Consider the following 72,089-nt stretch of genomic DNA (forward strand, 5'->3'; position numbering starts at 1 on the left):
CCAAGGAACCTACAATAAAGACACCTGGGTCATCTTGTGGAGCGACGCCAGCTGAAACCCAGCGGCTGTTTCTGTGAACATATAAAATGACCTGGAGAATCCAACTTCACCCAGAACACACTGATCACTTTTTCTAAATGTCAAATGAAAACCTGAAATTTCAAGGCAAAGATCTGGAACCTTCTATCTCTTAGTTACAGGGACAGAGATTGGCAAAAATGCAGTCATCTGGGATGTTATCAAGTCCATGAGCAAATGGATGCTGCATGTGGAAAGAGACTTCAGTGAACAGATTCGGCACATAGATAGTCATTTGCTCCAACTCATTTCTATTTGTGCTGATGGTGACGCCAAGTCATCAGATCTGATGGAAAATTATCAATCCATAGGCACAACTAGTGGTGGATACAGGTGCTTTGGAACTAAACAATTGCTAGATTTGTGGTTCCTTCACACTGAACCAATCTTTTCTAATTCCAGATAATTAGAATACAAAAGAAAAAAAAAAAAAACTTAAAAAAATAGTCGTGCAAAGTTGTAGGAAACTACTAATGGTTACCCTTAAAGGTTTTTTTAAATGTAGGTATTTTTGGAGAAAAATTGAGCCCATTCTTGCAAACGCAACAACTGCTGAAAACAAAGTTTATAAATTGCACTGTGATCCCTGATCCCTTGAACAACAAAAGGAGGCAACATAAGCCTTCTTGTATAGGCTCACTTAAGAATCAACTTTTGCAATATTGTTGGCAATAAAATACTACTGTCATTAAACCTCAAGAGAAAATGTGATTTGAGAAAGCTGTAAGGGCTCTTTGTAAAGAAAATTCCAAGAGCACTGAATGCCCATGAGGTCTTGCTTTAACTTCCAAAATTTCTCTTATTTCGAACTTTCTGACAAAGTTCCCTTAGCATTCTTCATGGGACTGGCTTTTATATTTTCTAGGCCAATAAACATGTCTTGATGGAAAAACAATTGTTTGAGGGGAAATATTAAAGAATTTATGTTGAAAGTCATTTCAAAAGATTCATTATCTGGCTTCATTGTCTGGCAGAATCTTAACTTTCTGAGCCCTTTAGTGTGTAAATAATTCTTTACTTCACCAAGGAAATCCACAAAAATTGTCAGTGAAAGCCAAACACATAGATTCATTCATTCATTCAACCAAAAATGATTATCATTGCAGATATGACATGCGAGTCACTCTACTATACAAAAGTGATCAAAAGGATAAGATACAATTCTAACTTAAAGAGGTTTTAATTCTACTGGGAGAAAAGAACACACAAACTGAAAAACAAAACATGTTATGTAAAATAATGGAAACAGAGCCAGAGTATTATGGGTAATACCAGACTCAAGATTTTCTGTGATTTTTTTTCTTTTTTCTTTTTTTTGGCCTGGACTGGGTCACTTGCCTTTGCATAACATAACCAGGGGTATCATTTTAAAAATGAATATAGCCATTTCTGTAGAAACCTCTACTTTCAGAGAGGAAGTTTTAAAGTATATTAACGTATTTATGTGTGACAACGAATATGGCCTATTAACAGCAAAATTAATCATTCATTAAAGCAAACTTGAAAAGAATGCTCACTTAATAACATACTTTTATTTATTATATAAAGTTACATAATTCATAATTTTTAAACATTTATACTCACCTTCATACACATTAGTGAGGTTGTAATGTATATTTGATTTCTCAATTCAGGCATCAGCAAGCTACCCTCAGCATACCCAGGTGTGCGAACGTTTTCGATCAAAGAAGGTCTTAGTAAAAATAGGATCTTGAAGGGAATGATAAGTATTACTAAAAAATAATTTGGGAACAACTGAATTGTACACTTTGTAGGGCCCTTATGAAAGGTCTGTACTATGGTCTGAATGTTTATGTTGGCTCCTTTTGCCTTTCCACCATGTGAGGATGCAGGAAGAAGACACCATTTATGAAACAGAGAGTGAGCCCTCACCACACAATAAATCTACAGGAGCCTTGAACTTGGACTTTTTAGCCTCCAGAACTGTAAGCAAGGAATTTCTATTGTTTTTAATTACCCAGCCTAAGGCATTTTGTTATAGAGGCTCAAATGGACTAAGACATTCTGTCTATAGTCATATACACATATGTATAATATACATGCACATTCATGCTGACCCTAAGAATCATAAAGATCAATCTTTCATACATGCTGCCACCATAGGTCTCAGATCCTTCAATGTAGTCTCGATTACAGATATTCTCTCTAATTGTCAGACTGTGCCAGAAAATGTGTCCATATTTGGAGTTTTAATGTGTATGTATTAGTTTGTTTTAGAAAATATTATTGATTTTTAAATTATTGTTACTAAAGTAATAGGCATTTCAAGAGAGCAAGCTTCGGTTCATGGTCATTAATTGTGCAGTAGGATTATGTGGAACAAGATGGAAATTATATATAGCATTGGTAACATGTGTTCCTAGAAATTCATTAACACATGGATTTTTGAAATATGAAAACAGCAATCTGCTTGAAGGTTTTCATAGTAGTCAAAGATCAGTATGGACATTTGCAAGCCTTCCCGAAGATGACTGGACAAAATAATGGGAGTGAATGTTATTATTTTCTTTTACTGGAATATTTCTTTTGTCTGATTAGTAATGTGGATACTGTGAGCTTCTGAAAGAAAAAAAAATCTTTCCAAACAGATGGAATTCATTTAAATAAGAAAAGTAAGAGGAGTGCAGACAGAAGCGCATGGCTCTTGCTATTATCATATGAAAGTACTGTCTAGATCATATGACTAACAGCCAAGCAAGCCAGCTATGATGTCCCATGTTATAATAGTCCACCGCTGAACATTTCACATGGGCCATGTGTGGAGTTTTTAAACCTTTCTGAATTTTATGAAATACTGCATTACTATTATTGGTGTTATTATAGTTATCAACTTACTTCATATTATGTTTATTTTGACAAACTTTAAATTATCATACAGATGTTAATATCCACAATTTAACAAAGCAGATGCACCACATACTCGTAAAATAAGCTCCACGTGGTTAAGGTTGCAATTCACCTCTTTTCTTTAACCAGCACTATCACTCAGTAACAGGGCTAGCCATCTCCATGTATGTATGTGTGTATGTGTGTGTATGCATCTAAAGTAATAATGGATTAGGATTCTTTCATTGCAATAGAAGAGGAACCAAGTTTATTTAACTTTAGAAAGAAAGGGGCATTGCTAATTAAGACAAAAAGATATCCTATGTCTGAATCTGAGCATCTTCTCTGAAAAATCTGCTTACTCATTCTCTCTCTTTTGACTCTTTCTCTGCCTTCCAGCAACATGTGGATTTATGATGACATCCTATAGCTCCTGGGTTAAGGCTTTGTCATTCAACAAACCAACTTAGAGTGGACTCCTTTTTTCATCCCAATTTGAAAATGCCTGGAAAAAGAGTTTGATTGTTTGAGCTTAGGTCAAACAAAGTTATTGGACTTCTAATCCAATAACTTTGGTCAAGGGGGTAGGATCCAGAACAAATATGGCTCCTGAGATTGCCAGGCATGTAAATAAGAGAAGCATTAAAGAGTCAAAAGGCATCTTTATAAGCAAGGCAGACTATTCCAAATGTTACAGTCATAAATAACTAATAATGTATGGCAATTTATATTTTTCAAAGATGTCATATGTATTTTCAAATTTTATCTCATTTGATCCTCACAACACCCTTCAGTAGATGTAGATATCATTATTCTTATATTTTAAACGAGGAAACAGAAAGTACAAAGACTATGTGAATTGCCCCAGTGACACAGCTGGACTACGAAGGAGCTACTACTAAATCTCAGGTTTTCTGATTTGAAATTCAGCACTCTTGTTCCTGTTCTATGGGAACAGCAGTTTCTGATTTTGTCAGAGTATGAAAAAAACTTGAAAACAGGTTTCTGATCTTTATTTTTTTTTCCTAAAATAGGACCTCTACTTTCTTTCCTGAGAAGGTTCCCCTCCCCACACTCTGACCAAATGTAACTGGGATTCCTCCAGTGATTCTCCCACATGTGGTTACAGGCAATTTACCAACCAGATTTACCATGAAGGGTCTGCTTTATTCAACTTTTCCTGCCATTGCTTTCTTCATTAATTCCACTGCCACTGATGGGCTCTGAAGACACTCATTTTTGCCTCCATAGGCAGAGACCATCCTTGGGTGGCAGATATTCTTTCCAAAGGAGCTGTGTCTGCTGTTTCCAGAACTGCCTTCTTTGAAGTGCAGAGCCTTGCTGAGATTCCTGTGAATGAAGTAATGGCCTTCAATGCCTCTCATCACACCGTTTCACCTGTGCCGTGATGCACCTCTGCTTGAGCCAAGTCTCACCAGGTATGTCAAATGTAAATTTCCTCTTTTAATTCTGACCTCTCTCTTAATAGCATCTCCAATAAAGTAAGAGAGAACATATAGACAGGAGACATGATGCTGGACATCCCTGGCACCTCTCTGTCTCTCCCATGTACTACTTTTCTTTCATTCATTCTTCACCCTTTCATGTATTCATTCACCCAGAAAATGATTCTTGTTTAGTGCTCACCATGTGCCGTGTGTCGAGAGACACAGTGGTCAACTGGAAAGTCAAGGTTTCTCCCCTCATTGGGCTCAATTCTAGTTAAGAGAGGGTAGGGAAACCAAACACATGAACAAATAAAGAGAATAATTTCTGATAGGAAGAAAATATACCAGGGTATTGGGGATGTTAGTAACTAGTGAGGTAAAGGGGAAACTTAGATGGGTCTCTTTTGAGGAATCGGCAATCTATAAATCCGATTTATGTAAAACATATCATTTTTGCAAAGATAGGCAAGTGGAAAACTTCAGGCCAAGGAAAGAATGAGTATAAAGGCTTTGAAGAGGAAATAGCTTGGTGTCTTTGAGGAAACAGAAGACTAAAATCTTAGGAGAGTAGTGAGAGCTAAGGTCAGAAAGGTAGAGAGAAGCTAGGTCTTGGAGAGTTTTGTAGTCTACAGGAAGAAAGTTAAATCTTATTCTAAGTGCAATGAAAAAACACCGAAAATTTTTCAGCAGATAGCATAACAGCTTTAAATGATCATTCTGACTATTGTAGGGAAAATAAAACATTGGAATTAAGAAAACCCTATTCCTTCCTTCCTTGTACCATAAATAAATGAATAAATTCTCACGAATATAAAAGTCCTGCAAATACTTGCTTGGGAAGAAGAGGGATGATTTGCTGTCTAAATTGAAGTACTGGATGAGATATGATTCTTCCACCTGTATACATCAGCACAACTTTTTGAATCCACAATACATGCCGAATTGTACATTTAGCACTGGAAAGATAACCTAAGCAGCATGCAGGGCCTATCCTCCAGGCGATTTCAGTCCAAAAGAAGGTGCAGACAAGAAAAGAAACAATTTCAATTCAGTGTTATATTAGTTATATCTTGCTGTGTTTCAAACCACCCCAAACTTACTGGCTAAAAATAACATTCATTTATCATCTCACAATTTCTGTGTGTAGAGAATTTGGGAGTAACTTAGCTAGGTTGTCTGGCTCAGGGTCTCTCCTAAGATTGCAAGCAAGATGTTGACCAGGGTTACAGTCATCTAAAAGTTTGACTGGAGCTTAAGAATCTGTTTCCAAGATGGCGCCCTCACACAGCTCTTGGCTGGAAGCCTCGGATCCTTGTCATGAGAACTCTTTTTTTTTTTTTTTTTTTTTTTTTTAATTTATTTATTATTATTATACTTTAAGTTGTAGGGTACATGTGCATAACGTGCAGGTTTGTTACATATGTATACTTGTGCCATGTTGCTGTGCTGCACCCATCAACTCGTCATTTACATCAGGTATAACTCCCAGTGCAATCCCTCCCCCCTCCCCCCTCCCCATGATAGGCCCCGGTGTGTGATGTTCCCCTTCCTGAGTCCGAGTGATCTCATTGTTCAGTTCCCACCTATGAGTGAGAACATGCGGTGTTTGGTTTTCTGTTCTTGTGATAGTTTGCTAAGAATGATGGATTCCAGCTGCATCCAAGTCCCTACAAAGGACTCAAACTCATCCTTTTTTATGGCTGCATAGTATTCCATGGTGTATATGTGCCACATTTTCTTAATCCAATCTGTCACTGATGGACATTTGGGTTGATTCCAAGTCTTTGCTATTGTGAATAGTGCTGCAATAAACATACGTGTGCATGTGTCTTTATAGCAGCATAATTTATAATCCTTTGGGTATATACCCAGTAATGGGATGGCTGGGTCATATGGTACATCTAGTTCTAGATCCTTGAGGAATCGCCATACTGTTTTCCATAATGGTTGAACTAGTTTACAATCCCACCAACAGTGTAAAAGTGTTCCTATTTCTCCACATCCTCTCCAGCACCTGTTGTTTCCTGACTTTTAAATGATTGCCATTCTAACTGGTGTGAGATGGTATCTCATGGTGGTTTTGATTTGCATTTCTCTGATGGCCAGTGATGATGAGCATTTTTTCATGTGTCTGTTGGCTGTATGAATGTCTTCTTTTGAGAAATGTCTGTTCATGTCCTTTGCCCACTTTTTGATGGGGTTGTTTGTTTTTTTCTTGTAAATTTGTTTGAGTTCTTTGTAGGTTCTGGATATTAGCCCTTTGTCAGATGAGTAGATTGCAAAAATTTTCTCCCATTCTGTAGGTTGCCTGTTCACTCTGATGGTAGTGTCTTTTGCTGTGCAGAAGCTCTTTAGTTTAATGAGATCCCATTTGTCAATTTTGGCTTTTGCTGCCATTGCTTTTGGTGTTTTAGACATGAAATCTTTGCCCATGCCTATGTCCTGAATGGTACTACCTAGGTTTTGAGAACTCTTCATGAAGGTGTTTGAATTTCTTCATGACGCAGCAGCTAGCTTTCCCCAGAGAAAGCAATCCAAGAGATTGCAAGAATGAACACACAAGGTCTTTTTATGACCAAATCTTGAAAATGGCACACAGTGACTTCTACTACATTCTATTCTTCAGAAGCAAGTCACTCAGTAGAACCCAAACTCAGGACAGGAGAATTAGTTTTCACATTAGGGAAGGAAGGGGTAGCAAAGGGTTATGGGGCATCCCTTAAAATCACTATCCACAAATGTGATAAAGTAATGCTATGCAGGCAAATAGTGGCATCCTTAAATTAGACTTGGAGAATTTGAAAAGCCTTCCCACAGGAAAGTTAAGACTGGGAATAGTAAGTGAAGAAGAGTTCAAAGAACACCTTACGCAGAAAGAATAGTTACGGAAATGTCTGTCCAAATAAGAAAGGGTGGTACATCAGGGAAACGGCAGTGCAGCATCTCACTGAATCTCTGAAGCTACCGGTTGTTGCAGGGCCCTTCATTTTATACACCAACAAGAAACAAAAATCGCTGCCACTTAAATGTGACAAATTATTGATGGTAAAACACATCTTAATTTTAGAAGTGTGAAGATATGAAATGAAATCAAAGGGCAACTTGGAATCAATGAAATTGGTAGTTTGCTGTTGAAAGGGCTTAGAATAAGGTAGGAGAGTGTGGAGTTTGAAGCTGGAAAGCTAACATGGGCCAGATGATGAGTGTATCAGGTCATTCATGTGTTCATATAAAGAAATACCTGCAGCTAGGTAATTTATAAAGAAAAGAGGTTTAATTGGCTCGTGATCTGCAGGCTGTACAGGAAGCATGGGACCAGCATCTGCTCAGCTTCTGGAGCGGTCTCAGGGAGCTTTTACTCATGGTAGAAGGTGAAGCAGGAACAGGCACATTACATGGTCATGTGTAGGAGCAAGAGCAGAGGGGAGGTGCCACACACTTTTAAATGACCAGATCTTGTGCGAACTCACTATCACAAGGACAGCACCAAGGGCATGGTGCTAAACCATTCATGAGAAATTCACTGCCATGATCCAATCACCTCCTACTAGACACCACCTCCAACACTGGGGATTATAATTTGACATGAAAATTAGAGGGGACATATGTGCAAACTACGTCAATGCGGGATCCTAGAAGCCTCTAAGTTTAGTTTTTAGCCTATTGTCAGTGGGAAGTCTTGGAGGTTTTAAAACAATAGCAAGTACTCAGATCTGTATTTTAGAAAGATCACTGTGGCTGCAGTGCATAAAATAACTTGAAGGAAGGCAAGGATACCAGTTAGGTGTTGGTTGTATTAAAGATCCAGAACAGAAAAGATGGTGACTTGAACAAAAATTAGTGACAGTAGATGGATTGCAGATATATTAAAGAAAAACATCAACCAGAGCTAGTGATTAATTGGATGTGGGGGTGGGAGAAAAGAGAGTGGGCTCTATAATATTAAAACACTGCACCTCCATAAATTTTACACAATGACAATATGTAGAGTTTTAATACCATTCTGATTGTTATTAATTACCATTATTGGCATCATTATTCTTATCACTTCATATTTTATTATCTTGCTGGGACTAGATGAATTCATGTTATTTAGAGAGACAGCATGATATAGTGAAAAGTGCAGGGTCTTGGGAGACAAAAGAAAGGTTGTTATGCAATGCTGCCCTGATCCTGTAGTAGCAAGTGAATTTGGGCAAGATGTATGACTTCTCCAAGACTGTTTTCTCACCTTTTAAATGAAGATAGCAATTTCTTCTCTGCTGGTGAAACAGGGAAAGTTTATGTTAAGTGTCTGACTTAGTGCCTCATTGCTTGACATACAGTGGGTGCTCAATTAATGGTCGCTATTATTATTACATTCATATAGCACTTAATTTGACAAGCCAAATGACCATTTAGTTGGTTATTTTTCAGAGCAGTTTTTTTGAAATAATGGAGAAGATAATGAAAATGGATGAAGCCATTAAGGCAGGTGAGTGATAGACGGATTCACATTGTAGCTTCTACCCTACCATGGGTATTACAGAGAAATAATCATACATGTTTAAGTTCAACAGTCTATGTGCAGAGTATTCTGCCTATGGGTAGCAGATCATTTTGCAAAGCATGTAAGACTCTAATTTTTCCACAGTTAGGCAGGTTGTTAAGGGGTATTTTATAAATTTTTAAAGACAAGTTTCAATGTCAAAGAAGTTTAAGAAATGCTGGGATTTGTTAAACCAGTTCCTTTTCTGCAGAATTTACCAAAGCTTTAAATATTCTGAAGTGTGCTATAAATCTCCAAGAAGGGAGATAAGATGCAGCATCTTCCAAACTTATTTGATGATGGAACTCTTTTGAGACTAGTTTTCCACAGAATACGCATTTGGGAAATTTTGCAGCAGACTGTATTTTCTTGAATATCTGCATCTTGTATGCATCCTGTCTCTACCCTACTTTAGAAATAGCCACCATATCTGAGCAACACAGTAAAAAGATCTTTCTTCATGACTCAGGAAAACAGAATCTTAACAGCACCCAAATCTAAGGACCTTTTTTAAAAGATTGTTTGACATTGATTGTCAGAATTTTAAAAAGAAACAATACAATTCATGGAAAGTATTGAAAGGTTAACCATTCCCATTTTATTTTTATAAGTATATAAAATAAGATAAATAACACCTATAGGTAACAAGATTGTATATCAATTTAAGGTACAAAAAAGCTTTTTCATATATGTATTCAGATCAAATGGAAGCTATGAAGATGCCAAAACAATCAATACTCATCTTTAAAAGTGTGCATCTATATATCTTTCTTAATTATTTATTTGGAATGTATCAGATACATAAGGATATAGTCTTATATATATCTGCTAACTACAGCAGTGTACGTAGAATTCTGGAATATCACAGAAATCAGAGTAAACTAAGCAATAGTACCCAGAAAAAAAGAAAAGGATAGCAATCAATAGTTGGCTACTAAGTATTATTTTCAAGTAATACTGGTTTTAACATCAAATTTAATATCTGTGGTTGACAAAGGGTTAAAGAGGTCAGTCTAGTTAAACACTAACTCATGCTCCATCCCAGAATACCTCTGAAGGTAGCCTCACTTTCCTTGGCCAACCTCACTGACAAGGCTGAATAGCCTTATGCTTGATCCTGGGCACTTTACGGTATGGTTTTCTATGTTGGTCTGTGCCTTTATTAGCCTATCAGTCATCTTAGTTTTGATTTGGGGATTTCAATGTATGACCAACATATTTTCAATTGATTCCTTTACATGCTTTATGGAATTAATTTTTGTTCCCAGGAACAGAATTATAATGAACCCTTCATTGCTCCGAAATCATGTTGTTGGTGTTACAACAGGCTATCTACATATTTCTGGAAAGGTAATGGCTCCATGTAGCCCACTCACTTGTTTTTGTTGTTTTTCTTTTTACTCTTGAAGCAAGTCTTTGTGTCAATTTTCAGAAGTATATGTACTGTACATTAGATTCTGTCCAACAAGCTCTCCCTGTGCAGTGATCCCTCGTATCATTGCTACAAATTGTCAGTGCCCCAGTGAAATGAAGATATTGATTTCTCTGTAACTCCCTTCACCACCTCCATAGGAGGCTCTTTCTGTGGATGCAGAAAACGCATTAAAACCCCATGCTGTCATGAGGTAGATTAATGCCCTTGTGTCACAGCTCTCCTTGGAAACTGCATCAAACACCAAGCATTAGAACTGAATTAGAAGCCACAGAGACTTTTGAGTATCTCAAAATTGCCACTGTCTTCTGTCCCATGTGAACAATAGATCCATTTGCAAATAGAGCCATGAAAATGAAAATGCCTGAGGACAGGAATGCATAGATGCCCTTGGGTCAGGTCCTCACACACTAAGCAGAGTGGACTGTCTTGTGGATAGTGAATTAAGCAGCATAATCAAACTGGGTAAGAAAGGCAGAGAACTGGAGATGTCAGACACCTGAAAGTGCTTTTGAAATATAACACAATAAAATTATGTATAAGAAAAGAACTGACTTACCTGAGTGACTTCTTGTCGCATCAGAGGTTCCATTGTCCTGAAACTTTATCTAATACCTGCTTCCTGATCTCAGCTTTCTGGGATAACAGCTTTTGCTACTTCCTGGTTAAACCTTCATTACTTGCTTGTTATTCCTTGGCACTCATCTTCACTCAGGGATGCCTGATAAACCTGTCAGTTGAGCTTATTACCTGCCTTTGTATTTTTATTATTAATTTATCATGTCCCTAATTTTAGACCAGAACACTTTAAGCAGATTTGGCATTTCTGCCACTATATAAACCATTTCTCTCTGCTTTCCTTATAATAAAAAAAGAGCTTCTCCTTCTAGACTGAGAGACTGTGTCCATTCTTTCCCTTAAGAACAGAAATAAGGCTGGGTGCAGTGGCTCATGGCTATAATCCCAACACTTTGGGTGGTCAAGGTGGGAGGACTGCTTGAGCCCAGGAGTTGAAGGTCAGCCTGGGAAACATAGGGAGACCCTGTCTCTACAAAATAATAATAATAATAATAATAATAATAATAATAATAAATTAGCTGGGTGTGGTGGCATGCTCCTGTGGTCCCAGCTACGTGGGAGGCTGAGGTAGGAGGATCACTTGAACTGGGGAGGTTGAAACTGTAGTTATAGCACCACTATACTCCAGCCTGGGTGACAGACGAGACCCTATCTCAAAAGCAAACAAACAGAGAATAAAATTAACATATTTTAAGGACCATATTTGAGTAGCACAGACCATACATGATGATAATGACTATAAAAATCCCAATGATGTATTCATTAAAATAAAAATGTTAAAATAATTTTAATTATGTGGACATCAAGTACTTTAAAGCAATGGATTATTTTATTCTTATTTATTCTGATATTTTATTAAAGTAATATAGGCATGTGGTGAAACATCAAATAAGGCGAAAAGATTTGGAATGAAAAGCAAGTTTCTCCCTTTTGCTACTGCCTCACCTCATCCTGGCCCATTCCCTCATCCATGTCCCCAAAGCCAATCACATATGATTTGGGGGAGCTTTAGTTCCTTTGGTGTTTTTGCCAATCCCTTTCAATGATAAATTCCATCTGCAGTTTCCTTCTTATTGACCTCAGGATTCGTCTATTGGCCATGTGTTATGATAACCAGGGGAAGCCTACTTATGCCACACAGATCCATTACTTCTTTCTCATTTTTATTCCAACAAATTACAGCTCTATTCCCAGTTTCTTCGAGGTTACCTCTGATTCCATCAATGTTCTCCAATTTTGAATTGCACAATTGTAAGTTATTTTAAATCTTTAGATGTGACAGAGGATATTTTTTCTTATTTGTATGTATTTGTTTTAGAATGAAATTTTATTTTGGGCAATTGCAACATTTCAGGACAACTTTTGAAGCATACCTATAATTGCATTACAACACGAAATGTGAGCAAGTAAAATCGAAGCTTGATTAAAATGAGGGCTGGAATGCAAAAGTTAAATAAAGAGCTTAAATGGTGAAAAAAACAAATTGGATTTCTAAACTTACTTTCACTTTGATCATCGAAGGTGTTATATATTACATTTTGATAGCTCAGAGAGTGACTCAAGTGGTGAATTTATAGAGTATCATTCCATTTAAATGAACAGCAGGATGTATTTGCAGAAACAGATTAATGTTTCTTGGAAATTTATTAACACCTGCTTGTTTTTCTACACTCCCGTTGCTATGTGGTTTTCTATCTATCATATGTAAATTCCATTCTTATTTTTTAAAATAAAAGGTAATTAAACTGAAAGATCTGTTTCACACATTACAGCTAGTGAGGAGCGCAGTCAAATGTAGTCTGTGCCCCATTGTTAAGAAGGATGATGAGGCATTTTGGAAAGCCTGAACGTGGAACGCAAGAGGGCAGCAGAAAAGGATTGTTTCTTCTTTCTCGCTCACTATTAAGTAGGTACATTAACTACATCTACCCAAATTGAAAAGGAGAAGAATTCTCCCGTGGAGTTTACAGCCTCCACTGCTGCTGATAAGGAAGGTTTTGGAGATATTTGAAGATCAGTGTGATGAGGTGGGAAGGAGTGAGAATGGGCTTCTCTTCCAAGCACTTAAATGACCCAGCATTCCCCTAGGAGTACAGAACAGACCCTGCTGGACCTGAGTACCCATCCCTCTGCCGCCTTGGTTACTGCCATGTTCTCAGTGCCAGATATGCAATCAGGCACAGCCTCACTCCAGTTCACAGATTAATGCCTGGTCTTTGTTTACTCTCACAATCCTTAAGACAGTGGGGATAAGGGTTGTCTCACGTTGAACTTTTGGAAGTTCTTAATTCTCAAATCAAGGGCAGAATATAGTTCAACTTCTTTTTGTGATGCCTTTCTGCATCTTCAACATTGGAAGTGGAACATACAATTTCATCCCTCTACATTTTATGTTACCCCTAAATTTACCTGGGATCTTATCTTCTTCTCTTAAAATGAAATTAAATAAACAATTTAAGGTCAGAGACCCCCCCCCCTTTAAAATTTTGTTCTAAGAAGGATACTTGTGTAATTGAAGGTGTATATTGTCTGCAATGATTTTTCTTTTTTTTTAAAGGACATTGTTTGACCTAAACCTAAACACACTGTACAATACGGTACATGTTATAATGCCAACCTATGACATATAGCTAAGTCAAGAAGGCTGAACTCTTTAAAGCTTCCACAAACCTATTTTATCATTAGTTATTCTCCTTTTAGGTTTGGATACAAAAGATTAGTTTGTAATCAGAACAGCTAATACTTTGAAGTGGATGAAAAGTCTAGAGTCTGAGCATGTTGTTTAGAGCAGGCATCACAGAAACCAAATGAAGTAAACTAGACCAGGTACCAGACAAATCAAGAGCCAGGAGCCAGGTATTAAAGGCAGATCGGGCAGAAATTCAGCATCACGGTTAAATGATAATCCCCACCCTATCTAACCTAGATCTTCACGACTCCAAAGCCCACACTATGCCATCTCCTTAACCTTGCAGTTAAACACTCACAAGAGATTAACTACAAATGTTTTTTCTTCTGCTGACTTTGCTGGGTGTTCTATTCACAACAACAACAAAATGCAATTGTAAATGCTGCATTATTATATTGGGTGGATAAACTATGGACCCAAGTGAATGAAAAATACTTTAGTTAATGTAATAAGCTGGGTGGTTTGCAGCCTTGACCTTTCTCAGCATTGCTAGAAGCGCTTGCTTTGGAACTCATGGAATCTGAAAGGGCCACCCACAAAACAGTTCTTCTATGAGGATCACACAGCAGTGGTCAGGACCCTCCTGAAGTTCTCACAGCTTTGAAACCTGACAGCTGCCCTCATTTCCTGCAACTGCTGAATACTGAATACATACCGAGCACCTCCTATCCAGCATGCTCCCTCCACACCTTCCTCGCCCTTCCTTTCTCTCTCTCTCTCTTTTTTTTCAATCAAGACAGAGTCTTGCTCTGTCACCCAGGCAGCCTTTCTCACCCTAGTTCTATACTCATGCTTGCAAATATAAATTATGATATCAATTTTGGGTTGGCAAGGATCCTCATTCTCTGACAGTATTCTGAGATCTGATGCACAGCGTCTATCTCCACTTTGCACATTCCTTCTCTTCACCGCTGTCCACACTGACATGGGTTCCTTCCCTCCTAGTTGCTTTTGGAAGCCCTTATATGCATATTGGTGTCTGAGGATTCGATCTGCTTCTAGATTCATTGAAATGGGTTCCTTTCCTTAAAAAATTCCAGTTATTGTTTCTGCATGGTTTCTAGGAGTTTAAAGAAGAGATAATGAATTTTGCAGCCAAATTCATGAAAGAAATTCTACAAAAGTTATTTCAAAGGGAAAATGTTCAGGACTTGTGAAAGAATAGGGGAAAAGGAATAAAAAAGTAAGCAAGAAAAAAGAGGCATATTGAATTAGTATTAACTATGAGCAATAATTATTTTCTTCATATTTTATTAACTAATTCATTTACAACTGGCATTGAAATGGTAAGTAGGAATTTTTCCTGACTTATTCTTTTGCATGTAAAATCTGTTTCAATATGATTGGTATTTTACCTAAAAAGAAACTGAAGATGACAAGGGGCTAATACTCAGAACACACAAGGAACTCAAATAATTCAATAGCGAAAAAACAAATAATCTAACACGAACAAATAAAAAGTGGGGACATGAAGAGAGATTTCTCAAAAGAAGACAGACAAATGGCCAGGAGATATTTGAAAAAATGCTCAACATCACTAATCATCAGGGAAATGCAAATCAAAACCACAACGAGATATCATCTCACCCCAGTTAGAATGACTATTATCAAAAAGACAAGAAATAACAAATGCTGGCAAGGATGCAGAGAAAAGGGAACACTTTTGGGGTGGGAATGTAAATTGGTACGGGCATTATAAACAATAATATGGTGCTTTCTCAAAAAAACTAAAAAGAGAACTATCATACAATCTGGCAATCCCACTACTGGGTGTTTATCCAAAGGAGAGGAAAGCAGTACATCAAAGGAATATCTGCACCTCCATGTTTACTGCAGCACCATTCACAATAGCCAAGATATGGAATCAACCTAAGGGTCCACCAATGGATGCACGGATAAAGAAAATGAGATAGATATATACAAGGGAATACTATTTAGCCATAAAAAAATCATACCATTTACAGCAACATAGATGGAATTAGAGGTCATTATAATAAGTGAAATAAGCCAGATATAGAAAGACAAATATCACATGTTCTCATTCATATGTGGAAGTTTAAAGTAGAACTCTTCGAGGTAGAGAGTAGAGGCTTGGGGATGGTGGGGAGGGGATGAAAAGAGGTTGGTAAATGAGCACAAACACAGAGTTAGATAGAAGGAGCAAGTTCTGGTGTTCAATAGCACAGTAGCATGACTATAGTTAGCAAACATTTGTTGTGTATCTCAAAACAACCAGAAGAAAAGATTTGGAGTATCTCAACACAAAGAAATAATAAATAATTGAAATGGTGGATATCCTAAATATCCTGATTGATCACCATATATTATATGCATGTATCAAAATGTCACGTCTGCCATAAATATGCAAAATTATTGTGCATCAATAAAAATATTTTAATAAATTAACTTAATTTTTTTAAAAAAGGAAGCTGAAGACATAAGTTAACAGAGATGATAGTGCCTGTGCTCACTATACTCCACTAACTTTCAAACTCTTTCATTTATATAAATGTCATATAAAATGGAAATGTTTTCTTCAAAGAAATGTTTACTAACTATAGTTTACCAAAAATTGTTCAAGCTTCCCAGAATAGCCAACTGAATGGCCATAATTTGCTGGTCCATCTGTATTTCACACTATTCCCATTAATTACTTGAAACACTTCCTGATATCCTGCCAGATACCATTCTCCCTGCCATGTGCCCAAGCTGGTAGCAAACTGAGTATTCACTGTGTTCAATGTACTTGTCCTGCCCCTGGGCAGATGTTGATGCCACTCTTGCATCTTTCTATGACCTCCTAACATTTTCCACACTGCCTAATAAAATAGTGCCCATTCTTCAAGGCCCATTTCAAAGTCCATTTTCTTTAAAAGTCTCTGTTGAGCTTCCCTTTACTGTCAATTCGAAGGATTACCTTTGCAAAATACTAGTTGCATGAAAAATATTTCAATAATTTATTGAATAATCTAAATACAAATAAACATTTGGAGACAGGACTTAGATCCAAGAAGGCTTGGAGAGATTTGTAAATCTTTTGTATGGTTGTGGCAGCTGATACCAGGATAGAAAAGAACTCTCTGAGGAATGCAGCGTAGGAGTAAAAAGCACAGGGGTTATAGCCTGAGGAAACACAGTGAACTACCCCAAGACTCAGGTAGGCATACAGATATTGACATCAGATATTCAGGAATGAGTCAAGAGCACTGCAGGTGTTCTTGTCCTGATCTGATCATAGTGATGAAAATATTTTTCTTTGTGGGTGGCTATTTAGAATACTCTTTCTCATTATAATAATACTTTCTATTAAAAATCATGGCATCAATACAACTCATAATGGCACTTTTTTTCTTCAAGATCGTTTCTAAGTTCGTGCATGAAGTCTGGAGGAGCCACTTAAAACCTGAAGATTTTGCCATGATAATCACCAAGGAGACCAGTGCCTGGGTACCATTTGAGGAAGGAAATAAGAAAGGTTTATTGAGTTTGGAATATCATGATATGTTAGAAAAAATAATATTTAGGTGATGGTTCACGTTCTTTTTCTCCTCCTTTAAGCTCCAAGAAGAACTCCATCTCTGCCTGATTAATTTCTAAGGTTTTATTGTGTAGAATTGGGGTAATGGATGACAGGCACATGATAGAAACTTGATCTGATTGATCCATACTGGAAAGGACAGAGTTATTTATAGATAAGACCATGAGGTGAGGATAGGGCGGTAATAAGAAAAGCAGTATCTAGTATGTGCTGTGTTTGAGGGAGAGTTTGGGAGAGTTTTGAGAGAAGGAAGGATATTTGGTTAGCCACCATGATATGATTTCCAAAGATTCAGATAATACACGGATGAAGGAATTTTTTTTAATTTTTTTAAATTTTGAATTCAGGAGGTCCATGTGCAGATTTGTTAAAATCGTAGTTTGTGTGATGCTAAGGTTTGGGCCACTATAAAGCCTGTCGTCCAAATAGTGAACCAAATAGTGAACATAGTATCCAGTAGAGGTTTTTCAGCCCTTGCCGTCTTCCTTTTGGAGTCCCCAGTGTCTATTGTTCCCATTTTTATGTCCCTGTGGACCCAATGTTTAGCTCCCGCTTACAAGTGGGAACACCTTTGAAACAAGTAATAAAAAACCTACTAACCAAAAAATCCCTGGACCAGATGGATTCACAGCTAAATTCTGCCAGACATACAAACAAGAGCTGATACCAATCCTACTGAAATTATTCCAAATAATTGAGGAGGAGGGAATCCTCCTTAACTCATTCTATGAAACCAGTAACATCCTGATACCAAAACCTGGCAAAGACACAACAACAAAAAAAAGAAAAAAGCAAGTCAATAGCCCTGGTGAACATAGACACAAAAATCTTCAACAAAATGCTAGTAAACAGAGTCAAGTAGCACATCAAAAAAGTTAATTCATCATGGTTAAGTGGACTTTATTCCTGGGATGCAAGGTTGGTACAATGTACACAAATCAATACATGTGATTCACCACATAAGCAGAATTAAAAACAAAAACCATATGATCATCTCAGTAGACACTGAAAAAACATTTGATAAAATCCAACATCCCTTCATGACAAAAACCCTCAACAAACCAGGTATTGAAGAAACATACCTCAAAATAATAAAAGCCATCTATGATGAATCTACAGCCAACATCATACTAAATGGGCAAAAGCTGGAAGTATTCCCCTTGAGAAATGAAGGGAATTTTGAGAGAATTTTGCTGTTTGTTATTAATGAAACTTTTCTTTGGTCTGTTTTGTAGTGACTGTGCTATTTGAATTACTTTTAAAATGCTTTTGGATGTCAAACCTATTTTTTTTCTTTCCTGAATGTGACAGTAGATGTGCCAGTTTCATAGCAGTTCCATTTAGGTTGTTGTGTTTGGGTTAATGGAGATATATAAATGCAGAAATGTCTTATAGACATTTAGGGATATATGACCTGAGTTTAGATCAGAGAAGGCTTGGAGAGATTTATAAATCTTTTGTATGGTTGTGGCAGCTGACACTAGGGAAGGAAAGAGCTCTTTGAGGAATATAGTGCAGGAACAAAAAGCACCAGGGCTAAAGCCTAAAGAAACACAGTGATCTACACCAAGACTTGGTTACACATACAGATACTGACATTAGATATTTAGGAATGAAAAGGTAAGGTGCACTGTGGTTAGCTGAACAGGAATTTCAACAAAATAGGCTTAATAAGGGTGACTGAGAAATGTAATCTTACCAAAATAGACTAAATATTTGGAGTATGATATCAAAGAAACAGGATGTGAGCAAGGAAACAGAAAAACCATAGGCAAGAGCTGTGATAGTCTTTAAAGAGGAGAGTGGTGCCAATAGAAAGTGGCTACCAGCTACTTACCTGAATAGAGCAACTCTGTTTACCTGAGTAAAGCAACAACTGGCATAGCTGCGTCAAGCTTTGTGTGGAAGATCTTTAAAGGGCAAGTGATTGAAATGAGCGTAGGGAAAATGGAGGCTATGTCAGGATCTGGGGACACAAGATATTCATCAGCCAAAATAGCAGATTAAGGGCCTCTGAAACTCCACTTCCCTGTAAAAACAATGAGAACAATGGCAAAAATGGGCAGAATCAACTTTTTCAGAAACCTGGAAAGTAATCAAAGACTTGCAAAAATCTGAGGAGTATTTATTCAAGGATCTGGGAAGACCTGCTGTCCCTTACTCAACTCAGGAATTCTCTGAGTTTCTCTCTGGAAGCACTAACACTATCAGGGTACAGTAGGGGCTCTGCTCTGTGTTTCATAATAACCACATCCACTGAGTCCTCAACTACATCTCTGAATCTTTCCCTACAAGGGGGTTTACTTGAGTCCAAATAAAAGAGCTCAGGAGAGTACAAAATTATATGAACTATGATAATGTCATCCAGAATAAAGAATGGGTGGGGGTGAGATGGGGATTTGTTTGTACAGAATAAATAAATGTGAAGAAATCTACTTTATAACCAAAAAATTTAATTTAATGTTTCCTGTGAAGTTAATTCTATCCTAAGAGTTTGCTAATCTTTGAAGACCCACTCAAACCCAAGATTTTTATGACTATTATAATTCCAGAGTTGCATTAGATATTAATATATTATTTTCCCCAAAATGTGTAAGTTACTTTATATTTTTATAAAGTGCTTTCCATGCAGGACTTTTTAATCCTCATGAAATTTCTTTGAGGAAGGTGATATGATTTCCATTTTAAAGGTGAGGAAAGTAATGTTCAAGAAGATCATGGAATTTGCCTAAGGTCTCCAAGCCAGAGAATGCTGACCAGACCATTCCCAACATCTGCTCCTCACATTAATTTTTCTCCTTTCCTTCCTCCTCCCTTTCCTTCTTTTTAAATATTTTAAATGTAAGGTTTAGGAGGCATGTATTCATAATCATCACTCAGGTCAAAAAATAAAACATTACCAGAGCTTCCGAGCCCCCTTGCTGTCATCTCTCAATCATTACCCTCTCACTCTCCTCCAAGATAGCTATATCTATGTATATTGCAAGACCCCCTTTACCTCTTAACCACTGAAGCATTCATTCCTAAAGACTGTGTGTTTGTACTTGACATACATAGAATCATTATATGTGTCTGTATATGTACCTTACACACACACACACACACACACACACACACACACATATACAGGTTGAGTATATCTTAGCCTAAATGCTTGAGACCAGAAGTATTTCAGATTTTTTGCAAGTTTTGGAATATTTGCATTATACTTATTGGTTGGGCATTCCAAATTGGAAAATCTGAAATCTAAAATGCTTCAATGAGCATTTCCTTTAAGCATTATATTGGCACTCAAAAAGTTTTGGATTTTGGAGCATTTTGATTTCAGATTTTGGGATTTGGGATGCTTAAACTCTCTGTGTGTGTGTGTGTGTGTGTGTGTGTGTGTATGTTTGTGTGTATGCTTGCATGTGTGTATGTACACACACATATATAGTTTGAGTCTGACATTTTTCACTCAAACTATGCTTTATCCATAGTTTAGCTGTAGCCAAATTTTGTATTTTTCTTGCTGTATACCATCCGGTGGTATATGTAATATATAAATATATCACAATTGACATATCCATTACTGATGGATATTTGGATTTCTTTCGGTTTTTAGCCATTTCCAATAGCTACTATGAACATATTTCTATGTGTCTCATGGTGCACCTGTGCACCTATTTCCACTGAGTGTATACCTAGAAATAGAACACTGGGTCACTAAGTACACACGGCTTGAACTTTGGTAGAAAATGCCAACCACTTTGTATACCCTCTTTTGTTAAGTGCCTGTAACAGCTGCTTCCCCATTTTTCTACTTGGTTGTATTTTTCTTATTAGTTTATAGTGTTAATTGGCTTGGACCACTATAACAAAATACCATAGACTGGGTGGCTTAAATAGCAGACATTTATTTCCAACAGTTCTGGAGGCTGGAAAGTAAAAGACCAAGTTTCCAGCTGGTTCAGTGAGGCCTCTCTTCCTTACAAGACAGAGAGAGAATCACAGGGCTCTCTTCTTCTCATAAGGACACTGATCCAAGCATCTCATCCCCCTACTCATGACCTCATCCAAACCTAATTATGAACCAAAGATCTCACCTCCAAATGCTATCACACTGGGGACTAAAACTTCAACATATAAATTTGGGAAGGACACAAACATTCAGTGAATAAAAAGGAGGTGTTTTGAGAAAAAAAAATTCCGGTTTTCAGCTCTGTATTGGTTATGTGTGACAAATAGCTTATCCTATTCTATTCTTCTGTTTTTTCTTAATGGTGATAAACACTAATTCTTAGCTGTATTAATTTTCAAATAAGTATGTTCTATGTATTATTCAAGAAATAGTTCTTTGTCTTGGGACAATCAAGATATATTCCTAAATTAACTCATAGAAGGTTTGCTATTTAGTCTTTCACATTTAAATCTAAAATTCATCTAGAATTTTTATTTTGTTGTCTACCATGTGAAATGGGTGTTCCAAATAGATATCCAATTGTCAGGACATATTTAAAAGACTCTGCAATGCCATCGTTTACAAAAGGTAGAGTGTCTTCATATATTTCTGGACTCTCTATTCCGATATATTGGTTTATTTATTTTTCTGTACCAATATCTCACTGTTGTAATTATTGTAGCTTTATAACAATTCTTGATATCTGATTATGTAGATCTTCTAACTCTGTTCTGCAATATTGCTTTGGCCATTTTTGGCCCTTAGCATATCCATATGCAAATTGAGGATTAGTTTCTCAATTTTCACAAACTACATATACACACATAAGAAGCTTAATGAGATTTTGTGAAAGTATTAAATCTATAGGTCAATTTGGGAAAAAATGCTATCTATGCAACATGAGTCTTCTAATGCATGAATATGGTATTTTCCTCCACTTACGTAGGTACTCATTTGCTTAATAATTTTTGCCAGTTTTGTACATTTGGATCTTACACATTTTAAAAAGAGTTTTGTGTTTAACTCTAGAAATGTAATAATTTGATACTATTGTAAAGCATCACAGAAATTAAGAATTTAAAATTTTATTTTTTCAAATGTTTGGTACTGGTATGTAGAAATACAATTCATTTTTATATGTAGATATATAACCAGCAAACTTGCTAAACTTATTAATTCTAATATTGAAGGTAGCTTTTTTTCTATGTACACAACTATGTAATTTGTGATGATAAAAATTTTAATTTTTTTTTTTTTTTTTTTTTGAGACGGAGTCTCGCTCTGTCGCCCAGGCTGGAGTGCAGTGGCCGGATCTCAGCTCACTGCAAGCTCCGCCTCCCGGGTTCACGCCATTCTCCTGCCTCAGTCTCCCGAGTAGCTGGGACTACAGGCGCCCGCCACCTCGCCCGGCTAGTTTTTTGTATTTTTTTTAGTAGAGATGGGGTTTCACCGTGTTAGCCAGGATGGTCTCGATCTCCTGACCTCGTGATCCGCCCGTCTCGGCCTCCCAAAGTGCTGGGATTACAGGCTTGAGCCACCGCGCCCGGCCAATTTTAATTATTTTTAATCAAGCTTGGTATTAGTTTTGTAAATGCTTTGGCCATTATCCCTTCAAATATTTCAACTGTTTCATTTTCTCTGTCTTTCTCTTCTTGGACTATGGTTACTCATATTAGGCTTTCTCCCTATATTCTCTTATGTCTTATATCCCTTCTTTTCTAATTTCCATCTTCTGTTACTCCATTTTTCAGTTTAAACATTTTCTTCTGATTTATCTGGTAGTTCACCAATCCTCTCTTCTGTGGCATGAAATGTGTTATTAAATCCATCAACTGAGTTCTTTATTTCGGTCATTTTAATTTTCTAAAATTCTCTAGTTCTTTTTTAAAACTTATATATCCTTTTATTATAGTTTCTAGCTCTCAATTTTTTACTCTAACTTCTCCGAGCTTCAGATTTTCTATCTTTGCTTAAATATTAGACTAACTATTAAACCAAATTTTGAAAATATTTACTCCAGGTTTTCAAGTAGTCCTCACTAGAACAGTTGGTTTGAATTAACTAGAACCCCTCATTATTAGAATCAGAAGTCAGCCATCCTTAAACTTCTTATCTTTTCACATTTGCCATCTTTTAGACACATTCCTGCCATTCTGGACCTTAAATACGGCTAGGAAAATATGGTGCATGGTCATTAAGCATTAAGACCCGGCGTGGTGGCTCATGCCTGTAATCTTAGCATTTTGGGAGGGCGAGGTAGGCGGATCACCTGAGGTCAGGAGTCTGAGACCAGCCTGGCCACCACAGTGAAACCCTGTCTCTACTAGAAATACAAAAAATCTAGCCAGGCATGGTGGTGGACGACTGTAATCCCAGCTGCTACTCAGGAGGCTAAGGCAGGAGAACCGCTTGAACCTGGGAGGCAGAGGTTGCAGTGAGCCAAGGCCGCGCCATTGCACTCCAGCCTGGGCCACAAGAGCGAAACTCCGTCTCAAAAAAAAAAAAAAAAAAGCAGTTACAGGGCAATATAAGACAATCAGTCATTAAATGAAAGATATAGACTTTTAAGTGCTTTGGAAGTCAAGAAAAGGTGATAGATGTATATAGCTGAGAGGATGTATAGGGCTTAGGAAAGCACACAGCAGAGAAGGAGGCCAGAGGCCATCCTAGTTGAGAAGGCTGGATGAGGGTATATAGGAAGCCCAGGCCAAAAAGTGCAGTGAGCATGGATAGTTGCTGGACTGGTAGAGAAGGGAAATATGATTTGGAGTTGAAGACACCACTTTAAGGAAAACCTTAAAAATTAAATGGAGGTGTTTTGGGTTTTACTTTGAAAACAACGCCAGGCTGTGAGATGTTTTTAACACGATTAAGCAAGTCTGGGTTACATGCTTGCCCCTGAAGCTGAATGGGGCACTGGAATCAAATGTCCTGAGAGTGGAAAAGGGCCAAAATTGTCAGATTCACCAAATGAAGATACGAGTTGCCCAGTTAAACTTTAATTCAGATAAACAATTAATAATGTGTTAGTATAAGTATGTCCTCTGCAATATTTGGGACGTATTTACATTAACATATTATCTATTAATTTTCTGAACTCAGATTTAACTAGGAGTCCTATATTTTATCTGCAATTCTAAAGTGGGTTCTTCTGTTAAGGAAAATTGGGATGCTATCATACAAAGAGGAATAGATGCTCAGCAAACTAAAATGCAAAAATGCAAATATCTGCCAAGAGTAGACTGGGGAAGAAGCTAATAAATCTCTGTCCTTTTGAAACTCTACCATCTGAGGTATTGAAGACCCTCTTCAGTATAAACAAATAACATGCTGACAACATGCCAATTTGCAATCCTAATTTTTAAAACATTTGGAGAGAACATGAATTATTCCAAAATTTGTCGAGACAATTTGTTCACTTACAAAGTTACTTTCTTCTTCCCTAATTATTAAACAGCTTTATTTCCATAAACCTGACTGCTCCAGGAGGTTTTAATGAAAATAAGTGGAACAATCTTCAAAATGTCCATCTAATGAAAGAAATAATTCACTGAAGTATTAAAGAATCAGAATTGTGTCACCACTCAAAGATTCCTCAGGAGGAAGTTAGAAGAAAATCTGATTATTATGATATCTTTTATCCAGATCTGATTCCTGATCTACAAAACAAAATTTTGTTTGGGCCATTCACATAGTTCAACTTGCAAAAGTAAATTTCAAGTCCACATAATGATTGGAAAAATAGAAGTTTCACAAGTTTTGTGACTATAGCACACTTGCAAAAATATTCCACAACAAAGATATTTTGCAGAGGGACAAAATATGTCAAGTGAAATAAACTAAGTAACAAATATGTGCCCTGCGAGGGGATATATATATAAATTCATATAGGAAATGTTTATTCCTACTCATGCCCTGTAGGAATATAAACATGATTTTAAAGAGAGGTAATTTTACAAATTATAAATCATCCATTGCTGGCCCGAGCCAAAAAAAAACAAAATGCATTTTAACCAGACCCCACCCCGAGTCACCCCGGCCCTGTTCCCAACATACATCTATACCTGTCCAAGCTGCGGTGTACCCCTCAGGCATCGATAGAAATAGCTAAGGGGAATGAAGCAGATGCCCCTCACCATATCAGGGCATCTATTTTTACCCTAAAGGAGTAACCATGCTATTTGTGGCTGCTAGTTTACCATATATCATCCTCCCCCTCTTTGCCTCTCTTTCTCTTTCTTGCTTCTCACACCTGTGTTTGTGAAACAACCTTAAGATCTTTTTACAAAAGCAAAGCATAGCAGCTGGGGGTTGTTTGTTTCACATACCTTCTGGCAACTGCTGCTCCGCAAATGTCCAATTCGCACTTCCGTCCTGCCTGTCCACAGGGAATATTCTGCTATTCCTTGCCTTATCTGTGGACATTTCTTTGCTGCATGTGGGTGTATGTATGGAGGTGGAAAGGCAGATGATGTGCTCTTTGCATTCCGATTTCAGCCATATCATCTGTGATAGACAACTTTCAGTGGTTCAGTGAACCCCCACCAAGCTTTCTAGCAAGAGAATAGATAGGTACAGATTAGAAACAGTCATTTGCTACAAGGAAACAACCAACATCTTATTTGCATCTGTACATGTCAACAATGCAATTAGGACAAACTTTTGAGAGAATTAGATTGAAGTGGTAATTAAAGAATTGTGTTGTGAATTTTAATGTGATTGTTGAGAGGTAAATTATTTGGTATTGTATTCATCCACCTTAGAAAAAATGCCATGGAACCTTTAAATGAAAAGTGTCTGAAAATATCACCAGTGCTAGGGATCTGATGAAGGCAGAAACTGCTTATTTAAGATTCAAATAGTTCACAGGCTCATTATATTAAACTTCACCACAATGGTGAGTCTTCTTACGGTGTTGGGGTACAGGATACATGACAGAATTTTTCCTCATGTGTTGAAATTGTAGTTTAGGCCCCCAAAGCTGAGGTCATTAGGAAAAAGTACTTCTACATTCTAAACAGCAGTACTAGGTAGCCCATGCTCATTTACTAAAAGTTAACAGAACTTGTATTGAATGATCAGTGTTCGTCTTCCCTATCACCCATCTCCATTTAAAGAAAGTGAAAACAGCCGTTGAATTTGGGCATTATGGACCTAACGGCTGTGTCATTTCCCCCTTATTCTAGCCAAACTAGAAGGAGTTAAGAGAACTGCCTTAAGACTGGCAGGATCTACATGAGGGGAGACAGGAAACCCCTTGCCTGGCTGAGCCCTGCAGTTGCCACCATGAGCCAGGAAATGCATTTGGTGAGTGATATGTGCCCCCAAGTGCAGAGACGGGTGCTTGTTTTTGACCTGGTGAGCTCAGAAGGCCCGAGACTGGCTGAAGTTACCTATGCATGAAAGCAAGGGCTGCCGCAGGGAGAATCTTGCACTTGTGCCAGCTGGCTTGGTGGAGTGTGCCTGTCACGGGGGCTCAGGTGCTTGTGATTGGACTCTGCACAAAAGGGAAGCCAGTAGGGATTAACAGATATCAACAAGAGGTTAAAAAATGAGGGATGCCAAAGCTCAGCCAGAGAACGCATCACCCATATCAGGGCATAACGTGGTAAGGAGATTCCTATGTGTTTTAAGAGTGTCTGGGATTTGTTTTACTCAGACATGGTAAGACACAAAGACATGTAAATTGCTCTTATGAAGAAAAAGGTTTATTATACTCACAGTTCCCTAGGAACAGGGAGCATAACCACTACATGGCAGGGAGGGTTGGTGGGGTGCACATGGGGAAGCACCAGGGTTAGTTAGAAGGCAGAGGGAGCTGGAGGAAATTCAAGCAAAAGCCTTTATTGTAATTTCCATGGAAAGGAACACAAAGCAGGGTAAGCAGGACTGACTAGTTTAAATAATTTCAGAGGGCTCTGGAGTGTCGGGGCTCTCCCTAGTTGTCTGGTACCTGGCCTTGGTGTGAGTAGGGCAGATGGATAGTGGTCTGGGTTGTGAGAGTCCCATAAAGGAAATGATTGGGTGTGGGCTCTGGATTAAGCAGTTTGCATGTTTCTAAGCCAGGGAGTTGCTTATCATCTCTAGGAATTGGCTAACTATGTAAGGGAAGGTCTCTCCACTTTCAGGAAGGCCCCAGATATCAATCAGAATACAGAAAATGAAAGACATGGATAATACATTGTGGATGCCCTCCAAAGAATCCATGTCTGAGCTCCAAAAAAACAAAAAAACAAAAAGCTGGTATTTTGATGCCTGCCACAATGGGAGTAACGATAGAGAACCAGTGTTAACCAAGAAGATAATTAAAGCAGCACCAGAGACTAAACCCTAGAGGGACACATTCTTCCTCAAATCATTCTCTTGATGGAGGAAAGATAACTAGAGTGGCAGATATACAGCCAACCGCTGTAAGGGGAAGTGGGGACTCTGCTTAAGAAACTGCATTTGAAACAGTAATTTTCAAAATTACTTAGGCTGTTTATTTAAAATCCTATGTACACCTTTCCAACCCTTACTCTACGTGTTTAGTTTATTTAAAGGCTCATTGAGAATTATCTATCATTCCAATTTTCCCAGTTTTCTACTTTTTAATTCTTTTTATATAAGTTGGATGTATCTTGCAAAAACATTTTCCTTTGATAATGATATGAAAATGGTGCCTTTGTTCCTGAGCCTTTACCTATCTAGATATATTTCTGTTGTCTTCACAAGCAAAAATTTCTCTGAGTTTTTAATTTAAATCAGAGCTGTTAATATGACTATGGGCATGGCTACATTTTTTCTGGAATTTGATTTTGCAGAGATGAAGTACTGGAGACTATTTCTAATGTTTAATTGTGTTTTAGATGATCTGCTTTTCTAACTTGATTCATGTAGAGTTTTTTTCTCTTTTTTAAAATTAAAAAAATTCCCATCTGTATCTTGAAGTGAATCAATGTTTATTTTTGGGGCTGATACACGATGGCATGTTTAGATCATCTGGCTCATATTTTCTTTGTCAGGCAAATTTTCTTCTATCATAATTTTGATTGTTTCTTCTGTTTCCTCTGGTTTTTAATTAGAAAATTCTGGTATTCTTAAACCTCTCTGTCTTCCATGTCTACTTTCCTATCTTGTAATTTTTTAGTCTTTATCAGTTAGGAATGTGTTCAGACATTAATAACAGAATATATAGCAAAAGAGTGGATTAAACAAATAGGGCTGTATATTTCACACACCAAGAAGTCCGGAGACTGGCAGGTTATGACCAGTGCAGCTGATAGACGCAGGAGGCAAAGAAGCAGGGGTCCCTAGAGAGTCTCCAACCCACCCCAAGTGTTTACATCAGATGTTTTTGTGAAAATGAGGAAACTTCCCAGAGCCTTCTCTGGGCATGTGTGCAACGGACTGGGGATCCACCTGCACACTGGGAAAATAGGGTGGAGCCATTGAGAATTCACACCTTATGCAGTGGGGAGGAGTCTGGCCTCTTAGTATTCAATCTGTGAGGTAGGAGCCTGTTGGCAGGACCCTCTCTTTTTTACTGAGAGCTTTCTTTTAATAAATTCCACTCTCTTCACCTTTCAGTATGTCCGCGTGCCTAATTTTTCCTGGTTGTTAGACAAGAACCCAGATTTTAGCTGAACTAAAGAGCAAAAAATCCTGCATCACAATGACTATAAAATAACATCAGTATGTTAGGCTCATTCTATCTCTTTGCTCTGCCAGCCTTAGCATGCTGACTTGTGGCCTCTTGGTTTTAAAATGGTTGCTGTAACTACAGGTATGGTAACTGTGTTCCAAATAGGAAATGGGGCGGGGAGAGCAAAAAAGTGAAGCAGGCCTTCTCCCAGAGAGGTTCTGCCTTTTTATTTGTCATGGAGGTAGTCTAGGAACCAATTTTGTGCCTCATTGGCCAGAACTGGTCACATGCCACCCCCAGCTGGTCAGTGGTTGGGAAAGGGGGTGAAGGATGGGGTTGGTCAGCCAGCCAAAAGTGCCTGCTTGCAGTGTCTACCTGTTCCTCATCATCATCCTGGAAGAGGCTTTCAAGTTGATTTGTTACATAAATGAGACAGTTTTCTAAGATCAATTCTGCTCATTTGCGTTTCCAATATGGATTTTAATTCTGTGATTTTTTCTTTTTGGTTTCCATGGTTTTTAATTTTTATTTTATTATTATAATTACTTTTTTATTTCAAGCATCTGCCTTTTAAAGTTTCATTCTGCATGTCAGCCTAACTTTTACAATCTAATTCTGATCTCTCCTTATGATTTTTTGTTATTTTATTTTATTTTATTTTTTGTTTGAGACGAAGTCTCACTCTGTCGCCCAGGCTGCAGTGCAGTGGTCGGATCTGGATCTCAGCTCACTGCAAGCTCCGCCTCCCGGGTTCACGCCATTCTCCTGCCTCAGCCTCCCGAGTAGCTGGGACTACAGGCATCCGCCACCTCGCTCGGCTAGTTTTTTGTATTTTTTAGTAGAGACGAGGTTTCACCGTGTTAGCTAGGATGGTCTCAATCTCCTGACCTCGTGATCCGCCCGCCTCGGCCTCCCAAAGTGCTGGGATTACAGGCTTGAGCCACTGCGCCCGGCCGATTTTTTGTTATTTTTCTATAGAGACCTTGAATTTGTCTGTCTTGTTGAAAACAAGAAGTCTATTTTTTATTTCCTGTAACAAACCATTTAAATGACGTAATTTCCTCTGAGACTTTGATATAATAATACTTCATTTTACTCAAGTCAAAATCTTTTTTTCCCCAAAGGTCTCATGTTATTGATTTGTATTTATTTTTAATTCCTCCTTGATTTAGGATGACTCTACACATATAAACCCATGTATACTTTGTATTTGCCTTTGCCTGTGTTCGTAACATCCACTTTTAGGTTCTCAGACCCATTCTCACGTCTCGTGCTGTGAATGAATTGATGATTTATTTTTCCATGCCCCAATCCAATTTCCACTGTTGATTAGCATTTCCCTGTTGGTCTGAGGTAGGAACATCTATATCTCGGCTTCTCAGTTTTCAAGTGTGAGAAGAGTTTATGTTCAATACAAGCAATTAGAGCAATGCCTGAAACATGCTTAGGTCTCAATACATATTACATCACCATCATCGTCATTATCATTATGATTAGAGGAAAGATAAATTTTAACCCAATAATCATACACATTGATATAAAATCTCACAGTGAGGGCCGGGCACGGTGGCTCAAGCCTGTAATCCCAGCACTTTGGGAGGCCGAGGTGGGTGGGTCACGAGGTCAGGAGACAGAGACCATTCTGGCTAACATGGTGAAACCCTATCTCTACTTAAAAAAAACACACAAAAAATTAGCCGGGCATGTTGGTGGGCGCCTGTAGTCCCAGCTACTCGGGAGTCTGAGGCAGGAGAATGGCGTGAACCCGGGAGGCGGAGCTTGCAGGAAGCAGAGATCGTACCACTGCCCTCCAGCCCGGGCGACAGAGCAAGATTCCGCCTCAAAAAAAAAAAAAAAAAAAAAAAAAAAAAGAGATGAACACCATTTCATGAGAGCACAGAACAGAGGAACTTGATCTATCCAGGGCCAAACCAGGAGAAAGAGGCTATGGCTGTGTCACAGAAGACTCCACTGAGGAAGTCATACTTGAGCTGAGATGAGAAAGATAACGTGTCAATTGTGAATATTTTGTTTGCCAGTGGGTTTCTAACAGACTTAAATGAAAGGGCACTGCTTGATTCAAGAAATTGAAAAGCAAGGTCAGTCTTCAGGCATGGCTAGATCCAGGTAAGTTGCCTCTCCATCTCCTGACTCTACTATCCTCTGTGTTGGCTTAATTCTCTGAAACACTCTTCACAATTCTCGGAAAGGCCAAAATCAGCTCCAGTCTCACTTCCTGCCAGGTTTGCTACCCTAAGAAGAAGAAGGCTTCTCATTCCCAGTGATTCCAACCTAAGTCCTAGAAATAAGTCCTGCTTACTTAGATGGGTCACATGACCCTCTCTAAGTGAATTGCTGACACCAGAGGAATGGAATGCCTTTAATGAACAGGTCTAGGCCCTGTGTCCTTACCTGGAATGAGAACTGATTGAGGGGGAGAAAAGGCAGAGAAGGTACTACCGAAAAGGTGACCTGGATTCTGGACAGGCAAAACAATAGCCTATAGTGTACACAGGAATGAAAACTTCATCAGAATAGCAAATAACAGGGTCCAGTCTTCATTTTCCTCCTGACTGTCTGTATCTCTCGCTGCCTTCAGTGCCTTAAGTATATTGCCTATTGAGGAATGTGATCTTTGAGTGGCTGTATAAAAAGAAGCACCATATCTGGTCACTGAACACCCTGGAGCAAATACAGTGCTTATAATTTGTGGATACCCTGTATCACGAAGACAGTCAAACAGTGGGGAGAAGCCCTTCCTTCCATTGTACCTGCTCAGCTACCTGGTTCTATTTCAGAGAGTAAAGTATCCAAAGGACACTGATTAGGTTCAGAAAGTCAGCTCAAACAGACTTGAAAAGTGAAAGAGAAACTAATTAACTCTGTAACTAAAAAAATTCCTCCCAGACTCCAATAAATCGCTGACTGTAAGCTTCAGTTTCTAATGTTATAAGATTTCATTGTTTTTGTACTATCATGAATTTTTAAATTGAGCGTTACGAGAGGCATTTTTCAGGAACTGGATATAATAGCCTGAAACCATTTTATCCCTGATGGTCGCACAAGATCTAGTAGCTAATTAGTCAACTCTCGGTGACCAACTGAGTGTAGGGGGTCACTGAAGTGGTGTTTGCTTCTGAACTAGCACAATGCTAGCAAGACTGCTGCTTCACCTGGATTGGGTGGAGGGAGAGTCAATCATTGGATCAACAGCTAGAGTAAATCAAGGCTTTTAATGCCTCCCTCACTCTAAAATTCTGTATCTCCATTATCCTATATTTAAGAGTATTTATAAAACAGTGACCAAGTAATTCAGCCTGTGGATAAATTATTTGATTTTCATTGTGACATTCTTTCTCCAGCTTGCCACTTCATTGATATGAAGGAAGAATAATTCACAAGACAAAACAGTACTTTACGTGGCAAATTATTATGCAAACTGTTAGGAAAAGAAACTCAAGACAAATTAAAATTAACAGAGTTTAACTGAGCAAAAACTAGTAACAAATCAGGCAGCCCCTAGAACCAAAATAAATTCAGAGTAGCTCTGGGGCTACCACATGGTCCAATAACAATTAAGACAGAAGAAGGAAAGCGAAGTACAGCAAACAAAAGTGAGGTGTACAACTTAGTGCTTGCCTTATGTGAACACTGTTGGAACAGTTGACTGCCTGTGATTGGCTGAGACTCTGCTACTTGTTACAAAACCAGGTAATAGTCTGTTTATACATCCAGTTAGGTCACAGTTCACTATGTGAGAAGAAACCTTTAGGCCAAATTTCAAATATGTAAGGAGGCAGCTTTAGGCTAAACTTAACAAGACAACGAAAAATAAACTCTAAAATTTCTGTGAGTCACTGCAATTGCCAATTCTTCCAGAAGGCATTCCACCCAAGCTGGCTCATTTAAAACACAGAGAACTTGTCGGAAGATAGGTGGTGCAAAGCCCAAGGAACTGCTGAAGAGGCTGCATCGAAGATCCAGCATCCACAGTGTACATCATGGAATCCAGACTGTGCCAATTGACAGCAATAGAGAGGCCTCAGGGTAGGTATTAATGGTGAATGACCATGTACATATTAGATCCAAGTGTCAGATCTCCATGAGGAGCAATGTGGAAGTACCTTGCAAAAGGCAAATCTCTCTAAACGATTTATTATTGTATCTGCGGCATCTACCCAGTGGAGGAATCTGTCCTCTTTTCATTTGCTCTTGGTGGAAGCAGCAGTAATAGCCTATGTTATCTTTTCTGTCCATCATGAGTTATAAAAGTACATTAGTAATGCAAACAAAGGAGGCACACTAACACTTAGCTACCAGGAATAGGGATGAATACCTACTGTGTGCCAGGTCCTGGCCAAAAGAGTATACATGATTATGCATTTAACAGTCACCAAAAATATTTTTGACAAATACCATGACACCTACTCATAAAGAAAAAAAAAAAACCTAAAAGCTCAGAGCATATTGTTAATTTGCTCTAAATAACATAGTAAGCAGGTAGCAAGTATGAAAGGAAGGGGTATTGTTCATCTGAGAACAGTGGAAAAATAAAAGCATTATTAAAAAAACAGAACCAAGGAAACCAAGAACAAACATGGTTTAAAGTATGACTATGACACAGATTTAATGAGAAACTCACAGTGAACTAGAAGATTGCAGATTTACCCAGGTTTTAAAAATAATTTTTAATCAATTTATTTATTTATACTTTTGATATTGACTCTACATCATGTAACCCTGAACGTGGATGAGGAAAACAACAGGAATGTCACAAGGCCCAAGTGTCGTTGTTGCTGAGTGTGGATATCACAGCTCCCGTACGTGGCTACAGAGACACTGCGTGTTCTCATATGTAACCCTATCAGACTACGTTTTGTTTATCAATAGCAATATTCATGCTTCTAAAACATCACATGCCCACTCTGCCCAAGGAGCAAATATCTGATCCAGAACTTAATGCAATAATTACTGAATCAGATATCCCTGGGAAGCAATTATTTTTAAATACCCATAGCTATTTTGATTACATGGACATTTAAGTTCTTTCTTTGCCACATTTGTCTTCAAAAGAGAGATGGTAGAATCAAAAGAAAAATGTAATATTGGTGGCATGAAAGTGTAAGAGAGATTTAGCACTTCAGGAAATAGAGTGAGACCAGAATTGTTTTAGCATCTTAGTCTTACCTGGAAGATATAGAAAGATGCCACCATCGTTGTGTTAACAATTGAACAGATGCCCCTTTTCCCCCACTTATCTTTTTCTTTGTCATGGGAAAGTGGTTTTACAAATTGCAAATATTATCAACATTGCTTGGACTTGTACTAGTCAGAAAACCTCACAGTGTCCCAGTGTTTTTCTTTTTTCTTTTTTTTTTCTACCTATAATATGAGTTTAATAGTGCTTTGTGATCTACAATCCCAGGGAATAACTTTTTGCATTATTCTAAACAGCAAACAATGATGAAAAAATAGTTGAAAAGCTACACAAATTAGGTTTCCCATCTAATGTCTATTACAAAATTCTGTAACAGGTTTTTAATTCTTGAAACCCAATCTGGGAATCCCCACAGGATCCCCCACATCAATATACCAGGCTTTCTCTACACAGTCACGTGCCCCACAACAACATTTTGGTCAAGGACGGACCACATATATGGCAGTAGTCTCCTAAGATTATAATGGAGCTGAAAAATTCCTCTTGCCTAGTGATGTCACAGTTGTCATCACATAGCAGCACAATACATTATTACAAAAACCTATGATAAAAAAAAGAAACAGATCAAGCAAACCACCATGGACGTATTTTTGAAAAGAGTGACATCTCCTCAAAAAGAGCCTCAGGCAGGTCCTTCAGGAGTTTCTCCAGAAGAAGGCCTTGTTATCATAGGAGATGACAGCTCCATGCATGTTATTGCCCCTGAAGACCTTCCAGTGGGACAAGATGTGGAGGTGGAAGACAGTGATATTGGTGATCCTGATTCTAATGTGTGTGTGTCAGTGTTAACTTTTAACAAAAGAAAGTTTAAAATTTTAAGAAAAAAATTAAAAATAGAACAAAGTTTATAGAATAAGGATATGAAGAATGGAAGTATTTGCAGCTGTACAACACGTATTTTAAGCTGTTATTACAAAAGAGTCAAAAAGTTTTTTAAAATTTAAGTTTATGAAGTTAAAAAGTTAAGCTAAGGTTAATTTATTATTGAAGAGATAATTTTTTTGATTTTTTTTTTTTTTTTTTTTTTTTTTTTTGAGACGCAGTCTTCGCCTGTCTCCAGGCTGGAGTGCAGTGGCGCGATCCCGGTTCACTGCAACCTCCACCTCCTGGGTTCAAGAGATTCCTTTGCCTTAGCCTCCCTAGAAGCTGGGACTACAGGTGTGCCACCACGCCCAGCTACTTTTTGTATTTTTGGTAGAGATGGGGTTTCACCATGTCGGCCAGGATAGTCTTGATCTCTTGACCTCATGATCTGCTCACCTCGGCCTCCCAAAGTGCTGGGATTACAGGCATGAGCCACCACATCCAGTCTTTAAAAATAAATTTAGTGTTGCCTAAGTGTATAGTGTCTACCAAGTCTACAGTAATGTATAGTTATGTCCTAGGCTTTCACAGTCACTCACCAACAGCAACTTTCAGTCCTGCAAGCTCCATTCATAGTAAGTGCTCTGTACAGGTGTACCATATTTTTATCTTCACTATCCTAATTTTACTTTACCTTTTCTATGTTTAGGTATGCTTAGTACACATTTGCTTCCCATTGTGTTACAATTGCCTACAGTATTCAGCACAGCAACATGCTATACCAGTTTGTAACCTAGGAGCCATAGGCCATACCATGTAGCCTAGGAGTGTAGTAGCCTATACCATGAAGGTTTGTAAGTACACTCCATGATGTCAGCACAACTACAAAATCGCCTAATGATGCATTTCTCAGAATGTGTCCCCATAATTAAGCAATAGATGACTGTATGTCTTATTTTTTCTTCTTCCTTCTTTTCAATTACACTTCATTTCTCATCACTTCCTTTGTCCCTCAATATAGCTTTCATATTTCTATCTCTCTGCTTTCACACTATTTTCCCTCCCTTTTATTCTTCCACCATTCACCCTTCACTGCTACTCTAGCGAACAAACCATTACATGTAATTTACATGTAATTTATCAATATTTAAAATACTGGCTTTATTTATGAATAAGCATCTGGTTCTTATTTTTATTTAATATTAAATGACTTGTAAATCTTGTATTCTCTACAGAACAAAATGAAAAAACCCAATACCAACTACAATTTTCTCTCCATGTGAAATTTCCCACTTTTACTTTTGATTCTTTGTGCTTAGATATTAAGAATATTTCAATTTGCACCATAATTTAAATTATACTGTAAGTCACCATGTAATGAAACTCTTGGTAACATAAATTAGTGAAGTATTTATTTAATGTGTGTATTGAGATTTAACAATACTTGATGCATTAATTTCTACAGGATTCTTTCCTTCCCTGCTGGATGCAGAACAGCAGAGAAGGAAGCAGAGAAGATTTCTAAATTAGTTTCTCAACTGAATCCTTCACTGTACGACTAAGTACATTGCTTCTTACCAAAAAATTAAAGGTTAATTTTTCAAAATATGGTAAAATTTAAACTCATATTTTAATTTAAAAATTCTATTAAATGCATTTTATATGCTATTAAATAATTATCAGTCTGGTTTTTGCTTTTGAAGTAATATATATTGCTATAATAAATATTTTATATCTAGAAACTGATGTATATCTACACACACATATATGTGTGTATGCATATATACATATATATTTCTAGATATATATAAATCTAGAAAGTCATGTATATGTACAGATTTAAAACATCATGTGGTATTTCATATTAAGTAAAAACTAATCTCTAATATTTTACAATAGTAATTTTGGGATATATTCACATACTCATGACTAATATAATTTTTTATTACAAACTAGTCATTAAAATTATATATCTTATACATTTTGACATTTATCGTAATCCTATTTTATGCAAAACACAGTTTGAGAAGTACTGTTAAAGAATTATTACTTTTTACTTCCAGTATTTCATGCTAACTCATGAGCTAAATCAAATCGTTAGTTAATTCAGGTGTATAAAATTTGATAAGAGTGAGTCCCACTTTGGGCAGTAAATTCCCACATGTGACATACCCTTTGGAAAGCCTGGCTCACAGCCTCCTCACTCCGTGTAGATTGTGTGGTCTGGAGTTTTAGTATTCCAGCCTTCAGTAGATCCAAGGGTGTGCTTCCTTCTCTGCTGTTCTCCATCCAGCAGGGAAGGAAGGAATCTTGTAGAAATGACAGTGTCTGCCCTCCTGCAACTGGTTCCTGACTGCCTACATGCCTGTGGGAGCTGTTTCCACAGCCAGCTTTGTTACTTTCTTCCTTATTCTGCTCCCTTCCGCATTTCTTCCATCGTGTCCCTTTTCTGTTACCAACAACTGTGTAACTTAGATAGGTCCATAACCTGCTCCAGCTTCATTCATCCCCCACCTAACTGTCTATAGTAACTGTAGGAGTTAACACAAATGGGAAGTGAAGGACATGCCAGTTACTGAGTGAGTGCTTCATAAATCTATGAGGTAGGCACTTTTGGTATCCTTTTATAAATAATAACACTAATACTTAGGATGGCCTAAAGTCATATGGATTCAGCCCAAAAAACAAGATTTCTAAATTAGTTTCTTAACTGAATCCTTCACTGTACAACTAAGTACATTGCTTCTTACCAAAAAGAATGTTTGTGATAATAATAATTTGAGTAGAACAATGGTTGTGAAAGGCCTTCGAATACTGTAAAATGTTCTATCAATGCAGAGTAGAAGAAAATGCTAATTTATAGCTTTCAAGCCCTTTTATATCACCTTATATAACTTACTGTCAGGAAAATATGCTGATTGTTCTAATAATTGGTTAATTGAGAGCATTCTGTATAAACCACACATGGGCTATCAATTTCAAAGAGTTACCAAAAAAGTTTATTCCATCTCAGGGCTATTTTAATATGGTTTTCTCTGTCTTCGGTGGGCAAAGAAGACCTTACAGGAATATCATGAGCTTGGAATCTGCCTAACTATATTATTGTACAATAAGCACACATTAATTAAGCTGTACCAATAATCAACATGAAAGAATAAAAACAAGCTTTTACTATTAAGGCATTACTATTGATTTTTATAAACACCAAAATAATATCCCTCCTAGGCCCATTAAACAGGTAATAATAACCATTCATTTAATTAATACTGACTCACAGTGAAAATTTTAGAGTACATGTAACACCCACATTAATATCAAGAAGGTTCATTAGGACTAATACTACAATAAATATAAAATGAATTAGTAATGATTACACCATTATTTTAAAGCATTCCTATTTGTACATTTGTATTTACTTTAATCACCATCACTCTAAATGGCAATGAACAAAAGCCAGGCTGGGTATATTTATGTAGAAATAACGAGGCATATAAATGCAACTCAGTGAAAGACATGCACATCTTATCTGCACGTGTTCATCAACACACCCATTTGTGTGGAAGGTTACTAAAAAGACATACTCTTTGTAACATTTGTGAGGGAAATTAAAATCATCCTGCAATTTGTCCTCCTCTCTGGTTTGAAATTGTTCCTTCTGAATATCTACATTCTGATTCAAGATGCTAGTAGAGTGCCTAGCACATAGTAGGAAGACCATAAATATTTGTTAAATAATGTCCATGCCTCCATGTTACATTCTCGTCTGGGAGGACTACTGGCTACACTTGAGTATGTTTAATTTTAACTTTGATTTCAAAGAATCTGTTGATGATTGTCTACATTTACAATCAATGTTGGACAGATTTTATTTACTAGGGGGCAAAAGGGAAAAGGAGAGAAACCTCTATTTCTGCCAGCTAACCAAAGTGGGGCAAAGAATGTAATAAATAACTCTTGCTTTCAGAATGGGTCAGTAGGGAGGAAAATTAAAAGAAAAAGCTACAAAGGTCTATTTTACATTCTCTCTTCCCGTTCTTTTTTTCACAGAGTCTCGCTCTGCCACCTAGGCTGGAGTGCAGTGGCGCGATCTCGGTTCACCGTAAGCTCCGCCTCCCGGGTTCACGCCATTCTCCTGCCTCAGCCTCCCAAGTATCTGGGACTGCACCTGCCACCACACCTGGCTAATTTTTTGTATTTTTTGTAGGGACGGAGTTTCACCGTGTTAGCCAGGATGGTCTTGATCTCCTGACCTTGTGATCCACCGGCCTCGGCCTCCCAAAGTGCTAGGACTACAGGCATGAGCCACCACGTCTGGCCCTTTCTTCCCATTCTTTATGGCTCAATCTTTCAGGATGTCAGGAAGCTGATTGTTTCAATAAACGAAACTCTGATAAAAGAAGGCAAAGAGGAAAAGAGACAACAAAACTCTCCTCTCTTCCTTTTATACCCTTGCTAATGACAAACATTTCCATATGGGCTCTTACAGAATCTTAAGTCCTGATTACATTTGAGTTAGAGCTGAATGGACAACATAGTTAAATTGCTATTATTTTAAAAAGTTACTTGTATTTGCTCTTAAGTACTGGGTAGTCAGAAACCGGCCATTTTATGAATATTGACAACGTGATAAAGGGACAGTTCCTCCAAAATAATGTCACAGAGTCCTGAGCATCTTGGAGGGGAAAATATGGGTGTTTTTGGTGGGTAGAAAACATACTTCTCTTTGGAGATCTGGTTCTCTTTGGAGTTCGCATGCTGCTGGATGAATACTGTCAAAATCCTGGCCCATGCTTGCTTGCCCTCTAAATCCTCTGCCCTAGCTTCTTGTTGCTTTGATTTTATGTTCTCTCTACTCACATGACTATTTGTCCAGCAGAGAAGCTAAGGATTTGCTAACTGTGAAGAAAAAGATTCTGTGTTTCACCACACTGCAAGCCTTGAAACCACAGAAGCAGTGAGCAAGCTAACATTTATTCTAAAGATAAACATGAAATCCAGGTAAAGAAACAAAGCACAATTTATTATCCTATTGATCACTAAGAGACTAATGTCTTTTCCTTTCCTAAAGACATTTATCCAATAAGCTTTGTACACACCACAGCAACAATCTGTAACCCATTACAGAAGTGTCACTAACACAGCGTTAATTACCACAGTATGTGACTTGGAAATGGTATCTTGAGTAAAGTGGAATATTTGGTCCACAACCCAGCATAAAACCACATCAGAGTCTTTTGTCTCCAGCTCGAGGCCATTCTCCACCTCTGGGTCAGGAAATAGGATTTTCTAAGGAGTGAAGAAGTAGCTTCCTGATGTTTCTTCCTCTCCATTCTCAGTTTATACCTCCAGGTCAACACTCTCATCTGATCTCAGAAGAATGCATCATTTTTTGAGGACCTACTTTGTGCTAGGAACTTTATGTAAATTTGTTCTTTTAGTCTTTATCACTCTATAATATGTTAGTATACTCATTTATAAGTATAATTCTATGTATATAACTCAATACACGGATAATACAAAGAGAACTTTTAAATTGGTATGCCCACCTCACCAAAGCTCTTTTTATGTAATCATGAAGCTTCATAACTAAAGGAAGTTCACAAACTGAAGACTAAAGATTGAATAACACAGGTAATAAATAACACACATCATTACCGCTAATTGCACAGAGCCACCTTTGCAGCCACTCCTGTGGGAGGTTATTTGTAATTACATTGTATGCTAGACCTGCATGTGAAGTGGATAGACTTCTTCTCACCATCCTTGTCAAAAATATTTTCTTTAACACCAGGTCTAAATGCAGACTATTTTATTTTTCTCTAGTACCTAGAGAAGTTTTAAGGCTTTTGCTCTAATACGTGAGAACACAAGTCTTTCTCTCTCATTTTAGATGAAGCTATTACCTCTCTTCAATTTGCATGTTAGCTTTTAAGAGCACTCTTGGAAATCATAAAAGTACCCAGGCACTCTGCCACCATCTACTTTGGTCTGTAGCATGATGGAAAGGAGGGTGAGAATAAGGAAAGTGGATAGATGAGAATCAAAATAGATGATGCTCTATTCTAAATAAATTCGGGACAGAGAATGTAAGAAGAAATTTTTAAAAGTGAAAGGTTAATAATGATAATAATAATATCTAATCTGTCAGAGTTTACTATGCAGATGCAGTGGGAATGAGTTATACACATTATTCATTTAAATCCTCAGGATAATCCCTTCATTTACGTACTATGATGATCCCCAAATTGCTAATGAGACAGCTGAGGTTTAAACAAGTTAGTATCTAACCCAAACTAGCTAGTAGATGACAAAGTCTGGATTCCAACCCAGAATGCTTGCACCTCTAATCATCATGTGTCAGGAAGCAGCAATTACTTCATGGAAGAGCAAATACGAGCCTGTGTTGCTAAGGCCAATGGCATACTATGGAATTAGGAGCCAGTATTCGGGAAGGGGCCTATCCAGGCAACTGTCCCATTTGTTGTTTTTGCAGGCATGTTGGTTGTCTCTTCCTCTCTCTCTCAGGTTAAATATTCATAATTAATGGAGAAAGAATGGGCTAGACAACAAACAGTTTTGGAACAAAAGAAAAATTTAGCCAACTTCTTATCAAACTATAGCATGCATACAGAAAAGCAAAGAATAGATGTTTAGTTCAATGAGTTTTCACAAAATGAACATACCCCTGCATAACAACTCCTGTGTAATACCAGAGAGATCAAGAAACAAAACTAGTCCTCCAGCAGTCACTCTCATCCCAATCACGAATGCCCTTAAGGTGTAACCACTAATCTGATTTTAAAACTGTGGATTAGTTTTGCTATTTTTAGACTTTATGTAAATAGAATTACATGTTATAAATATTTTATGTTGGCCAGGCGTGATGGCTCACACCTGTAATGCCAGCACTTTGGGAGGTCAAGTTGGGTGGATCACCTGAGGTCAGGAGTTTGGGACCAGCCTGGCCAACATGGAGAAATCCTGTCTCTACTAAAAATACAAAAATTAGCTGCATGTGGTGGAGCATGCCTGTAATCCCAGCTACTCAGGAGGTTGAGGCAGGAGAATCACTTGAACCCAGGAGGCGGAGGTTTTGGTGAGCTGAGATTGTGCCATTGCACTTCAGCCTGGGCAACAAAAGTCAAACTCCGTCTCAAAAAAAAAAAATTATGTTTCATTCCTTTTATTTAGCATTTTGTCTGAAAGCATGAATATATGCTGTAGCAACCAGCAATAGTTTATTCTATTTGATGTGTAGGGCATGTTGCACAGATAAATCATAATTGATTTATCCAATACACTATTGATGAATATTGGGATTCTTTACAATGTTCAGTGTAGACTGGAGAGAAATCCTAGAGTTTAGAAATCCAAGGTAGGCAGTTTGATAGGAAATGAAGCCAGAATTCTAAAAACCATAAGCTAATTGCACAGAAGAAACTGCAGAAATTTGCCTGTCTAGGCCTTGACACTGGGTGATAAACAATATAAATATAGTCCCTGAGTATTTGTAAACACAAATTGGATGTATCTTTACAATCAAAATTCACAATACCTGAGTAGTTCTTTTCTAGGGGAACACAACTTCAATCCAGAATGAAAGTATTTCCACAGATAAGTTCTGAGGAACATGAGCTCATAGTTAAGAGTGATAAAACCACCCAAGGAAATGATGTCCCATGACAGAGTGTCTGCAGACAGCTACTCTTTCAGATCCTTAATATTTAAAAATATGAAAGAGAAATCACAAATAGAAACATATGAGAACACTATTTTTCAAAAGATCACACAAATTTGAAAAAGTATCCAAATAGAATGTTATAAATTGAACACACAAAAGCAAGGATTTCAAATTCAATGAATAGTTTGAAAAGAAGACTAGAGAGAAGAGATTTTTTGTAAAGTGGGATATTAACCCAGTCATTACCCAGGCTATAACATAGCAAAACAAAGAAATGGGAAATATTAAAGCAAGATTAAAAGGCATAGAGAATAAAAGGAGAAGTTTTAACATATCTAGTTGGTGTTTTAGGAGAGGATATTCGTGGAAATTGTGAAAAGGAAATATTCAAAATACAAATTTTTATGAACTGTTGGGAGAGAACAATTTTACAATTCAGAAGCCCAACATATTTCTGACAGGAAAAAATAAAGCAGTCAAGCCCTAGACCCATTATAGTGACATTACAAAAAGCAAAGACAAAGTTGGAGAAAAATAATTTTCTATAAAGGGTGGCAATTAGACTGACAGCTGACATCCTGACCTCAAGAGTAGAAGTAGAACATAGTGGGATGATATTTTCAATGTACTCAGAGGAAGATAGTGGTATATCTGAGTTTTATACTCTGAAAATCTTTTAGAACATAGGTTAAATAAAAATATTTTCTGAAAAATAACTGAGTTTACCACTAGCAGACTCTCATTAAAGCAAATTTTAAATAATGTATTTTGGGCTCAGGGAATTTATCTCAAATATAAAATATAATATGCAAAAAGGTATGGCAAGAAAAGATGTGTATGAGTTAAAATTTGAGTAAATCTAAATAAATACTGATTGCATACAACATTTATAATCATGTAATGGATGCTCAAAATTAAGGAATTGTAAAATTATTGCACTGTTTAGGTAAGGATAAAAGCTTCAATTTATTTAAATATATTTATGTTAAAATACATAGATTTGTGATTGAAGAAGTAGTATAGAAAAATTAACTTTTAAACTAGAAAAAATAAACTTTATGTATATTATATTTAGATTTAGATTATGTATTTATATTATGGTCAGATACATATATGAGAAATAATGCTGACCAATTAATATCAATGATCTTCATATAGAAAATTATAAAAATTATATTGAAAGGCGTTTAAAAATTTTAAATAAATGCTATATTTATGGATAGAATATTAAATTTGATTTATAGATTTAAAGCAATTGCATTGAAAACTATAAGAGTTTTGGGTAAAATTTGTTAAAACAATTATAAAATAGTGCAAGTAAGAAAGTCAGGAATGGACAAGTCACTATTGAAGAAGAATCAGACAAATAATCTATCCTATCAGTTGTTAAGACTTTTTATGAAGCCATAGTAATTATAGTGTGGCATTTATTCAGATTGATAAATATAGCAAATAAATACAATACTGAGCTCAGTAACAGACCCACTTAAATATGAAAATCTTAAGTGTGGAATTTGAACTGCAAGTCAATAAAGAAAGGAGTACTCAAACAAGTGGCAAATAAAAATATAAATTAAATCTGTAACTAATATATAACTAAAACTCAACATCAGATATATTAAGGATATTAATATTTCAGAAAGAAACAAGTGTTTTATGATATTGGGGTAGGAGAGTAGATAATTGTAAATTAGAAAAGAAAGTATCAAAACTTCAGACTGCATGAAAAAGTAACTTCTGCTAACCATAAAAAGAATGAAAGAGAATGCCACAAATGACTGGAAGATATTTCTAGCAATTTTAACCCATAAAGGATTAATAACTAGAGAATATAAACAACTACTATAAATTAATAGTATATATTTTTAAAAGACAAATAAGCTCGACCAAACAAACAAGTAAAAATTATGAACAGGCATTTTACAAGAGAAGAAAAAAAATGGTCCATTTATATTTTAAAATATTCCAACCTTTGTTAGGTATCATGACAATGTAAATTATAACCACAAAGAGATTCAATTTCCCACAAATCAGATTGGCAGGATTAAGGCAGGCAGTACCACATGTTACCAACAATGCAGATTAATGTTACATCTGAAATACAGCTGGAGGAAATGCATATTGGTAAAAGCCACATCAAAGCTTTTGACATTTTCAGTAAATATTATCATGCACATCTCCTGAAGCCCAGCAATTCACTCAGGCAGAATTAACTTCCAGAGAAATTCTTACAAACGTACATTGAAACATGTTCAAGAATGTTCATAACAGCATTATTTATTCATTGCTAAAAGTTGAGAACCAGCTCAGTTGTCCATTAATCATGTATAAATAAATTGAAATATTCTTACAATACAGTAATCTATAGTGATGAGTATATAGTATGATCCATAAATAAATAAATGAATAAATAAATAAATAAAATGAATGTATCTCAAAACACAGCATTACAGAAGAATGACTATATATATATAAAATGATCTCATTTTGTAAGACTCAAAACTAGACAAATTTAAGTAATATTTTATTTTTGATACATAAATACGTGAACATTTCATAAAGCAAAGCAAAGGAGAAAGAGGTCAAAGAATGAACAATGAGGTGAGCGAGGCAGAAAAAAATTTAGGGAGTGGGACTTCAAAATCTCCGGGAGCAATCCATTTTATAAGCTATGTGTCAAGGACCTAGATATTAGTTTTGTTTTTCTTTAAATTGTGTATATTAATTGTACACACTTTTTTTTCTACTTTAGGGTTTAAGAAAATGATTTTGTGCCAGTACAGCAACAGAAGACAAATGAAAATAAGAATTATGAGTGAATCAACTCTATGTACATGTAAGAAACATCATGAAATTACTCTGTAATTACTGATTAAAAATATAATCATTTTTACATAAAAAAATTTACAGTAAAAAATCATTTTAACATAAAAAATGATTAATCATTAACATTGGCAAATGATTAGGTTAATCATTGGCAAAGAAGAATTTCAACAGATTTCTTTATCCACAGATGTTAATTTAAGAGAGATTTTAACTTTCTTTTTTATTGTTTTTAGATGACTTTATTGTATTTTAAAAATAATGTATGCTTATTATTTAAAATTCAAACAATACTATGATCTACAAACTGTTAACTAAAAAAGTAGCTATGCAAGTTGTTATCATCCCAAAATAACAACTGTTAACATGGGATGATCATATGTACTGAGGGAATAATGAGAAATTAGGAGGACATAAAATTATATACACTGCTTTTAAGTTAAAAAGCATTTAAAGTTAATTTTAAGTAATTTTGACAAAAAAAATGAAGCTAAAGTGAAAAAGGAATGCTGAAATGCCTCTTCAATATTCTCATCTCATTCTATAGTTTTATCATTTGATCTTTAAACTCCCACTGTATTTTCATAGGATGAAGCATATTATGTTTCTTTTACTTTTCTTCATAAGAAATATTCTAACATTTCAGAGGATTATGCCATTAATTATGTTCTTTCCCATGTTCGACATGAGAAAACATAATGACTTTAAAAGTAATTGATATAGTTTGGCTTTGTGTCCCCACCCAAATCTCATGTTGAATTGTAATTCTCAATGTTGAAAGAGGGACTTGGTGGGAGGTGATTGGATCATGGGAGTGGACATCCACCTTGCTGTTCTTGTGATAGTGAGTGAGCTCTAACGAGATCTGGTTGTTTAAAGGTATGTAACACTTTCCCCTTCTCTCTCTCAGGCAGGCCATGTGAAGACGTAGTTGCTTCCCCTCTGCCTTCTGCCATGACTGTAAGTTTCCTGAGGCCTTCCCAGGCATGCTTCCTGTACAGCCTGTGGAACTGTGAGTCAATTAAATCTCTTTTCTTCATGCATTACCCAGTCACAGGTAGTTCTTTATAGCAGTGTGAGAACAGACTAATACAGTAATGGACTCTCTGTAGGTCTTTGATAGGGTGTTTTAAAAGTCTATAAAATACAAATTAAGTTTTCTCAATAAAATTTTTTCTGTTTCCAGACCTTTCTGACAGCCTCTATTTGCTATGACAAAGTGTGATAGAATCTCCATGATTTATTCCTATCGACCTTACCTAGCTAATGATCTTCTCCCCTGAAGATACAACTTGATGACTGGGCATTGATGTCACAGAAGAGGACATTATGTTTGCCTCCCTCTGTGTGTGTGTATGTGTGTGTGTGTGTGTTTGTTTGTGTGTGTGTGCATGTACTATAAGGTAGAAAAGGAGGATGATAGAAAACTTATAAGGACTCTCTCTCTCTCTGCCTCTCTCTCTCTTTCTCCCTCTCTTTCTTGTCTGATGGCCTATATGAAAGTCAACTCCACATTTTTGGGTATAAGCTACTAAGGAGGCATAAGTTAGATATTGTAATCACTAACCTATTTAAAACAGATTTTGTGTCAATTGAGGGCTTTTTTAAATTTTATTTTTTAATTTTGTGCTGAAAATAACATTGGTTAACTATTTTATACTTAATTATGTTTAAACTTATCCATTACCCTTCAGGCAGAAAGGAAAATTTTTTTAAAAGGAAAAAGATCCTTGAAACCTTAAGAAATGGAACCAGTATTTTAGACATGCGTGTGAAATCATTAATGTAGAGAATCCTTCCCTGCAGAGGGAGACTAATTCTTTGTTACAACCCTCAGTAGATTTTATTTTGGAAATGCCTAGGATTGTCCATAAGTCCCATGCCAAATCTCCTATTCCTTCAGCATATTGAGATGATGCTTAAAATTCTGGTGTTCATAACTGAAGTTAGAATTCTTACCATGTACATAACCGATAATTTTCTGAAAGTAAGTTTTGTTCAGGATGGGGATACATCTCGAGAATTTGGCACTTGAATTAGACGAATCCTCTGAGGGTACAAGACCATCTGAGGACTCATGTGACATTTGACAGTTGTTTTACAAATTGGCTTAAGCTTGGTCTTGCTTCCTTGAAAAATCCTTTTTCCGATGGCAACTATGCCAGTGTAGGACATACCCAATCAATGAATTTCAGCTGTCATCATGATCGACACGGATCACTGAACAATTGACTAGACTGTGATGATCAGTATTGATTGTGAATGTGTCTGAAATTAAAATATTGGATATACTATGGACTATTCATTTCATCATTTCATGAATGCGGAATAGTCATTGAACCAGGAGTTTGAATTCCCATGCTGGTCCCCTCATCTTATGAAGACCAGAACATTCACTTTCCTTTATTTTTCTTCCAAAAGAAGGAGAAATTTAAATGGCTATGTAGCATATGTAAGTAAGCATTGAAGATAGCTTGAATTTGATATTTTTAAAAGAGAAAACAAAACCTGCTTTAAAACAACTCACAAACATGGTGACTATTCTTGTGGAAGTGTACTTTATTTATACCTTAAGTCTCCTGTATAAACTCTGTGAGAGTAAGCACAGTATTAATTAGCTTACTCAACAGCTGTTAAGAAGGCACTACCGTGTGTCAGGCACTTTCCAAGTGCAAAGATAAAATAGTGCTATGCCTTCTGCTGCTCCCATAGTCTAGTCGGAGAGAGTCAAACTTGATGAAATAATCACATCAATAAATGTAAACTTTAGAAGAGTGTAAGTGAGTGTCAGTGAGGCATCAGGTGCAGACAGTGCAGAATGAGAGAACTGGTTAAATCAGGCAGCGAGGGTGAAGTTTGCTGAAGAAATGATCATGAGTTGAGGCATGATGTTAGAGTAAGATTTTACTTAAGAAACGTAACTATGCAAATAGAAGGGTGGGGCTAAGGTGGATGCAAGAACGATCCAGACAGAGGAAAAAGTGCTTCTGTAGTTAAAATGGCACAGCACATTTGAGAATTAAGAGAAGGCCAGTGTGACTAAGGGTAGAAAGCAAGATCGAGTGACGTGAGGCAGGAGGTTAGAAAGAGAGCCAGGGACACTCAAATGCAGAGGCTTGGAGGGAGACATTTCCCCCAGTGTGTCTGACACCCAACCTTTGTGCCTGCTGTCTCAGCATAATTAACAATAGCACACCCTTTTGTTCTCAAATGCAGTTTGAGTTTTCTGTTCACTAAGAAAATTGTATGATCACTCTACTTGAAGTCCATATTAAAGATTTTGGTCTTTACCCTAACAATGGGAAATCTTTAAAATGCTTAAGCAAGAGAGTGACATGATCACATATAACCTTTGAAAAGATTATCCAGGCTATACGGTGTACAAAAGGTTAATTGGGGCAAAGGCAGATGCAGGGACACCAGTTAGGAGGCTGATGCCAGAGTCAGAGAAATGATGACAGTAATATGAACCAGGTGATACTGGAGGAGATAGAGTGAAAGAATTTGAGGCAAGTGGACTGTATCAGTCTAATCATGTCTGCCTCAGCCTGGACAAGCAATCATACAAGCTATAAAGCATGTATGATTTAAACTGCTTGCTACTCAAAACTAGAGAAACTGATGAGGAACCTTTTGCTAGAGATGAGAGAAGACTCAGAATGGTAGTTAGATCACACAACATAAAGTCTGGTGGGGCGATCAGAGGCTAAGAATTGATGAAGGCTAGTGTCTTCATGTTCCATCATAATTATTCTGAAGCTTGAGGCCACCAAGAAGCTGGTCCCACAGTGGATTGTCAGGCATCTCCAGAATAGTCTATAGCAGGGGTCCCCAACCCCAGAGCCATGGACAGGTACCGGTCCATGGCCTGTTAGGAAGCGCGCGGCACAGCAGAAGGTGAGCATGGGCAAGTGAGCATTACCGCCTGAGCTCCGCCTCCTGTCAGATCAGCGGAAGCATTAAATTCTTACAGGAGCACAAACCCTATTGTGAACTGTGCATGCAAGGGATCTAGATTGTGTGTTTCTTACGAGAATCTAACTAATGCCTGATGATCTCAGGCGGAACAGTTTTATCCTGAAACCCTACTCCCCCACCCCATCCATGGAAAAACGGTCTTCCATGAAACTAGTGCCTGGTGCCAGAAAGGTTGAGAACAGCTGGTGTCTGCAGTATTGTGGGGAGTTTCTAGGATTCATGTGTGAAACTCGTAACTGCACATGGCCACAGAGAAGACAGGTGTTTTCTACTGGTATTCAGACTGAACTGACTTCTTCAGTCTGCCCTCTGGCAAGGTATAGTGGAGCACAGCTTAAAGAATCCAAAACACAAGGCAGGCTCTGAACAATTTACAGCAAAACACCGCTGAACAGATTTAGGTTTCGCCTCAAACTGAAGAGGTCATTGAAATACATGTTATTACTGAACCTTGTTTAAGAGGAGAAAGAGAAGGGGAACAACACGGCTGCCCTCAGGGATCAAGACGAAAGAAGAGGGTTTCAGTCAGATATGCCACAATAGCAAAGATGTGGAATCAGCCTAAGTGTCCATCCATGGTGAGTGGGTAAAGAAAATGTGTTATATACACAGTGAAATACTATTCAACCATAAAAAAAAATGAAATTGTGTAATTGGCAGCAGCGTGGATGAAACTGGAGGTCATTATCTTAAATTAATAAACCAGACACAAAAGACAAATATTGCATGTCCTCTCTTGTATGTAGGAGCTAAAACGTTTGATCGCATGAGAGTGAGATGATAGATAACGAGACTGGAAAGCGTGAGTTGGGGGAAGGGATAAGGATGAAGAGAACTGGGTTAAAGGATGCAAACATACAGTAAGATGGCATAAATTCAGTGCTTAATAGCAGAGTAGGGTGACAATGCTTAACCAAAATATACTGTACTCAGTTAGTGGGCACCCTAAGTACCCTGACTTGATCACTACATATTATATACATGTAATAAAATGGTTCACATACCCCATAAACTTGTACAAATAAAAACAAATAAATAAATTGAAGGTGCCAAAGAAGGTTGGATGAGTAAGAATTACTGCGAAAATGATCACAATTTAACAAAGCTGGGGACTCCTAGGAAACCCCTAAGGAACAGTTAAAGATGTGGGCAAACTAAACTGTGGTGACTCTTTTGCTTTTGATGTGCCAGATTTGATCTTAAATAGAATGTCTGTGCAAGTCTTGACATTAAATTCTGTGTGCCTTATGGACCGCAGGATGATTATGCGATTTGCTGACACATGCAAGATAGTCTCATACTTGAGGGTTGGTGATACCCGTGTGAGTATTTCACTGTGGCAAGAGGTACAAACATAAGGGAGTGAACTGCGTGGACACCCATCTATCTCCGTTCTCTTGGTAGATAGATGTGGAGAATGCTGACGAAATCAAGTCTGAAACTTCTGGATTTACTTTCAAGAACATTTTCTAATTATTTGGCTTCAAGATACAATAGAAGAAACTGTGATAAACAATGCAGTTAAGAGAAGTAACGCCAGCTGGGCGCAGTGGCTCACGCCTGTAATCCCAGCACTTTGGGAGGCTGAGGCGGGCGGATCACCTGCGGTCAGGAGTTCGAGAGACAAGCCTGTCCAACATGGAGAAATCCTGTTTCTACTAAAAATACAAAAATTAGCCGGGAGTGGTGGTGCAGGCCTGTAATCCCAGCTACTGGGGAGGCTGTGGCAGGTGAATCGCTTGAACCCAGGAGGCGGATGTTGCAGTGAGCCGAGATCGCATCACTGCACTCCAGCCTAGGCAACAAGAGCAAAACTGTGTCTCAAAAACAAAAAAAGAGAGAGAAATAAGTAATGGCTTTTGAATTATCTCTCTTAACCTAGCAAGACATAGGAAAGGAAGATTTCCTAGAAGAAAGCCTGAGTGTCCTCAGTGGGCACAATGATTCACTAGGAGAACAGTGTGACAGTGATTTGAAAAAAATGTAAAAGTCTTTCCTCCATTCAGCAGTCATTCTGCTATTAATTGTTGAGTATCTATTGTACCATTCAGTGTTCTAGGCTGTGTAATTATAACTGTAGACATGAAAAATATGGTTCCTGTCTCCCTGGCATTTACCCTCAAATAAGACATATGCCAGACAGACAGAAGACAGAAAATGAATAAATGTATACACAAATAAACAGAATTCTTACTCAGAGTTATGACTGATGTTAAGAAAACAAAATGGACTGACTGGAAGGAAGATTTGTCATTCTCTATTTGCCAGAATATGCCATCAATAAACAAATTTTTGAAAAAAAAAAACTTACGTAACTCTAGAGAAATTTTTGGAGTATTACATCACATTACATTAACTTAAACACATGTTACTTTTGTGCAAAGCTTATTGTCAGGAGAAGCAGAAAAATCATTAGGACTTTGACAATCACATAGTCTAGCAACCACTCCCCACTAACACACCCACAAACTGTTTGTCAGATAATTACACTGAAAGTGACTTACCCACAGTCAGTTAGTTAACTAGTGACAAAATTAGAACCAAAACTCAAATTTTCTAACTTGAGTTTTTGTACTCTTTCTATTATATGGCACTTTTCAATCATTACTATTGTCAATTCTACCTGCTATTTTGGATATGCGATATATTTGAAAACATAAATTAAGCATATGGACTATTTATTATTCATATTTCCCCACCACCACCAGCCTCATTAGACAAAAACCTTTTTCAATGCACTAACAAACCTTTTTTTTTTTTTTTCCAAGAATATATGCAAATTGGATGTCTTCGAGTTTTACTTTAGAGACTGTTAGGCTGATTCTACAAATATGCTAAACACAAAGAAAAAATTGGTAAAGTAATTTTCACTGGCAATACAGAAAATCTCTCAATATTACTGTTTATTAAACTGACAACCTAAGTCTAGCATTGTGCAAAGCACTACAATTCTCATAAACGTTTGGTGGGAGGGAATAGCATCAAAATTTGTCCTGACTTCTTGTGCTTCCTGAAACCCACAGGGTAATGTTCATTAGAAAGTTTCCTTTTGTCTTTTGATGCTGAATAGTACATTTATATATTCTGTGTTTCTTATACTATTGCTATGATTATGACAGATTTCTGAATAATTTTCACTACTATTACTTTCAAGCTTGGGTGAACTGAGGAAATCATTTTATCATAGGCCAAGACACTCCTTCAATGTAAAGGTAAAAATGAATTACTTTATTATGAAGTGACACCATAGAATGCAATAAAGCAATTTGTGATCAGTTTGAATGAGATGAGTAAGAAAGAAAACAAAATCTTTGGCACTGGGAGTGTCTGCCTCTTACTTTGATATCTTTTCTAATACTGCAGAAGCAAGTTGGGTCACTTCTCCTCCTCCCAGGCTGTTCACTTACCATCTGTCAGTGTTGAAAAAATACAAAGAATACTGTGCAATTATTTTCTTTATGAAAAACATGAATGCACACTTTCTTAGAGCTAAAACTTTCTTAGAACAGTATAATCAGCTGCAAACTCTGCTTCTAAAAAGTCAGTGTAATACCTTCTGGATCTCTTATACTTGTTTCTTCCAACAGCACCTTATGAAGAACAAGACAGCATGTATCCATATAGTTAGACACTTTTCAGGTGTTGAAAAAATGCAAGATGTCCAATATATTTTGTTAAATAAAAAAATAAGTCATAGAAGAAAAGGTTATATTATTCAGTAAATATTTAGAATACCATTTCTATAAACACACACACACACATAATAAATCATTTTGGGAACAGGAATGAATTTGTTTCACAACAGTGGAAGCAATGAAACATTCTTTATTTTTCTCTTCTGACTGGTAGAAAGTTCAGTCTCAGTAATATTTTGAGTTTTCCTCTTCTTTCCTAAGATTATTTGAGCATTCTAGGGGTTTAAAAGTCATGAAACTTGGAAATAAATTCTGTCCCTGCATCTATAATGACTACTAAGGAGATGAGCCTTGCCCAAGCACAGGTATTTTGGAGAGTACGTAGCTTTGTTGTTCATAGAATTCTCTCCTTCCAAGTCCACTCAGCCACCAGGAAATTTATTAGGCTCCAAACGTCTGGGCCCTTACAACTTCTTTCCATTCCCTTCATGAGTCTCTCCTGTATGGCTTTTGCATGTCTTCAGGCACTGTGTGGCACTGGTCTAGCACTTTATCAGCTACTGAATCTAGCATCTTTTCCCTTTATGAGTTTCATTTAATCCAACCCCTTTCTTCAATTTCTTACTCAATTCTATTGATTCTTTCTTTTTCCCTGGCTCCTAGAAGACAATGAAATCTAAGCCCTTAGGACAACAATATCCCTTCTTAAATACAAAACAATCCACATACTGATACGAACAAAATTATTCATTGCAGAAGTATTTATTGCAGCAAAATATTATAAATAACTTAAATGCCTATTAGAAGACTGATTAAATAAACTATGGAAAATCCACACAATGGAATAATATACTGCTATGCAAAAGAATGAGTTGATCACTATGAAGTGATAGGAAGTGATTTCAAGGACATATTGTTGGGTGAACAAAGTAAGATGCACATGAATATATACAGAAAGATTAACAAATATGAATATATAGTGTGAGTTGGTAGATGCAGCTAATTTCACACACAAAAAAATGCCTAAACTAGATAGTTTAGACTATGCAACAACCATAACTATTACCTATAGAGGTAAAGAATGTGGTAGAAGGGATAGAAATAAATATAGTTTAACATTTGAAACATACAAATATTTTTAAATTAAAAGAATCAAATCAGAAAAGATGTAAAAATCTAACCATATAACTGAATACAAACAGAAACAAACCTAATTTTTAAACAAATTGATAGTATAATCAAACAGAAAAAAATATTAAGCTACTCACAGACACAGCAGCTATGTTCTATACCCTTAATGGAATATAGTCTAAAGGAATAGAAAACTAGGAAAGAAATTTTAAACTCTACATAGTGGGTTTTTCGCTTGTGGTACTATTAGAGTACTAACCTAAAATGTTTTCATAGAGGATAGAAAACATTAGTAAAAAGAATGATATTTGAGAATCATGTTCCTCACTATGGGGAAAAAAGAGATATGAATATGGAATGGGGAGGAGATGAAGAAGAACTCTAACTAGAACAACCCGTATGAACTCATGATGTTTTCAAAGATAAATATCCTAACTGGTTGCTGAAAGAACCTAGAAGCCATGACATCCTAGGAGCAATGAGCACACCTAGTGCCAAGATCTTGGTTTCTAAATACCACTCCTATCTAGAAGAAAACAAGGCTTCTAGAAGAGATGCTTGATTTCAAGTGTAGGTGAGGAAAATTCAAAGTACACCTAGAAAATCCTGCACTAAAGCACTCCAAGAATGACGCAGTCATGTGCACAAGACACAAAAGTCAGCCTATGGGCTTCCATTGGCCAAATTGCCTATAATTTCAGCATGAAAAAGAATAATAATGATAGATTATAACACGTTGAACAAAGAAAGAATCCGTGCGATAGCCACAAGAAGTAGGGGAGACAGAAGGTAAATCTTTTATTTAAATAAGAATGACAACTAATAAATGTGAAAGGAATGAAAAAATTAGGTGATCATCCTTTTGCTTGAACACCAAGATTGGGGCATTATGGAGGGACAAGAAGTTCACATGTTTCAAAATATACCACAGAGTATTTCCTGGTTGCAAAAGGAAAACAAGGAGATATATTCTCCCAGTTCCAAATAATCAAAGTAAGTATTACTAATAATGAGACAAACAGACATTATGTGCTTTCTGATGTGGTGCAATGCAAAATCCAAGAAGCTCCTGTGTAGCATTCTTGCCAAAAATGTTTAACTTGAGTATAATAATGAGTCTATTGGGCTAATCCAGAATTGAAGCCATCCTATGCTTCAATTCATCTGGATTTCTGGATTCTTCAAAAATGTCAGCATCATGTAAAACAAACAAAAAGGCAAGGGGCTGTACTAGATTAAAGGAGACCAAAGTTAGATGGTAAATAAATGCCAAATGTGATTCTTAATTGGATTCTAATTCAGGCCTGTAGGCAGGAAAGGGTCAACTGAGAGACGTTTGGGGACTACTATCTATTAGGTGATAGTATTCTGTCATTGTCAGTTTGGGAGTGTGGCGATGCTGTGTTTATGCAAGAAAACATCCTTATTCTAAGGGGATATAAATTGAAGTATAAAGGGGACAAGTGTTGTCAAAATACTTGTATATCTGCAACTTACTTTCAAATAATTAGGCAAAGTAAATATATGTGAAAGAAATAAAGTAAATCTTGAAAGATGTCAATAACTGGTAGATTCAGGTTGATATTGTATGGGTATTCACTGTGCCTCTCTGTAGGTTGGAAATTTTTGAAAATAAAAAGTTTAGTGAAACAAATTTTGAGTAAAAATTAAAAGTAAACTTAAAATGACTAAAGATAAAATTTTAAAATTTGAAAGTGAAAAGGCAGGAAGACTCAGTTGTTTTGGGATGGTGGCAATGACAGACTGAAGTGCTCAGATGGAGAAAACCACTTTTCTTATTTTTATTATTATCCAACAGCTGAATATTACATGGAGCTAATTTCTCTGTGAGATTATTCTGCTACATTAATACATACAGAAAAAAGAAAAAACTCTTAAAGTTTTGCACAAAACCACAGATAAATAAAGGATATGAGAATGTGTGTGTGTGGTGGAAGCAAGGCGTTCATATGCATTGGGGCGGCAGGTAGAATGAATATGGAATTCTTCCACCAACTAAGTCACAGGTTGGCCAACTACTGCCCATAGGCCATCCAGCTCGCTGTTTTTATAAAGTTTATTAGAATACAGTCATGTTCATTCATTTATACCTTGTCTGTGGTTGCTTTCATGCTACAAAGGCAGCTTTAAATAGCCATCACAGAGACCACATGACCTGCAAAACCAAAAATATGTACTATCTGGTCCCTGGTCTAAGTCATACCTGAGCGTATTTGAAGTTTTAACAGATTGAATATATTTTTGCCTCTCAATCAAAAAAAAAAAAAAAATAGAGGTCAAGTGTGGTGGCTCACACCTGTAATCCCAGCACTTCGGGGGACTGAAGTGGGAGTATGGCTTGACCCCAGGAGTTTGAGACCAGCCTGAGCAACATAGAGAGACTCTGACTCTATCAAAAATAAAATCAGCCAGGGGTAGTAGCCTGCACCTGTGGTCCCAGCTACTTGGAGGCTGATGCAGGAGGATCACTTGAGCCCAGGAGGTCGAGGCTGCAGTGAGCTATGATCATGTCACTGCACTCCAGTCTGGGCGGCAGAGTGAGAGCCTGTCTCAAAAACAAGAAAAAGAAAGAAATAACTAACCAGTACAGTATGATATGCACACTGTTCAAGGTTTGGCTTTTCCGGACTTCCTCAAAGGAAGGCTATATAAGTTGGCTTTCTAGAAAGAGGAAAGGCATAAATGAAATAAGAACATAAATAACAGAAATACTGGAGTATTCATTTAAAATAGTACAGTAGGACAGATGGGCAAAGCATTTGATAAGATTTATTTTACATTGCTCAGTGCTTATAAAAACTATGAGCTTACTTTTCCAGGAATCATAAAACAAATTTGCTGACTCATTCGCTAATTCCACTGGCGCCTTGGGAGAAATGTGTCAAATATTTTGGAGTTTTTAAAATTCAGGTTCAGAAAGGTTAAGTAGCTTGCCAAGCAACACAGCACAGCTCAGCAAATTACTGGAAAGCAAAAAAAAAAAAAAAAAAGAAGAAGAAGAAGCTGCATACTTGAATCGTGGTTTAACTTACCCATACAAAAGTCAAGAAATTCCTCTAGGACCTTTACACGAGCTAGAACTTTCTGTATTTTAGAAAGGAGAAAGCACTGGCTATCGCCTGGAAAACGTGTGTTACTAACTAGTTTTAGAGGATTAGCTCTGCCCGCTTTAAGAAGGTAACCAAGACCAGTTGGTAACTATGGTTAAAAGGTTTGTGGATTCCAAATGAAGGAAATCAAGATTGTTCTGATCCTCTAAGGCAGCTGTCCCCAACGTTTCTGGCACCAGGGACCAGTTTTGTGGAAGACAATTTTTCCAAGGACCAAGTTGGGGGATGAAGTGGTGGGGGGCCCTGGGGGGCTGGTTTTGGGATAAAACTTACACCTTAGATCATCAAGCATTAGACTCTCATAAGGAGTGCACAACCTAAATTCCTTGCATGCACAGTTCACAATAGGGTTCACACTCCTATGAGAATCTAATGCTCCAGGTGATCTGATAGGAAGTGGAGCTCGGGTGGTAATGCTCGCTTGGCTGCAGTTCACCTCCTGCTGTGCAGCCAGGTTGCTAGCAAACCAAACACCAGTACCCATCTGCAGCCCAGGGGTTGGGTACCCTTGCTCTAATGCAGTGCATCATTGTTTTGATGAAAAGCAGACAACAGATTATCTCATCACTCAGCAGTTTCTTCCTTAAAGAAACAAGGACTAAAGTGAGTAGAAGGCTCAAGTCTGTTTCACTACTTTTCTTAGGTGTGTGGAAATGGAAGAATTGGCGACACCTCTCACCTTACTGCCCTCTTCCATACAGCTCTCGTCCCTGGCAGGCATGGGAAAAAGGAAAGGCCAAGCACTTTGCTTTTATTCTATCTTTTTTAAAAAGTCTAGCCTCACCCTCATCCTGTAAGGAACTCTGCAACATGAATTGTACCGCAGAGCTTGCTCTGCCCAGCTGAGCAAGATTGGTGCTGTTGCACCTCACATCAATCAGTCACTGGCTATGGGCTGTATCATATTCTGGGTGATCCAAGCAAGTTGATTTATATAAGCTTATGTGGCTCCCATCAGCCCATGGCAATCCTCTAAGAAGAGGCAAATATAAGCTATTATCAGCAGCTGAGATAAAGTTACACTATCCTGATTAAGGAGATCTGAACAGGGCACCAAGAGCATCTATATCAGTAGCAAAATAGCCACTAAACATATTAATGTGTGCTTATGCTCATTGGCTACAAAAATGAAAATTAAAACTCAATAAGCATTTGAGGAGCTGGGCACCGTGGCTCATGCCTATAATCCCAGGAGTTTGGGAGGCCAAGGCAGGAGGATTGCTTGAGCCGAGGAGTTCCAAACTAGTCTGGGCAACATAATGAGACCCTGTCTCCACAACAAATTTTAAAAAGTATCTAGGTGTGATGGGTCACACTTGTAGTCCCAGCTACTCTTGAAGCTGAAGCAGGAGGATTGCTTCAGCCCAGGAGTTCGAGGCTACAGTGAGCTATCATTGAGCCACTGACCTCCAGCCTGGGCGCCGTAGCCAGACCTCGTCTAAAACAAACAAAGGAACAAAAAAACAGTGAGATGCCATATGCTCTATGTGCATTGAAAAGAATGTATATTCTGCTGTTATTAGGTGTAGAATTCTATAAATGCCAATTAAGCTAAGTTGATCGTTGTTCATGTCTATATCTTTTCTCCCTCACTGTCTGTCTGTTCAATCAATTACTGAAGAAAGAGTATTAAAATGCTCAATTTTGATTGTGTTCTTTTCTGTTTGTCTTTCTATTTCTGGCATTTTTGCTTCATATACTTTGAAATTTTTTATTAGATGCATACATATTAAGGACTGATGCATTTTTTAATGGATTAACCCTTTTGTCATTATGGCATGTTTTTCTTTATCTCTAGCTCTACTTCTTGTTTTGAAGTTTTCTTTGTGAGATATTGATTGATTAATTAATCATATTTCCAGATTGAAGAAATGATTTATTTTAAAGAAGGAATGAAAAGGAAGAAAGGAAGGAAATGGAAGGAAGGAAGGAAAAGTAAGGAAGGAAGGAAGGAAGGAAGGAAGGAAGGAAGGAAGGAAGGAAGGAAGGAAGGAAGGAAGGAAAGAAGGAAGGGAGGGAGGGAGGAAGGGAGAAAGGGAGGAAAGGGAAGGGAAAGGAAAGGGAAGGGAAGGATGGGAAAGAAGGGAAGGAAGGAAGGAAGGAAAAGGAAAAGAAAGGAAAGAAGGAAGGAAAAAGAAAAGAAAGGAAAGAAGGAAGGAAAAGGAAAGGAAGGAAGGGAGGGAGGGAGGATGGAAGGAAGGAAGGAGGGAAGGAAGGAAGGAAGGAAGGAAGGAAGGAAGGAAGGAAGGAAGGAAGGAAGGAAGGAAGGAAGATTGATTGATTCCTTGGCTCCTTCTACCATATGTGTTGGCTACCTAGTGAGTAATACTTAGGCCTATGCTGACCCTGTGCAAATCACCAGTCTCAATATTATTCTTGAGGAAACTCACAGAGGCATTAAATAATAACCAGTAAGTCCACTTTCTAGAGACCATGGTACATGTGCTCACTTAGAATCTGAGTCTATTCTAAATTCCTTTTAAGTATACAGCATTCCAGACTTTATTCTTTGCGACTTAGACTCGATCATGATACATCTTCATCTGAATACACAGTCTCAAAATTCAGTATTCAAAATAAGACAGTAGTAGGATTAGCATTTCTTTCTTTTAGAAAACTGGAGCTTTGAAGGAAAAGAGGTCAAGACAGGCAGGTGGGGAGGTTGTATCTTAGCCATGTTCCACGCATTATAAGCAAATGTATGTTTTGATGAACTATTTTCACATCTTTTTGTAAAAAGCTTGATAATATCCAAATTGGTTAGACTGGCCAGGCACACATCCTGGTTTCCTGATATGTGTACTTTAAAAAAAAAGTACTTTTAAGTTGTTCTAAAACTATATAAATAATAAAATGATTTTGAAAAGCAAATGTATGTGGTATAATAATCTGTGGTGTGTTTTTTTTTTTAAGTAATATTGTTGCTTTGACCGCATTTTAATGCCGTTTTTGCTCTGACAACTTTATTTACAACAGATTCAACTTTGCACACGGATATTTTTCAAAATCAAACCCTGAATCAGAACCTGGGTTTATCCAGGTTCCTGCAAAACTACACTAGACACATTCCTCATTAGGCATCTGTTTATTCCAAAACACATGCATACACAGGGGATAGAATTAGATAACACTTTTTTGGCTTACTAAATGGGTTAGACTTAGTAAATATGGTACTCGCTTTTCAACTGATTCTGCCATCTGTCAGCAAACTTATTGCTTTTAGCAGGGGTTTTTCTTGTGATAATTTACAAGTTGTTTTTCTTCCTTTGTTCTTTTCATGAAGATACATATCCTTAAAATTTAAGGGGGAAATAACACATAAAATAAATTCATCCACAAAACAGAAACAGCAAAGACCAAATGGCTGCTGGAGAGTTAAATGGCTCATGAAATTTAACCACAGAAGATTTTTTTTTTCTTCTTATGCGGATGGAAGGAGAGTGAGTCTCAACATTCTGCAGGTGACTTCTCAGTCCCAGCTCCAGCTGGGAGGCATCTGTACAAGAGAAAACAGCACACAGTGGAAGGAATTCATTTCTTAGCAAAAGATGCAAACAGGGAATCTAGTGGCGGGGGAGTCTACAATAAAACCACCTAGTTTTTGGTTCTTTCCTTCTGCCTTGATCATAATAGTTTACTTTTGCATAGTGCTTGCTCTATAACTTAAACTAGTAGGGTGTATTGTATTTTGTGTCTGCCACTTCCTAACTGAATGCCCGTGGGCAAGTAACTTAGCCTCTCTAAGCCTCAGTGTTCCTGAGAAACAAGTAGAATAACGTAATGTGTTTGATGTGGTGCCTGGCATTTATGATGTGTTTAAAAATCACCAGTAGCTAAAACTGACACATAGTTTTCTAAAAAGAATAAGCTCCTGGATAGAACTATGTCTCATTCACTTTTAAACCTTTCATGCTTTCCCCAGAGCCCAGAACATAACAAGCAGTAACTATATGTCAAATGAATGGATAGATGGATCAATGGGAGGAGGAATATATAAGTAATCACATAACTTTTATTCTCAAAGCAAATCTATCAATCAAATATTATTTCCCATGTCTTATAGATGAGAAAATTGAGGACAAAAAGTTTCTGTGACTCACCCAATCTCTCATTACTAGTAAGTGAATTGAGACTCAAACCCAAGTCAAGTCAGTCATTATTATTGTTACTAAAGAGAAGCTCCTGCAGTGTTACCAGAGTTCACATCTAATCAGTTTTTCCGGTTTGCGTACATACTTTTAACCAGATATTTTCCCCATTTAGTGACTACAAATTTAAAATGTAGTTAGAGAAGCTGAAATCTCCTTCCTGTTCTATTCTTTTAAGGAATCCACAAGTATAATTGTTACTATTTATTGACTGCTACGGAATTGTACATATTTTATTTCTGTTCCCTACAACAATTTTAAAGGTTAGTAGGTATTATTACTCACATTTCATGGGTGAGCAAACAGAAATTCAAAGAGGTTAAGTAACTTACTCAAAGTCTGCCTAAGAAATGCTAGAGCTGAGCTTGATCTGAATTTTAAGGATTCTTTCCTCTATGCCAGTGCTTTCAAATTTTAATGTGAATACATCTGTTAAAAATGCAGATTCCAATTGTGTGGATCTGATGTGGAACCAAAGATTCTGCATTTCTAACAAGCATCTAGGTGATGTCCATGCTGCTGGCCCATGGACCATGATTTGAATAGCAAAGGTCTTTCCCACACTACCTTCCCAAATTCAGAGATCTAGACATTCACCTTTGTTTCTTAGTCATCTCATGGCCAGAGTCCTGCATACAAAAATAATGTTTTGCTTTCTTCTAGTTTGTGTGGATGACTTGCCACGATGGTCCTTCATATATTAATTAATAACATTTCTTTTTTCTCTACAATCTAACATAATGTAAGAGAAATTTTGGAGTAGCTACAATTGAAAACCTCTTTGTCCACTATTTTATTCACTTCCTTAAATTAGAAGATTGAATAAAGAATCAGAACTGTGTTCATTAGTGAGTGAAAGTAGGAAAGAAAATGAGAGAAGTGACAGTAAATATAAGCAGAAGGAGATGAAAAAATACTAAGCAGTGAAATAGAAAGCCTACAGCCTAAGGAAAAAAAAAATAGAGGCACATCTTAGAAAGTCACTCCAGGGAAATTTCTAAGAAAATTATATGCAGGAGCAAAGAAGCATGACAAAAGAAAAAGAGGAATGAGAAAGCTATAAAGGGTATTTGACATCACGGTCTTAACTAAACTGTTATGTGCAAGTGAAAATCAAGGGAGGCTAAATATTTAAGCATAATGACTGCCTAAAAGTGATTAGAGGGAATGAAAGAAGAAGTAGCCATAGATTTTATTGAAGCCGTTGGAGTAAATAAGACAGGAGATTTCAGAGCAATAACAAGTGGAGGCGGAGATATCATGGAATGAAATCAGAGGTTATGAAGAAAGAAGACTCATGAATCAGATTTCAGCATAGACCACAAACTAATGATCATCAAACAAACAGCCAGAAAACTAATAATAAATCCAAATGGTTGTTAGCAAAGTGCAGAGTGGGGTGGAGGGTGAATGAAGAGAAAAGGGACCAAAGACAGAAGCAAATAATAATAATAATAATAAAAGAGAATCATGGCTAATTCAAATATAGACAATGAGGAGCCTTATGTCTTTTTATTTTAGCAACACATATGTGAGACCGAGTGGCCAAAAAGGCCTTAAATACTTAGTGTTAGCTTGACAGAGACACAAACATTGTCATGGGTGAGATTAAAATTATCCGGAAAGTAAAATAACCATGTGAGAGCAAGGTGCCTAAGGTACAGAGGAAATCAAGCCTCTCAATGTCTTCCTCACATTGTCCCATCTCCCCACTCCCCCTGCTGATTCCTTTTCCTTAGGGCTTTCCTTGAGCATCTCTGAAGAAAAGCAATGTTTTGATTGCAGGTGAACAGTGCTTATGGGTTGTTTGTTCACTGATATCAGAAGCCTTGGAAAGAGATATAGTCTAGTAGATACAGAGAGGAGGAGCAGAGATTAACATACACAGGAGCAAATTCAAATTTCACTAACCAAATTTCATTTCATTAGTTATAAGAATGTATGTTGGCTGGGCTTGGTGGCTCACACCTGGAATTCCAGCCTGTGCAACGTAGTAAGACCCCATCCCTACAAAAAATTTAAAAATTGCTGAGCATGATGGTATGTGTCGGTAGTCCCAGCTACTCAGGAAGCTGGGGCGGGAAGATCTCTTGAGCTCAAAAATTACGGGTTGCAGAGAGCTGTGACTGCACCACTGTACTCCAGCCTGGGTAACAGGACGAGACCGTGTCTCTAAAATGAATAAACAAAGAATGTATGTAACATTAGGGTTATATGTTTTATGCTTAATCTGAGTTGCTCAATAAGTTTTTCAGATACAGTTTAATATGTAGAAATAATTAACTAATATTTTATTGAGCACTTGCTATGTACTCAACATCGATTAAATCTTTCACAGGATATCTCGTTTAATCATCACGTTAACTCTGGAAGGTAGATACCATTATTATCTCCCTATTACAGATGACAAACAAGAAGTTTAAACATGAGAAAATAAACTAGGTTGAGTACAGTGTTTTGTCTCTTAAAGGAGGGTGTGCAATGCCTTTATTCTTATAAATAAAATAAACTAATGGGCAGGAAGAGCTTGAGTACACAGGGCAAATAATGACCAATGACTGCCCCTGGGCAGAGTTATCTTTGGAACTCCATCCAGTCCTCCTTCCTCTCTCAGTGGCATTTGCCCCAGCCCCTTTAAATACACAGTACCTGAACCTCTCCCCACACCCCATATATAAACAGGGACAGATTTGGTATCATCACAAATAGTCAGATAAATTAATTAATTGTTCAGTTTAGCAGGGTAAAATTTTTTAACCGTGCTAAATTCTCAGTTTAGCAAGGTAAAAATTCAGATGTCCTGATTCACAGACAAGTTTCCTAAGTTTCCTTTCTATCATACTGCATACAGCTAAGTACAGATAAGGCACCTTCACCCAAACTCAACCCAACTTTAATATCATCAAATTCATGCAAGTCTGTGGATATTTTCCAAGTGCCTACTACGTGCTAGCACATAGCTGGAATACGAATATTTGGCTAGCACATAGCTGGACTAAGAATAACTAAAGGAATAGGAATAACTAAAGGAACATGAACTCCACTACCATAGCGAAATGTAGAAAATTATGACATTGGGTGATGAGGTCAATAATGAAGTAGCCCAAGGGAAGTGTAAGTTCTTAAACCACCCGCCCCTCAAAAATAGCAATTGCTTCAAGTTAGGAAATCAAGAAAGGCTTCAAGTAGCATTTGACAATACATAGAGAATTGTACATTTGAGGTGACATTCCATTACGAGGAAAATGTGTGGGGAAGGTATGGAAAGTTTCAGATATCAACAGAAAGGAGGAGTAGTACAGTTTCACCACAGGAAATGATGTGTGTAGAGAAATAATAACAATGGTGACAAAAACAAGAATTGAGATGTATTTGGGGACCTCTGTTGCCAGGCGGAGGGACTTGGGTTTCATTTGTATGTTTGTGTTTCCTGAAGAGTGAAGCCAGGATGACTAGTGGTAAAAAATATTATTTTAAAGGGCACATGAATTTCATTTTGTACATTTAATTATATCAAGAAAACACTGTAGCTATCCCAGGGATCACATTAAGGGGAAAATTTCAGTTAGGCTCTGAAACGCCTCTTTAAAATTTGTTAAACTCCCTCTGTAACAGAAAGAGTACAGACTTCAGGTTCAATGTTCTCAGCAGAAAACATTGATTGTCTAACTAGAAATTAAGGATTTGTTTTGTTCAAATCCTATTCATGGCCAGCCATGATGGCTCGGGCCTGTAATCTCAGCCCTTTGAGAGGCTGAAATAGGAGAATCACTTGAGGCCAGGAGTTTGAGATGAGACTAGGTAACATAGCAAGACCCCATCTCTATAAAAAATTTAAAAATTAGCCAGGCATGGTGCCATGTGCCTGTAGTCCCAGCTACTTGGAAGGCTGAGATGGGAGGACTGCCTGAGCCCAGGAGGTCAAGGCTACAGGGAGCCATGGTTACATCACTGCATTCCAGTTTGGGCAACAGAGTGAGACACTGTCTCTTAAAAACAAACAAACAAAAATCCTATGTATCTTAATAATCATCTCCTGTTTATGGCAATTGATATTGGTCTTATTTTTCTATAGTATTGCCATTAAGGCATTTTCCTACTTATTAAGTAGATCTAATTCAGTTTTAATAAAAATCAGTGTATAAAGAAAATTATTGATTAAAGCATAGTACAGGCAGAATGTTGAAATGGCAAAAAGAAACTGAAGATGCTATGTCAACAGCTAATCTTTAGGAAAAAGATGATAGGCCAATTGTGCCATGTCAGGGAAGCCTACACTAGCAAGTATTCAGGGAGAAAAGGATGACTATATCAAATGCTCTTTGGGGCCAAAGAGAATTTGGTTGTATTCAAAGCGCACTGGTTACCTCCTAAGCCTTTCGTAGCAGATTTGGATGGAAACCATACTGCAAGGATTCAACTGGTAGTAAGAGGGCAGACATGACTTGGATAGCCATGGACATATTTGGAAGGAAAATGTGGTGCTATGGAATGGGAAACTTTTATCACTATATTCCTGGTTTGACTGAATAGTCAGTGTATAAATCTCGGAAGGCTTTAACTTCCCTGAGACTCAGTTTTACCTTGGTAATATTTAAGAAAAATATGGCCATCATCTTCTTCTCTTGAGTACAGTGCTTAAATAGAAAAATGATTTGGGTCGGGCACAGTGGCTCACGCCTGTAATCCCAGCACTTTGGGAGGCCGAAGTGGACCGATCACCTGTCAGAAGATCGAGACCAACCTGGCCAACACAGCGAAACCCCGTCTCTACTAAAAATACAAAAATTAGCCAGGCATGGTGGTGGGCGCCTGTAGTCCCAGCTACTCAGGAGGCTGAGGTAGGAGAATCACTCGAACCCGGGAGGTGGAGGTTGCAGTGAGCCAAGATGGTGCCACTGCACTGCAGCCTGGGCAACACAGTGAGATTTATTCTCAAGATAAATAAAAGAATAAATAAATAAATATACTATTTGAGTTGATCTGATCATAACTTCTACCCAATCCTATGTCTAAATATGCCATTGATAACTCACCAGCAAAATGGTTTGTGTTTGTGTGCTAAGGAGTTGAGATGCTGAATCCTTGGAAATAACAGTAGGTGGCAACTGGAGAGAAGTTTTTCTCAATTTTCATCATAGCCTACAGAGACTTTGTTTATTTGTAAGAAAACAGTTTGGATCATAAATTGCAAGTTGTTATAATTGTTTTTTAAGGATAAGCATATCTCAAGAATTTTAATATTAAAAGGTAATATTTATCTTTTTAGATACTCTATACTTATTGAAAATAATACCTCAAAAGAATCATCATTTATTAGTGTTAAATTACTTATATGCATTAACTCCATTTAACTTTCATTAAAAAGTCTATGAGGTAAATATTATTGTCATTATCATTTTTAAAAAATAAGACTTAGGGAGGTTTATTTAACTTTCCCTAGATGACACAGAACCAGTTCCGTCCATATTTCAAACCTCAAGCAATATGGTACTTAGAGCCCATACTCTTGACTTCAATGTACATTGCTCCCATAAAATCTAAAAACTTAATCAATGTATAAAATGCTTTGTCCAGGATGAAAAGATCAGTTCCAGAAATGTAGGGATGGATTATATTTTCAAAAATGTTATCTCATGATATGTTAGGACTTATCAAAAAAGTAATATTTATTTTGTTTAGATATCCTATACTAAGTACTAGAATGTCTCTTTATCAAAATATTTTATGTATTCTTTTTTTGTTTGTTTTTGTTTTTGTTTGGTTTTTTTGAGACAGAGTTTTGCTCTTGTCGCCCAGGCTGGAGTGCAATGGTGCAATCTTGGCTCACTGCAACCTCCACCTCCCGGGTCCAAGCAATTCTCCTGCCTCAGCCTCCCGAGTAGCTGGGATTACAGGCACCCACCACCACTCCTGGCTAATTCTTTTGTATTTTTAGTAGAGACAGGGTTTCACCATGTCAACCAGGCTGGTCTCAAACTCCTGACCTCAGATGATCCACCCGCCTCGGCCTCCCAAAGTGCTGGGATTGCAGGCATGAGCCACTGCACCCAGCCTACTTTATGTATTCTTTCTTAAACTTCCTCCTAGTTCCAGCTCAAGAACCATTGTCTCTGTTGCAGTTCTTCTGACTCTTTTCCCTCTCTAAATGCTTACGGCACACATAATCCATGCCTCATCATAACCCACCTGATTATATATTGCATTTTTGGATATATTAAGGCTCCTGAAATTCATGCAAAATTTCTAAAGAAGTAAATCTGTCTTCTATCACAATAGGCATTTAATAAATTATTGCGTGAAACATATTAAAAACAACTCAACACTAAATTAAAAAGTCCACACCCAGAGCAAAACTCTTAAAGATCATTTCTCCAAGCCTCCAACTTACACTCTGCTTGCTCCTCATACTTTTAGCTTAGCTAATGTTTTCACATCTAAAGCCAGACTGCATTGAATTCTTTAAAGCTGAAGCAAGCTTATTCAGTCAGCTATAAATATAAATGTTTACTGGAACACAAACTAGAAGGAAGTATATGAGAAAAATAAAGGGAGTAAAGCAATCCTTTTTCTTCTCCAAGGCTCATTTCTCAGAACCAAATATTTAAATGGGATTTTAACTGCCAGACAAGTTAGCCAGGTTTAACGAGTCTAAAGACAGATGAATATTAAACTAAGCCTGAATAAAAAGAGATTGGCATGTAATACAACTTAAAACCCAAAGTCATCAGTATGAATGTTCTATTATGTATGGTTATTTCTTTTAATGTTTATTGTGCCAATTATTACCCTGCAATGTACTGACCTATTTATATATCACCTCTGCAAGACTGTAGGCACTTCACAAACAAGGACTGCGTCTTTGCATGTTAAGAGGTCAGTCTTGAATGTTTGCGTCCAATGTTAACATCTGCACCCAATCAGACTTGTCCTGTTAACAATGATTAACATTCATTTAGTGCTTACCATGAGTTGATCTCTATTCTAAGCCTTTTAAATGTACTAATCCATTTCCTTTTCAAAACCCCCAGAAAATACATGTTCTAATTATCATTCCCATTTTACAGATGAGGCTACTGGGACACAGAGAGGTAAGGAAAGTTAAGGAGGCAGAACCAGAATTAGAAACAGGTAGTCCTGCCCCACTCTTCACCACTACACTGCAATCCCTCATTTGGAATGGTATTGGTGACTAGAAAAGGTAGGTGGAAATTTGGAAGTCTGAACTAAAACCTCTGTGCTTATGCTTTAGATGATTCTAACACAGATGATATGAGAACCACATGTTGAAAAACAGATGTAGGTACTAGTAGTAGTAATGTTAAGAACTGGTGTTTGTTTATCATTACACTTCACCAAACATTTCTAGGTACATTTCCATATACATGATCTCATTTCACTCTTATAACAACCCTGCAAGGTAAGTATTATTGTCTTCCATGTTTCTTAATGAGAAAAGCAAGGCTCCTAAAGCTTCCCCTAAAACCACATTCCCTGTCAAGCACAAATTTTCCCGTTCTAATCCCCATATCCTTTCCACGGTTCCAGTGTCCTGAATGGTCTTCCTGATTCTGCGTCTGCCTCTCTACAACTCATGGTCCACACGCAAACAAGCGATCTTTCATAAGCATACATCAGATTGTGTCGCTTCTATGAATTCTCAGTACATTTGGCTAGAATTCAATTTCCTTACTAGAGTGAGAGAGGTCCCTTCTGGTCTGGTCGCTGCCTGCTTCCCTCACCTAACCTCCCACTCTTCTCCCCTCTTTCTAGCTCTAGCTCTACTTTCCTTTTTAACCCCCTCACACCAAGCTCTTTTCTCCAGCTGGGCCTTTGTCCCTTTTCTATTCCTTATGTCATACCAGTTTCTGAAATGAGCCAACTGATTGATTGATCGTGAAGATGATGACAGAATCCTTGTCTGGCTTAATAGACAACATTCACAAAGTGCTAAGTACGGGTCCATATGCTTTACACATGCTGACTCATGTGATGTTTATGACAGAGAGCCTAGGACCTTGTCTGAGGTCACCAACTAAAAAGTGATGAAACTGAATTGCACCCAGACCGTGTGCCTTTCACCACCTTGTCTTAACTGCCCCTTGAAGGGAATCAAAGACTCCACCAGCCCACCTTTGGAAACACACCCTCATCTCTCTATGATCTCCCCGACACATAGCCTCCTGAGCAAGCCACCAGTGCTCGTGGTTAAACTCATTCTGAACAGACACACTTTGATGGAGGCATGTGCTTTAATCTCCTTTTCCAGTCCCATCTCTTTAAATCAAGGCAACAAAACTAACTGGAAACTACAGAATGAGAATCCAACATTACTAAGAATGCCCTTAAGATCAAAGTAATAACAGAGAATGTAGAATTTACAATTACTCTTTATTTGGTGGTGCTGGTAAGGCAGGTGGAGAGGAGAGGAAGGGAAGGTGAGGGGCTGTCAGAGTTGACTCCACACGATCTCAACGGAAATACTAAATTATGTGGGTCCCAAACCAACTGAAGGAGAAGCCTATTAATCAAAACAGAGCAGCAAGTGGCCAGTCATTTTTTCCCTTCCAAATGTGTCACTGGTTTGGAGGTCAAATATCTATTCTTCATCGAGTATAAAAAGCTGCCATTTGGAGGATGTTGGGTATTTTGTTATTATTTTGCTTTGTTTTGCTTTAAGACATCTGTCATTCGTGAGAACAAAGATTTCTGTTCTGTGGTTCTTAATAAGCTTTGCAAGGTGGTTTTCCCGGCATATGAAGAAGTCATTTGAATAATAAAAGCTCATATTTATAATTACATTGAGTTAAATAGATTTGCTTAGCTTAGGGTTTGAGGTTATTCATAAACAGATGTGAGGGTCCAGAAAGCCTCTATAACTTTAACAATCTCACTGCTTTGGGGTTGCTAAAGAGCTTAGAAGCCCAAATCTGAGTTAAAGAAGCTTTCCCCATTTCCCTGAATAATCACCATGGTACCTCAGCCTGAGTCCACTTCTTAAAACCTATTTAAATACTATTCATGTTTACTCGTCATTTGCCAGTGTGATGGCAATGAATGAGCTTGACTCTAAGCTGGGAACATTCACCCCTTAAGCATTCGAGAGAAAGGACCCTTTTATAAAATGCTTTGCTCTGTTCTCAGAATATATTGATGACCCCTAGCAACAGTCCTATTCTCAGAATATATTGATGACCCCTAGCAACAGTCCTAGTGAAGCTGCCAGTTTCAAAACAGTGATGAAAGGAGGTCGTCCTTCCGAGCAGCATCTTAAGGTCTCTAGACCTTTCCAGCCAACTCTCCTCTGCTTTCCCCTTCCCTCCCCTCTCCTCTCCTCCGTTCCTTTTTTTTTTTTTTTTTTTTTTTTTGAGACAGAGTCTCACTTTGTTGCCCAGGCTGCAGTACAGTGGTGCGATCTCGGCTCACTATAACCTCCACCTCCTGGGTTCAAGCAATTCTCCTACCTCAGCCTCCCGAGTAGCTGGGACTACAGGCATGCACCACCATGCCCAGCTAATTTTTGTACTTTTTAGTAGGGACGGGTTTTAACCATGTTGGTCGGGATGGTCTTGAGCGCTCTCTTTTTTTTTTTTTTTTTAATTTTTTTTAATTATTATTATACTTTAAGTTTTAGGATACATGTGCACAATGTGCAGGTTTGTTACAAAGGTATACATGTGCCATGTTGGTTTGCTGCACCCATTAATTCATCATTTACATTGAGTATTTCTTCTAATGCTGTCCATTCCCCAGCCCCCCAGCCCACAACAGGCCCCGGTGTGTGATGTTCCCCTCCCTGTGTCCCAGTGTTCTCATTGTTCAATTCCCATCTATGAGTGAGAACATGCAGTTTGGTTTTCTGTCCTTGTGATAGTTTGCTCAGAATCATGGTTTCCAGCTTCATCCACGTCCCCGCAAAGGATATGATCTCATCCTTTTTTATGGCTGCATAGTATTCCATGGTGTGTATGTGCCACATTTTCTTAATCCAGTCTATCATTGATGGACATTTGGGTTGGTTCCAAGTCTTTGCTATTGTGCGTATTTGCATGTGTCTTTATAGTAGCATTATTCATAATCCTTTGGGTATATACTCAGTAATGGGATGGCTGGGTCAAATGGCATTTCTCGTTCTGGATCCTTAAGGAATCGCCACACTGTCTTCCACAATGGTTAAACTAAGGAACTAATTTATACTCCCACCAACAGTGTAAAAGCATTCCTATTTCTCCACATCCTCTCCAACATCTGTTGTTTCCTGACATTTTAATGCTCGCCATTCTAACTGGTGTGAAATGGTATCTTATTGTGGTTTTGATTTGCATTTCTCTGATGACCAGTGATGATGAGCATTTTTTCATGTGCCTGTTGGCTGCATAAATGTCTTCTTTTGAGAAGTGTCTGTTCATATCCTTCACCCACTTTTTGATGGGGTTGTTTCATTTTTTCTTGTAAATTTGTTTAAGTTCTTTGTAGAGTCTGGATATTAACCCTTTATCAGATGGCTAGATTGCAAAAATGTTCTCCCTTTCTGTAGGTTGCCTGTTCATTCTGATGGTAGTTTATTTTGCTGTGCAGAAGCTCTTTAGTTTACTTACATCCCATTTGTCTATTTTGGCTTTTGTTGCCATTGCTTTTGGTGTTTTAGTTATGAAGTCCTTGCCCATGCCTATGTCCTGAATGGTATTGCCTAGGTTTTCTTTAGGGTTTTTATGGTTTCAGGTCTAACATTTAAGTCTTTAATCCATCTTGAATTAACTTTTGTATAAGGTGTAAGGAAGGGATCCAGTTTCAGCTTTCTACATATGGCTAGCCAGTTTTCCCAGCACCATTTATT

At 37.4% G+C, this 72,089-nt stretch overlaps 1 long non-coding RNA gene across 1 annotated transcript; it reads right to left on the reverse strand.

Moving 5' to 3' along the window:
- Positions 1 to 3,923: 3,923 nt before the first annotated feature.
- On the reverse strand, positions 3,924 to 39,562 carry LINC02906 (long intergenic non-protein coding RNA 2906). Its single transcript, XR_006700249.2, has 3 exons — positions 39,443 to 39,562; positions 4,573 to 4,643; positions 3,924 to 4,323 (listed from the first exon to the last, which is right to left on the reverse strand). It is a non-coding gene; the product is annotated as a long intergenic non-protein coding RNA 2906 (long non-coding RNA).
- Between the last annotated feature and the right edge of the window lie 32,527 nt (positions 39,563 to 72,089).

This window comes from Macaca fascicularis, chromosome 8 (genome assembly GCF_037993035.2).
Source record: "Macaca fascicularis isolate 582-1 chromosome 8, T2T-MFA8v1.1".
NCBI lineage: Eukaryota > Metazoa > Chordata > Mammalia > Primates > Cercopithecidae > Macaca > Macaca fascicularis.